The sequence below is a fragment of the Thunnus albacares genome, chromosome 16 (genome assembly GCF_914725855.1).
Source record: "Thunnus albacares chromosome 16, fThuAlb1.1, whole genome shotgun sequence".
NCBI classification, from domain to species: Eukaryota; Metazoa; Chordata; class Actinopteri; order Scombriformes; family Scombridae; genus Thunnus; species Thunnus albacares.
In genome coordinates this window covers 19,051,921-19,122,922 of record NC_058121.1, presented here as the reverse complement: position 1 = coordinate 19,122,922, position 71,002 = coordinate 19,051,921, and the positions used below count along the sequence as shown (strand labels likewise).

Genomic DNA, 71,002 nt, shown 5'->3' with positions numbered 1-71,002 from the left:
TAATCTATAATGCAGAAAGACCTGAGAAATTAAATTAAATTAAATTAAATTAAATTAAATTAAATTAAATTAAATTAAATTAAATTAAATTAAATTAAATTAAACAGCAACCACAAACAATAAGTACATGAGAACATAAACATATAAATGGGTAAATAGTTTTCAGGGGTCAATAAATCAAGTTTCCACTTAAAGTTAAATAAATAACTGAAATGAATCGTTGTAGCACAAATCATTTAATTTTGAGACCCTCTCTATCATTGAGTGCTAAGCAAGCAGCATGTGGGTTTATCGGATGTTTTTTGGTGAACACAGAGCGGTGAGACTGAATCATACAGGGACTATAAAGTTGGGCAATAATTCAGTACTGTGAGCAAACTCTCCCATTACACCTAGTCATTTACTGTAATTCACTATTACTATGATAACATTGTTTTAGTGAAACTTTTACAATTTCACGATTCAGGAGTTAGATAGTAAAAGTACAGTGACTGTACCACTAACCAACTGATAAAGAGTCTCAATTTGAGTCTGACCAAATGTACTATGAAAGCATGATTCATCATAACAATACTGCCATACAGGATGGTGAATGGTGGATTGAACTCGGAGCATCAGTCTAACCTGACACCGAATGTGACCTGCAGAACTGTGCACAGACCGGCGACGAAGAATATGGTGTTAATGAGGTAACTCTGAGTCAGGCTGTCGTGCTGCAGACACAGCCCCTCCGCTAAAATGAGAGGGATGGCGATAATCCCACCGAATGCTGTCAAGTAATGCTGCAGAGGAGAGAGGAGAGATGATGACAGTGAAGAATTGATGGTGTGGATAACAACACAACATTTCAGGAATGCTGGACTATACTGTATATACAGTATGTCATCTCCCCTCTTTGGGTTGATATAAGGCAAAGAAGGATTACATTTAGAATTGTTCAAAAAACAATATATACTATTGCCATGTTACAACCATTATATACATTTAACATTTCATCAGTCACAACAACCAGGAAACTGACATTCAAAGAGATCTTGCCTCAAATATAAAAACCAGTCATTAAAATCTAAATAATACTCAGGTCTAAACACACCCACCTGAATGGCCAGGAAAATACAAAGGTACCAGGGAGGAACATCAGTTACACAATAGGTTGGTTTATTTCTGTCTTCCTCCACTTCACAGCTGCCTCCATGAGTTTTAACCACATTTTCCCCAGGTTGATCAGTAACTTGTTCATTCGGCTGCTGGCAAATGCAGATAAAAAAAAACATATAAATTCACAGATAGAGACAAAGACACACTAATGTAATAACTTGTTCTCAGATTATTTTTATGACTATTTCACATCTACAGTGAATGTAAGTTTAATAGTATGTTATTCTACACATTTTTAGACACAATGCATTATTAAGAGTATTGGTTTTAAATATGGAAAGCCACTATGTAAAGCAAATAAATGGAAAAACATAAAGCTTTGCCACTCTGATTAAAACATGTAACATATTTTGAGCTGCTGTGTGAGTTAAAAAAAAAAAAACTCAGGTTGAAATTTTCAACCTCAAGTACTCCCACTTGTCCAAACCTTTAGATTGATCAGAACTCAATGTAGTGCAGTCCTTACTATTTAACACAATATGAAATTAAAAGCAAAGTGATGCTGACTGTGTTAAAAAAGAATATCTTTATATGCCCATATATGTTATAGCTGACATGAATAAGTCATTGTACTCACCTCAAAAGCAAGATTATCAAGGCCATTCATTTCCTTTACTGGATCCATTACAACTCCAGTATGAATAAAAAATTGGAGACACTTGAAAATAATGAGCAAAACGGACAACTGGGCAGGCAGAAAGAAAAGGAGCTTCAGCTCAGCGGTAAATCATCAAAACATGAATTGTAAAAGTGACTCTGACAATGCAGTGCGCCTACATCTTTACATGGTCAGTCTTTGTTATCATTTTTACAGCTGCTTTAATCTCAGAACAAAGCTCAGTCACCTAATTAATGAGTTACACATACCTTATATGTTGTTCACTCTTTTGGACACACACAATTTGGACTTTCCTATTTGGGAGGGACTCACAATTTATTTGAGCAATTGTTATTACATATACAGTACCGGTCAAACATTTGGACACACTTTCCCATAATGAGACAGTGTGTCCAAATGTTTGACTGATACTGTATGTGTTTCATGGCCACTTATCGGTTCTCATAGAAGAGAGAAGATTAAGTTCTTTGACGCACTTTAAACACAGAGTATTTATATTTGATAAAAACATATAGTCATCCTAAGCAATACTCACAAGTCTGTAAGAATAGATAGATAAATAGGTGGGTGGTTGGATACATAGTTTTCTTAATGGGTGCAAGTTTGGAAAAGTCTTCTCCTTCTCAAGAGCAAGCTGCGTACTTTAAAAATGTACTCCACTTATGTTGAGAAAAGAAATTCTCTAAACCAAACGCCTTGGAGAGAACGTTGACAGTTTCAGCTTAATTAGGTTTTTGATCATGGTGTGTGCATTTAGTGCTTACCTCAAAGTCTCACAATCAGTTGACACGACAAAATTGGGATGATAATTAGATTTAGATTAGAAGAGATTTAGGCCTTCAAAGAGAGGACGCTTCCCTCACTCAGAGGGGGGGAGAGAGAGTGCGGAGAGTTGATATGATCTCTTTTTGTGATGCTGACAAATGTGTTAAGGCAAGCGGAGCACAGAATCTTGGGAGACTGTCATGTGCAAACACATTATGATGAGGCTCTCCAGTGTTTTTGCAGAAAGGATCTTAATTATGGGACAGCCACAGGGTCAATTGTAATGCTTCCCCTCCTCATCACTTGACTTCAGAGTGGTGTTTGATGTCAGGTCATAGTAACCCAGACTTAGTTGGTCCCCTAAGGCTCATGTCAGTAGAATCCATCAAGAGGATGTGCGCGCTCTCTCCCCATTTCTCACTGAATTGAATTAATGACACCAGTAGAAACAGTGACACAAAATAAAACTGGGTCAAACTGACACAATTATTGTCAAAAACAAACTAAGGAGAAATTCAGTGAAAGGGGACATGGAGGGACAATCAACAGCAACACAAGCAAGCACTTTGCACTTATTTTTATAATGATAACGCTGATATGTACTGGTTTATTTGCGAAGTGCGGCTGGGCTCAGCACTTAGGGAGCAATTTATATTCTAAAGACTGCTCTTTGCAGAACACCAAACTTTAATGTCATTGACTGCGATGTAGCACATCATTAACTCCCTGTGACATTTTTCATTGATAATGCAGCTTTATCATTTACTTATAAACAGACAGGTAAATTATTCATGGCATGAGTTCAGTCAAGCAATCCACCCAATTTGTGGGGAAAGAGTGTAAAAAGTGGTATGAGTTCTTACTCAGCTCTCTGCTCATTAAAACAAAGAAGTGTTCTCCTTAATGAGTTATTTTGTATGTATTTAGGTGAGAATCATCTCTTAGGTAATTGCTCCTGCTCTTGCAATTTGTGCATGAATAAAAAACTGCTACAAGTGACACAGTGATTATAAAACCAATGATTCTCCCTCAGGGAATATCACACATGAACAGCGGCGCTGCACCAAACAAACCCCCATTATCCTGCCCTGAATGATTTTTCATTATTTAATGTATGACAGGCTGCGGTGATGCTGCCACTTTACATATGCATTTTGGTCAACAGTAGTATGACTAAGATTCATGTTGCAAATCTGCACATAAATTTGCAAAGCAGTACATGCTGATTTTGACACATTCTGACAGGAAAAGGTAGGATACAGAATATGTAAACACAGGGTTTGAAAGCAGCAAAGAACATTCAGTCAGCAGATGTCACAGCACATAAAGTATTTGTTCATCCAGCAACAAGCCATTGTTGCTCAGCAGAGCCTGAGGGAACAAGTAGTAAAAGACTCCACATCTCTTTGGAAGCTCTTTGTGGCAACACATGGCACTACGGCTACAGTATACTGTGTGTATCTTTTCATCCTGAGGACACAAGCAGATCCAAACTTTTATATGAAGAAAATATTACTGTGAGGAATTGGAAACACTAATACAATTTTTTTTGGTCAAAATATGTAGTGCAATATGTCCTGAAACCATATTAAAACAACATATAAACTATTTATTTCCATTAAACAGCTCAAACGTTAAGATGTATGAGAGCAAACCTTTTAAGCCTGGTCTTGCACAGTTGAAATAGCCCAATACGGAGGTTACTGTGTTGTTATTGTTACAAACCTGGCTCAGGGCTTGCAGCAAATGAGAGTCCACACACTTATGAACAGTGCAAAAAGATATTCATTTAACTAAGCATCACAATTCATACTAAAATATGGGAACGTTAGGCATCAGTGCTGTAAAGTGTGTGCGTGGATGCATGAAATGTTGGCTGTAAAAGTAAAGGAACATAAGTTCAAAGCAAACTAATCTAAAGTGAAAGCCATGAGGACGGTGTGCTGCTGTTCAGCAGAAAAGAAGGGGAGAAACTCAGCAGCCCTTTTATATCCTTGGGGCCACTCCCTCCTCAACTCTGACAGACCTCTTAACACTACCACTCCTGGAAGAAAAACAACAAGAGTGTAACTGGAGAGAACTAGAGGAGGGTAAATAGAGAGAAAGAGAGGGGGCTGTCACATTATCTTATCATACATTTCATGGTATTTTGATACCATGGCATACCAAAGAGACTGACTCAGCCTGAGGAGGAACAGCAAGTTTTATATCAAACATGGATGTGCTCCTTGCCCAAACTCCTCCAGCTGAGCAAAATCATATTAATGGCTCAATGTGTAATACTTGTCTCCAGTAGAGAGCCCAGACCTGTTCAAAGCAAACAAGCGCCAGCACCAATCCACTGAAACGTGAAGTCAGGGTGAAAAAAAAAAAAACAAAAAAAAACACAACTTTGCTCCCGAGCTGCCATTGATCTTGACGCCATGTGTGAGTGTCCTTGCAGAGATGCAGGTTCAGTGTTATTGATTTAAACAAGAAACTTCCTCCATAGTTTTTCATTACAACAAACAATATACTCACTGTAATGAAAATTACGCCCTAATATGACATACATCCTGATTTTAAATATTCATAAAAATCTTATTGCTTGTCTTTTTATATGTTTTTGAATCCCTCCCTTTGTATCCAAGTGAGAAACGCTTTGTATAAAGTGCTATATAAGTTAAGTTTTACACTCTATAAAAACTGTCCACTTGTGAAAACTAGTAGGTCCAAAACACACACGATACCTGGATCTATCTGTGTTCAGCAACAGCTAAACAGGATCACAAATTGAGGCAGTATCACTTGTGTGCCTTGAATATTTAGTGACCAATTTGCACAACAAATGCTACATGCATGTTTGCTCCCTTGTTTAATAAGCTGAACAAGCCTGACAGATGTCCGCTTGGAGTTGATTGAGTTTAACTTGTCAGACTCAGCAAAAACAATCCTCAGAAAACAAGCTTTGAAAATATTTACATATGAAGATAGTAAAACTGTAATTGAAATATAAATATGAAGTGCTCAGATATTACTCTAATTGACCTAATATGATTTACTATTAAAATCTTGAACAAAGGTTACCTTTCGAAACCAAAAGGCCTCTTTGAATGTCAACAAGAAGTTGCCCTTGAGGCCTGGTCTGAGGTCAGTTTCACTTACTAAAAAGTGCAGCTTTTCTGTTATTGGCAACCTTTGAACCTGAGGGAGAAGATAATAAAATAATCAAATCTTCTCTCTCTCAGCTGTCTCAATCCTGACTCCATACCACCTGATGTTATCACCTCTGTGAAGAATGCTTAACATCAGTGTCAATTTAACCAAAGAGCTGAAGGTCACAGCAGGAGAGATCATTCAAGGATGTCTCAATTACCTCTAATATCATGTCAATATGAAAGACTTAGACTATTAAGATATTACATCTCTTTCTATTGTACACTAGGGAGCAGTGATGAAGCTATAAATCATTCTTCCTTAGGTATGAATTCAGATTCATTTTTTTGCATGTTTTATCCAAAAACTTCTATACTCTCTTGCATAGAAAGAAATTACATCACTTATATAGAAATATTTTATCAAACTTAGTCAGCCTAAGGAGATAAAGTTGTTCCTGGAGATGTTTTGTAAGTGGTTTTCAAGTACTTAATCTATAATTGGAGTCATAATTATGCAACACAAGCTATTCCCCGGTGTTGAAACAGAGGGCCAAACAAACCAAGACCACTGAAATGATTACCTGTATGTTGCAGTTCTCCAGCACATGGTGTCTTGGGTGCCTTTCCTCTGCGGCAATTAGTGGGAAAAAATCAATGACATGGAAAGCCTGTGGCAATTTGTGATTTAAGGGAGCTCTTTAAAAAGGGTGTCTCAAACTCAAATAGACACTGGCCTGTCTGTGCAGTGAGAAATGAGCCATAAAAAATGTGCATTTTGATTTTTCAGCAAGCTAGTAGGTTTCCAATTAACTTTTCTTTTTTTCATGTAGACATATTTCTGCCTTTGTTTACTGTGCCTGTGAACTGACAAAAAAATTGAAGTAGACTTTTGTCCGGTGAGCTCTTTCATGTGTCCTATTGGAGTCATATTGTCATAGGGCTTCTGATACAGGTGCAGTAAGTCAGCAATAAAAAGTCCACTAACACACAGTGAAGGAGGAAAGGAAGCAAATACGTCTAAATGCAATCTGGCATTAATATGCAAATCAACAAGATCACACAGATCATGCATTACAGTTCAATAGGAAATGATTACAGTTTTACAATTCCCATTAAATGTTAATAAAGTGTTTATAGCCACTGTGGAAATTTTTTCGCAATTGTGCATCTGCCCAGCTGACAGAGTTGTGTAATGGGGCTAGTTTGCATTAACACATCAATACTCATGATGAAAACCCAGGAGAGGAAAGCATATGCAGCAATACTGCCCCATTAAATTTTAATTCTCCGCAGAGGTTCAGTACAAAAGGTTTGTAAACATCCCCACATGTGTGGAGAACAATCTTTTGTTATGTCTAGAATGAGTGAAATATGAATGAGGAGCAGCCACAGCAATAATTTGGGTAAAAGTAGCTTTGTGACTTAAGTACTATACTAGTTTTGCTTAGTTTAATAGTAATTAAAACTACTTGACTTTCTTCCAGATGGCCAGACAAACATTAAGGTTAGTTAAGATGGCTTGTTCAAAAAAGGATACCATTTATAAATGGCATTACTTACTGCAGCGTGTAGTGCAGCATCTTAGACAGCAGGAAAAGGGGATTTGTGCTGTTACACAGTGTCTACACCGGCTGTGTGGTGAAAGCAGCATGATAACAGCAGCAGCAGCTTCAGTTTATTGCGCAGATAACAAGCCTTTACAAGAAGAAAATGCTCAGCAGGCATGTCACGAACGTGTAATGTACAGTCACAGAAAAGAGGAATCTTTTGCTTTGGGTTTTGGCAGAATTATTAAAAACTTTTTTAGAGTTTTGCTAATAAAACTTGTATATGTGTATTGTCATCTTACTGTAGAGGAGCTTCTCAATAGCTCAGTGCTTCATACAGCATATTTTATACAATAAGTTGCATACAAAACAAGACTTTTAACCACACTGAAAACTTAAATGATGTAAGGAAAGGATGTTCAAATAAATTTACGTTTATTAATTTCTTCATTATTCAAATATACATTTAAAAAATTTAATTGAAATAGTAAGTAGTAAGAGAATTTCCCAGTTAAAAAGGGTATATACATAGAACTAATAAGATTCACATAACTGTGATTGATACAAAAAAACACTTTTCCTAATTGTATTTGGAATATATAAATTTGTGTTTGGTAGATTATTTCCTTGTTATAACAATGCTTCTCGGCAATAAATCTTATACTGTTGGAAAGCCTGTTTATTTCCCTTTAAAATGGTGCCATATTTGTAAGGAACCTGCATTTGTGGGATGAGCAGCAGAGCTGAGTATGTGGGTTGCACCCCTGAAAAATTTGCCAAATCTTCTCTGCCAATGCCAAACAGCTTATTCTGCCATTGACTCTTGTTTGGTGTTTGGTGGATTGGATGATTGAAGTTTGAAGAAACAAGACATATTGGCAATTTAACAATTAATTCATTTAACAAACAGGAGCCTCCATAGCGTGTGGAAGAACCATACACAGCCACAACAGCCTGGCACCTCCTCCTCATGCTGGTCACCAGCCTGGTCACACACTGATGTGGGATGGCATCCCATTCTTCAATCAGCATTTGCCACAAGTCAGCCAACATGGTTGTGTTGGTCACTCTGGCACGAACAGCACGCCCAAGCTGATCCCACAAGTGTTCAATGGGGTTGAGGTCAGGACTGACTGTCAGAACTGAAATTTATATGGATTAATAAGGCAAACTTTAATATAACTTGAAATTAAAATTGTAAAAGAATAAACAAAACAGCACATGGTGCACAGGGATTATAAATCACACCCCTCTGGAGGCCATTGTTTTCATGTCTCCTTCCATATGAACTATTATTGATTGGAACATAAACTTTTTTCAAGTGAATTTAGCCTCCAGAACTACATAAAACATGTAATTTAGCGAAAGTTCAGCCTAACTAATCCATTAATTCAACCTGTTATACCTTAGACAGCTTGAGTTATTTTCCCACTATGCTCACTGTACTGAGCAGTGTTGACATTGCATCATCTATAACCCTGTGACTTTCATGAGCACATTTCAGTAGCAAGCTAACCACATTAAAAATGAGCTGGTCCTGCAGTTCTCTAAGTGCTTCTGGTTCTTTCAGCAGACGAGCCTCAAGCTTCCTGGCTGGATGTATGAGTTTTGACATCTTCCATGACTCGGGTCTGGGCTATCAAAATGTCAAGTGTGATGATATTATCTAGAACTGATTTTATTCTGGATATGGAGCCATCAGAGAAGCAAGGGAAATGGAGTATACAACCACATGTAAATATAATCATGTAATCATAGAAATAATATCACTATACTACATAAAGACACCTCAGCAGCTAGTGTAACTGGTGTAAAGGTCCATTATTCTTCTGAAAAAAAATGTTCTTTGAGTTGTCATAATTTTCACAAAAATCGGCCCGCTCTGCCCCATTCATAATTTATTCAGATTTATCCTTCCTCAGTTGTACTCATCATCCTTTTCTCTCCAAAGACCTCATTAGGAACTTCACCTTTACTCATATTACTGAAATGAAACAATTTTACTAAAATGCAGTCTACGTTAATTAAAAAAATACTCAGAGGGACTGCTCCTGGAGTATGCAGTTCACACAGACACACACCACAGTACTCATTTTTCAACATTGTAAAAAGTGTCTTCATATTCAAGTGTTTTATCTCCTGTGGTTCACTTCAGGCTCTGTTCAGGATATTTAATCATGCTATTCTAATTGACAACAAAAAATAAATGATTGGAGCTAACTGATATGAGAAGGGAGTCTGATCATTAAATATTACATAGTGCAATTAGACTTCACCTGCTTGTCTGGTAATTAGAATGATTCAAATTCTGTATTACACAATAAATCAGAGCTGGATCCTCTTTATGGGCCATTTCAATCTTGCACAGGCCTGTTGAGTCATATTGAGTGTTGTATTGGGAAAGCACCCTGCAGCCACAAAAGTGATGCTAATGGTGTTACAGTTTGAGATACAGAGCACAAGTGCTTTATCAAACTTTTTGATGAGTGCATAAATATGGCTGTTTATGGCAAACAGCTTCATAATGTCACCTGCAAAGATCATTTGGAGCCACATTTTCCATTGTCTCTTGTCTATTCTCTCTATTGTTCAACTCTATCTTACCTTATAACCTGCTGGGCTTCTTTTCCTGCAATGTTCATCAAGTATCCAACAACTACAGATGGTCTAAAAGAATAACAATAACTGGCTCTAATATAAAACTGCCCTCTTCTCATCAGAATGTCAGATAATAATGATACATTAACTAGATCAATGCTAACAAAAGTAAGTGCATGACCACAGATGAATGTGCACAGACTCCCCTTTTGTTCTTGGAATATCATCAAAGTCTCTCAGTAGTTTTGAGCCAAACATAAAGCTTGTCCCCCCCAAAGATCAAAGCCCAGCCAAGGCTTTCATGCAGCGCATTGAATTGTGCACATAGTGAGCCACTCGCCTTTTGTTCATGCATGTAAATGGTTGTGATGAAAGGGTGATGTTGTTGCAGACAGGGACCGATCTGAGTCGTGCCGTCTGAACCTGCCTGAACGCGTGGAGCTTTCCCTCTCAAATTCCCCTTCTCTGACTATAAGCTCCTATATCTTCATGGCTCACTAAAATATTAATAAGGCCCGGAGCAATAGCAGTAAGGCCACAAAAACACATACACAGGCGTCACATGTGAGTGCACCCACATTGTTCAGAGCATGGGACTTGTATAATTTAGTGGTTCAGTGCTTTTGATATGTGGAGCACTGAGCCTCAGTCACAGACTTCCTCCCCAGGGATAGTAAAGGAAACTGCAGAGCACTATAACCCTGCTGCTGCTGCTCATTGTACACAAAACACGTGAAATTGAAAATATGATTGCTGTCATTCAAACAAAAGACTGAGTTCACTGACTGCCCGGAATCACTGGGTATTGCTTGGATGTACAATACATCGTCTGATGTTACAGTTTTATGCACTGGCCAGTAATTATTTCAGTTACCACAAAGGAGCCTGTCTGCAGTAACAAAGACAGATGTCAGCAACCAGTCATGTAGGCACAAACAGCACCAGGCAAGAGAGCTGATTTTTAGAGCATGATACCCAATTTGCTCGCAGCTGTTGCTGTTTCTGGGCTCATGATTTCCAAGACATGATTGAATTTGAATGTGCCATACATAAAGGTCATTCCTTGGTGTGTAAACAGCATATATAAAATGTTTATCATCATGTATTTTTTAGCATCTACAGAGACCCATACATTTTTGTTTGTTTTGAGGAGTGAGACATTTAAAATCCACGCCCATTTTCAAAAGTCTCCAAGAGTTGTGTTTTTCCTGTGCCTGAATTTTTAAAAAATGCACTGGAGAAGAACAAATTGATGTTCACAAGGAAGAAAGAAGGAAAAAAATCATGCAAAGTGCCAAAAAGAAGATGCCAGCAGTTGTCAGTTTCAATGTTCTGAGCTGTGCTGAGCTGAGTCTACTAAGTTTGAGCTCTGTCGCTGCACATGTCAGCTCATCCCAATCCAGGGTTTGTTATGAAGGAAGCAGCAGCAGTCGCAGATTAGAACACTGTTTGTGCACAGCCTAGTTTCATTGAAAGCAGCGAATGGGAGGGGAAGAAGGCGTCTCTATTTGACAGTTTGAAATCAAGATCAGATTACTGTTCTTACACTCCCCTGTTATCACAAATGCACTAAAATTCATTTTTCATGTTTCTCTGCAGCTGTTTTTTTTAGACTATTCCCATTTACATAATACTCCCTGTCAGAGTAGCTAGTTATATCACTGGAACAGTGAATGAAGTTGAACAAAAACAGAAAAAAAAGCTGCACATACAATACCGTCCATGTCACTTGGGTGTTAACCACAACAACTATTGATCCAGGTCTCCATTAACTAGTTTTCCTCTACTGCTGCTGAAGTGCAGCAGCCCCATGGGAGACTACTGTACATGGGAAGGCTGGATGAATTACTAAGGAACAAACTGGGTTCAAATCTGACTCAGGGATACTGTACATGTCTACTTATACTTTAATATATGAAACATTAGCCTACATTAAATCCTTTAAGCAAACATAAAATGTAGGGCACCGTTGCAGAGTATACAGAGACATTACATAACTTTAGAATGAAAGGGGAAGAAAAGAAGCTTATTTTGACCACAGGGTGCAATTTTTTGAACACATCTGCAATCTAGTGCAATCCAATACAGTAAACCTGCAATGAACAGGACTCCAGAAGCTTATAAGGAGGAGATTCATAATTAAGGTTTGATTCATGAGTTGATTCAACATAATTACTTTAAATTATCACGTTTTTCAAAAGCAGAACAACAGCAGCACGAATACAGCACTGAGATTAATCAACTTCTCGCTGACACAGAATAAAAAATAAAGAAATAATAAAAGAAACCTGCATCATAAATCTTCACAAAGTAGTTTTGCAGGGTATCGGATTGCGTGAGAGTGCACGAATCTTCGTGATGTTGTGTCCACCCCCCACAGCTACGTGTGTACACTCAGGCATCTCATAGCATTAAACACAAACACGCCACACAGACTGTTAATTCGTCGTGAATCTGTTTCAACTATCACCTGAATGAGCTGTGACACCAACTGGATTACTGACTCGCTTTCCGCAAAATGTCGACATTGGGCATGCGTCAAATTTCCAAGATCACCTTCTTTTCAGGTCTAATGAGTCATGACATTAACAGAGCCTAAAGCCTTCCTCCCACGCTTCTCCAGCCCACTCCTCTCCCCTTATTTGAGGCGCTCCTCTCCTCCAGCCTTCAGAGCAGCAGGAGCAGCTCCCAGTCAGCGCAGCTCTCTCCTGCCGCTGCGGAGCGACGGGAGTTTTAAACCTTTTTTGCAGGATATACCTTCATCTCGCCAAGATGAGGCTTCTTTTTGTTATTGTTGCGGCTCTGTTGACAGGTAGGTGCCAGAGAGATGGTTTTCTTCTAGCGTGCAGAATGCTGTAACTTAGTGAGATCAGTTCAGCACCACGGACAGAGACAACAGCAACTCTTCCACTTTCATGCATGCAACCCGTTTTCTTTTTGCAATTTGAATTCTAACATGAATACTTTTTATTTAATGCAGAAAATCTAGCGCTTCCAGTGGGAAAGGAAGGGCAGAGAGAAGATGTGGTATGTTTGTTTTTTTTTTTTAAATGCAATTCTAATGATAGTTTACTATAAAGAAATAACAATGCACAAATTGATATCCGATTAAGAGTAGAAAGCTGCATATTTAGTTTATTTGATTGTTGCAGGTAACAAGATGTTTGGTTGAAGTCTTGTCCAAAGCTCTCTCTAAACCGGACTCACAGCTGGATCAGGAATGCAAAGACATTCTCCAAGCAGGTTTGTAACATAAGCCAAACTAGTTTTGTTTTTTTCTGATTTGGATATTATTTAATGCTCAGTCAGCCTAAATCATTCAAAGAGAAAAGTATATGGAGCTGGGAAACTGGCATGTTGATGCAGCACTCTTAAACTGTCAAGTTGCTGAGACACTGAGATGGTAGATTCAAAAGGATTCAAAAAAAAAAAAATACTGTATCACAGAATATCTTGGCAACCGACTTGTGACATAAATAGAGATATTAAGATTAGCATGTTCACAGTTCACATTCATGACACTTCTCTACAGATGAGATGAAATATATTCATGAGTGTTCTTGTCTTCTAACACATAGTGCAGGTTTTTAATTGAACATAAATATTAAACAAAACAGTCACTAAATCATCTGGGATTTGATCTAAGGGCTGAAATCAAATGATACATCACTCACAACTGGCCCCTAAGAGCTATACTAAGTGGATATTTGCACTTCTTTTGATCTACCTTTTGTTCTGTCATAGGGGTTAAACATGCCCCACTGGACAAGAAGAGCGGAGAGGGGAAAGAAGAAGTGGTCAAAGGTCACGCAGAGGAGCCTGAGGCAAAGGGCGCAGATGTGAAAGACATCGAGGCGCTTCTGAAATCTGTGGAGGCAAAGAGAGATGAAATCCCCGAAGACGAGCGCAGTCAGGAATCCTGGAGTCTGGGTGATGAGAAGGAGAAGAGACATGGGAACGAGGAGGAGGATGAGCGGGAGAAGAGGAACAGCTGGAGGCCTGGAAGATACCACCAAAAGAAACACAAACGTGGAGAGGAAGAAGAGGACGGCGAGCGCAGTCAGGAGAGTTGGGGGTTAGAAAAGAGATCAGATGAAGAGGGTGATGAGAGATCAAAGAGTAACTGGAGACCTGGGAAACACCACCACCAAACAAGACACAGACGAGATGAGGAACCTTTAGGAGAAGAGAGGGAGGAGCCAGAAGAAGAGCGCAGCCAAGAGTACTGGGATGTAGACAAAAGGCATGGAAATGAAGATGAAGAGGAGAGATACAAGCGCATATGGAAACCCACCCATCGCTACCACCACAAGAAAAAGCTCCACAAACGTGGCGATGAAGCATCTGAGGAAGAGGAAGACGACGATCGAAGCCAGGAATCTTGGGGTCTTGATGATCAGAGAGACAAGAGGGAATGGAGGACTAGAAGGCCCCACCAGAGGAGACACAAACGTGACGAAGAGCTCTCAGAGGAAGCCAGGGAAGAACCCGATGAAGAGCGCAGCCAGGAATCTTGGGGTCTTGATGGGGAGAGAGGAAAGAGAGACTGGAGGCCTGGCAGGTTCCACCAGAGGAGACACAAACGTGATGAAGAGCTCTCAGAGGAAGCTAGGGAAGAGCCCGATGAAGAGCGCAGCCAGGAATACTGGGATTTTGACACCGGAAGAGACAAGCGGGACTGGAGGCCTGGCAGGTTCCACCAGAGGAGACACAAACGTGATGAAGAGCTCTCAGAGGAAGCCAGGGAAGAGCCCGATGAAGAGCGCAGCCAGGAGTACTGGGATTTTGACACCGGAAGAGACAAGCGGGACTGGAGGCCTGGCAGGTTCCACCAGAGGAGACACAAACGTGACGAAGAGCTCTCAGAGGACGAGAGAGAAGAGCCGGACGGGGATCGCAGCCAGGAGTACTGGGGTTTCGACAAAAGACACGGAACAGACGAGGAAGAAATAGAAAAACGTATATGGAAACCAACACACCGATACCACCATAAGAAGAAATTTCACAAGCGTGGCGGAGGATCATCAGAAGAAGAGGAAGAACAGAGGAATGATTCAGATGATTTGGAGGAAGACAGGGACGAAGCTCTGAGGTACTTCTATCTTTCTTTAAATCTAACTTCTACTATTTAATTCAGCAAGTATTCTGTATCCTGGAGCACAAAACATTGCAGAGTCCAGTAATAGCAGTCACCAATCAATAGGGAAGAAATGAGCCCCTTGAGCATGTGTACATGTGACATGAAAACTACTGGGAGTACAGCGTCTAATTGAGGTTGTTTTTCAGGTATCTTGCAGAGAAGCGCAATCCATGGATTTACAGAGGCTTCTACCATCCTGCCTGGTTTAAAAGGGATTCAGAAGACCACACTGCAACCTCAAACAAGGTAGGCATGACGTGATGAAACCTAATTTTACGCTAATTTAAAATAATGTATCGTATTTTGATTTTACTGTTAATAACCAGTACGGATTTGATTGTCAGATTATTATTTTGGCCTACATTATACAGTTCAGACATTCTGCTTTTAATGTGTGCAGATGACCGAACTGGCCAAGTTGCTGAACTATAAAATAAACCAGCTGGCCAACCAGTCTCATCAAGAGGAGCCAAAGAGAAGCACACATCAGAGAGCACTTACCCCGCAGGAGGTAAAAACTGCATTCACTAACGGCGAAGAAAAAAAGCTTTATGACTGATTTGAGGATATATTTGCTGTCACGTCCACTTTCTCAAACCTTAAACTAGACCACTGAACTCAAATTCAAAGAAATACACTATGTTACCCAACAGTACATGCTGTAATTCATGATAAAACATAGAACCTTCGACAGCACTATTTAACAGCCAGGGTTCAAGCAAAAAACAGGCAATTTAAAAATATTATATATCATACACTGTATATATCGCCTATATTTCTTTCTGTAGGCGTGTCAATAAACAAATTTCCAACTTATATTCAGCTGACCTATTAAAGCCATGAAGCACATCAAGTACTTCCTACACGCTGTTTCACTGGGAGAGAAAGAAGTCGTGCTCATTATGGAAATCTCCAGTCTGCATGGAGATGTTAGGGTTTAGCCTTCAGAACCACAGAGCATCAGTAAATATGCATCTGTGCAAATGCACATCAGAAACTGTCCCTCATGAGCATGTCTCGTATTCATGAAGGCTCAATGTAACCAGTATATTCATGGACAGTGATTTCCTCTTCAACTCTGGCATACTTACAGGAACAAAACAGTGCAACAGCGTTCTTCTTTGCAGCGTCTCTTTTCAGCACTTGTTCTCTCAGCTTGTTTGTCTGCTTTTTCCATGTCCCCTCTCCACACCAGTGTTTTATGACTGCTGCAGCAATCACGTTAAGACCCTCATAATTATAACCTCCCAGAGCAATCTGGGGAAGTCATAATATCGCCATTAAAGAGAGCGATGGCCTGTGGAGATCCCCCTACGTTGTCACATACTTAAAAGCAGATAAAATCAGGAGGAAGAGGAGGCATAGTGATTTATTAGTTCTAGCACAACAACTCTAGGGATAATAAGAAAATATTTAACCTAAATGACCAATTATGCATATTGTGCAAATTTTGGAACAGGCAAGGGAAAACAAGGATAGTTTATGATCATTTAATCCAGATTTATACTCCAAAAAAACACTGACTGTTCAGATGTCATCACAACAATTGATGGTATTTAGTTGCTGATGTGTAAATACTCATTGTTTTTCAGGAAAAAGAGCTGGAAAACCTGGTGGCAATGGACATGGAGCTGCAGAAAATTGCTGCCAAGTTGCATGACAACAATGAATAAAACAGGATGGACAACATTTTAAGACACCATCAACTATCAGTGGATAAAAACTGCTGTCTTACTGTATGTCTACCAATTTAGTGTGCTTACAGTGTTAGAAAAGGGCAAAAAAGTCCATAAAAAAAACCTGGAGCCTTGCCAAAAACATTTTATGAACATGTTTATCATTGTATTAGTGATATTTTGATGTTATCAAATTAACCAGCATGGGAATGGTTTTGATGTTTATATATAGTAAAGAGAAAATATTGAAATAATATATCTAAGACAAATGATTCAAATAATTGTGTTCTGAAGAGTTTGTTCAGTTTGCACTCAATAAAAGGAGTTATTCTGGGACCAAACAAATATCTCTCAAATTATTTCTTGATCATTTAAAAAAAAAATCTTCACACATCATGCTCTTTAGTACTATTTTTTTAATTCTGTGCAGATACAGATGCAGCCCACAGTGATGCTGCATTAGCAACTGGTGTGTAACAAATGGCACTTTCTGCAGAGGGATAACAAAATAAAATAGTAGCCAATCTAGAAGCTGGAGAGCATTAACAACAAAATAATATTGTTTATACACCTGGTTTCAAGGCATGAGACACAAACCTGTCAGTTATTCTCAACACACAAAGGATTATTTCAGCAGTTCCTTACGTAACACATACACTGAACTCAGACAGCCTAAACTGGCTTTTAGATTACTCCTCAGCATTACGCCTTCATCTGCACCGATCTGAATATACGGGAGAGACGGGAGAAAGTGTTCTGATGAATGCAAACCAGACAATCCGTCTCCCATACTCCACATGTGTCAAATCAGTTCAGCAGAAAGGGAAGTCAATGCTGGAGGGAATCCCTATAGGCCATTGGTAATGTGCCCTTAAAGATTTGATGCTTCTGCATTTGTTTATTCTACAGTGTCTGTCAGTTTCAGTCTCTTTGGTGCTGGTTCCTCGGTTCTCCGGGGGCCTGCAGGTTTGGAGTGGTCCGTGGCAACCGTTGTCCCTGAGAGGAGGTAACCCCCACCCCCACTCATCAGTAGCACAGGATGCGTCCTGTTAGGCAACACCTAGGGACACAACACAGACATACAGTCAGGAGACATTAATTCTACAGGAAGGGCACGGGGAAACGCTTTGGTCCTGAGGGGGAAGGGCTCTTTGCCGATTCATTCAAGTATGCAAACACGTTTGCAGTTGCTGCTTGGTACATATAATTCTGAGAGAAGGAGAAAAGTAGGGTAGACACTGAGAGAAAACACTGGAAGAGTCTCAACCAGCACTACTTGAGAGCCATAACAAATATCTGATCGCAAAGAACTGATGCTGCCAAAAGCAGAATATTGCTATCACAGATTGAGCTGAGGCCTGAGGTGCAACACAAGCTGTAAACAACACTGACATATTATCGTCTTGGCGAACATGTTAGAAAACAGTGGTTTATTTACACATCCAGCAAATACAGAGAAAGATTAACACTTATTTGGAGCCGTGTTTGTGTCTACCTACTGAATGTAATTCCAATATTCACTCTAGTTTTAGCTGTTTTTCTCTTCACCAGCTCCTGATGGAAATATCTGTCTCCTTAGCTGCCAAATGCTCCACTATGTTCACCAGTTGGCTGCTGGTCTGCTATTTGATACAGGGCAGGTAGCGTACAATGAGTCTACTGCTGCCTGAGATGTCCAAAAAATAAATCAAAAACAGTGAGGCTGTGGGCCGTGAAACCAAACACCAAAAAGAGCTGAAATGATCCATTTCATATTACACATGGTCATTTGATCCATATTAATTAGAGCAGCTTCAACAATACAACTCAGAAAAGATGACTGTTTAAAGTTTACCTGGTAATGTCTGAGCCAAGTGTCTGTGAGTCTGAGGTTGATGGTACCGCCGTGTTCCCTGAGTTTCGTGTAGCACTCAATAAGAGGCTGCAAAAATGGAGAGGGAAGAGATGGAAAGGAGGCATTAAGAGAGGGGACTGCAGAGTCAACGAGTCGAGTAATCTCTTTCAGCAACATAAGCACAACAGAGGTAACAAGTGAAGGTACGTGATAGGCATTGTAACTCCGGTGACTGGGATGTCCGCTGCAGTAAAGTAATAAGGATATTTCCCGCTGGAACTCTAAGCACTAAAAACCTGTGTGCAGCGACAGCTAATGAGAAATCCATCTAAGATAGCTAATTATCCTCAGTCAGTAGGGGACATCAACAGTGTTGTTGTGGTTCATGTAAATATCACTACTCATGATGCTCTTACCTCTTTGTATTGGGAGTACACTACAAAAGGCCTGGAGGGGGAGAGGAATTTCAGCAGGCCCATCAGGACTGGACAGGGGTGAAACCGACTGGCTATGACCAACCTGCAAGTGGGAAACAAAACAGATGATCTAGCAAACTTGTCTGGTATGAAAAACACTGTCAACAGTACACTTTGTTAATGGAAGTGTGTAGGTAGGCAATATCGTAATTTAGCTTATCGGTGCCGTTATGTGACTTGTGACCAGAAGGCTTAGAAATTTAGCACCCTTTGAAGACATTCATCTCGTATTTTATGTAGCTGGATGAGAGTCAGTAAAAGAGGTTGATTTAGGACAGACAGGGAAATTGTGCTCTGTGGTGGTGTTTATGATACAGCTGCTATGATATAGTGGAGACCAAGATGAAAAATCAATAAGCTAACCAGATCAATACTTGTACTTTTGACTCGGATGTCAGCCTCACAACACTTCATCCATCAATCATTAAGAGGCTATAAAGCAACTTCTTCATTTCATATGACAGGAAACTGCAAAGCAATCACTTTGTTCACCTTGTAAGGGCACAATGTGCCAATCATTGGGTTTGAGCTCAGAAGGCGGCAAATGATTTATTAAGACTTTTATGGAAAGCTGAACAATGTTCAGACACAGATGATTTAATCATTCATCAGCTTTTTAATCACTGTAGATATATTTTAATTGCGGTTGTTCATTACATGGTATGATTCAGAACTGATAAAGCAGGGGTGGGAGAGAAAGAGGCTGATGCTGAACAGACTAGAACAGTGCACAGGATAAGAGATGTGTAAGCAGGAGCTAAATCAGACACCAACCCGTCTGCATTTCTGCCCTCCAGCAGGGCAGCAGCCGCTGCCAGCTTCTTCCGCTTCTCTTCCAGCTTCACCTTTTTTTCCTGAGCCTAAAAAAACCCCAAAAAACAATGAAGTCAGGACATCGATTCTCTCCTAGATTTCGGTTTGATATTTCTATTTGTACTATCTTCAAATAAAATTATAACTTTGTATTTTGATAATATTCTGACTTTCAAAAGTGTAATTTCTGTTATACAGTTTCATATTAACATATTATCTTGTTCCTGTTAATTACATATAAAAAGACTTCCGAAGGATGTCTTAAGTGAGGTTAGTAAATATCAGACATACTTTGGCTTCTTTGCGTCTCTCCTTCTCCTCTTTTTCCTGGTCCTGGCCATCGTCGGTGCCAGTGTTTGTCTCCATGCTCTGTTCCTCTGGACTGCCCTGCTGCTCTGACTCAGGCTGGGTTTCTCCCTCCTCAGTGGCCAAGTTGGACTGCTTTGAATCTGTAATGTTGGAGGAGATAATCTATGTCAGAGGCATTTCTAAATTAAGTGACTTAATTATTTAGTCTATAAATAGAGGAGGGTCCAAAAGTCTGAGACCACTAGTCAAGATACTTCTATTTTGCATTTGTTTCAAATGTAATACTATTTTTTTTCTCATTACAAATGATAATATCAGCTTAACAATTTGAGTGAAAGGTTGAATCTTTGAAAAATGTACATGAATTTCAGAATATCTTCATATTGTCTACCTTTTGCTTTAATGACAGCATGTGCTTGAGCTGGCATGGACTGATGACCCATGTTATCCCAGCATGATTTGACAATCAAGAGCTTCTTGTAATGTCACAGAATGCTTGGTGTGCCTCCATAAATATTCAATGAGATCGAGTTCAGGTGACTGTGGAGGAAAGTCAGGACTCCTTGGTCTTAAAGTAGTTCTTGCAAAACTTTGAGTTGTTTGTGGTCATTATCCTGCTGCAGTATGAATCCTTCTCCACAGAGATGCGAACCAGAGGCTATAGCATGTCTGAAGAATTGGAGTGTTAGTTCTCCTTGGTCAGGGTGTAGTCAATTCGGTGCAGGTGTGCAACTCCAGAGTAGGCAAAACACCCTCAGGCTTGAATATTTTCACCACCATGTTTCACTGTGGGTTTGATACACTGCAGTATCATTCTCCTTCCTGTTTATCTCCTTACATGCACCCTTCTGTTACTGACATAAATCTCAAACTAGGATTCATCAGTAAATGGCACTTTTTCCCCAGTCATCCACTGTGATATGCTGGTATTTCTTATCCCACCCCAAGCGTTTGGCCTTGTTTCCCCTTCCGAGAAGTGGTTTAGAAACTGTTACTCGTCCTCTGAGACCACAACAAAACAGCCTTCCTTTGACAGAACTTTTGCTGATTGGAGTCTTGCGTTCCTTACTTATCTATTTAAATTCTGTATCTTTGATGAAGTTGCTTTTCTATCCCTCAGGGAACTAAGCTTGATGTATTGATCTTCTGATGGTGTGGTCACTTTTGGACTGCCTGATTGTGCTTTGGATACCACTGATGCAGTGTCTGCAAAGAATTTCAGAGTTCCATGCACTGCCCTCTTAGAAACCTTTTAGTCTAGACACAATTTGATGCTGAGAAAGCCCCTCTTTGCTTAGAATAACAATTTGACTTGACACTTGCCATGTTTTCCACTATCACAATGCTACTTATTTAGCAATGATTTGCTGGAAACTTGAGGCACAACCATATTTATAACAGATGAACACTGGCTGCAAGGTAGCTATTTGATCTACTAGGTAGTAGATCAAATCCAGTGTGTGTCATCTGAACACATGCTTCAATGGAAGGGGTATAACTCGAGGAAATCTGACCTTTTGTACTAAGGAGTTAAGTTGGTCAATGCCACAAATTTGCTAAAATTTGATTGCTGACCTAGAAATAGTGTATAATCTTAAACATTACTTCTTCGTTCTACATGTTATGACTTCCTGTGTTTTTTAAATGTTTCTGAATCCTCAAACTTTCTGATTATTTCCAGGTTTACGTGAAAATATGAGAGATTTTCCTACCAGCACTACTGGTGTCTTTGGCAGTGGTGTCCAGTGTGCCTGCCAGCAGAGCGTTGACATGGCAGATGGGAAAGTCGTGCAGCATATTGTGAAAATGCGCAGGGAAGCCAAAGCTCTCAACACCCGCCCGAACTGGCCCACCTCCTGGGTACATTTGGATTACTGAGCCGTAGCCTGGATGAGGAGGTAGGAGAGACTAATTATACAAACAGACGGAGAGGCTTTTTTTCAGAAAGGACAAAAAGACACTGTATGAAAAAAAAGGGATAAAGAACTTTGTTTAAATACATGAACACTGCAGATCAGTTCACAGATTGACCTTACCTCCCATTCTCTCCATGACAGATCCCAGCACGAGGCCAGCGCAAGTCTCAAACACCAAAACTTTGCTGCCAGCGTGGATGTTAGCCAGAGTCAGCATCTGGGAGAGCGTGTCATACCGCAGGTGGCTGCATCACACAAAAACACATACGTCATATAATCATCTCTTTCTGCTGCACGAAGACAGTCTTTCACACATACTGTTAATCCATGTGCTGACTCACCAGATCTTCCCTGGTTCTCGGCCATGGTACATCATAGCCAGGATGCGACAGGACGGTTTTAGAATAGTCACGATATTTTCATACCTGCAACAGCACAAGACGGGAATAACAAATCACATTGAATAAAGCATGCTATATTATTTCAGGCACAAAACTAATTGTGGGTGTATCACTGGAAGTGACTCACTTCTTCTTTTTCTTCTTGATGTACTTATCTTGGGCATACTCAGTCTTATCTTTGAATGTCGAGCTGTTATCTATTAGCTGCTGAATGATTTCCTGTGAAGTACAAACACATATTATTCATTTAACACTTACACATTAAATACTACATCGCCAACTAGTCTCTCTTCTGTCACATCTCAGCATTTAATGAGATTATCTAAAGGATGAGGCTCCAATGAAAAGACAAAAAACAAACAATGCATCTCAAAATACGTTTTTAATAACTTCCCTACCCTGTCTGTGGCACTCAGCCCCAAATCCATTTATTCCAACTTTAAAAGTGAACCTTAAAAAATGGTCACAATTATGTTGCTTTATTTTTGCAACATAATTGTTGCAAAAAAACAACCTAATTTCAAAAACAGCTACGCACTGTAAATTTTATCAAACGTTTTTCACACAGGGGTAAACAGTGCATTTGCACCAATGAAAGGGGCCTGGTAATACCGCCACAACAGGGCCCTAAGTCACTCGCCAGACCATTCTTCTCTGTAGTTCCCCAGTGGTGGAACAAGTTACCAAACCCTCTCCATCTTTAAGAAAAAGCTAAAGAACTTAACACCTCCACACCTAATGGACTTATAATTTTTTTTTTTTTTTAAATTGTTATCCACTTCTATGCACTACCTGTTGGCACCTCTGTCCTATGAGACCTGAACTTAGCTTTATGGCACTTACTTGCAATATTCTCTCCTGACTAGATGTGTCTGTCATTTCGGATAAAAGTGAAATGAAATTGTAACATTGTTGGGATCTATTTTCAGCTGCGGATTATTACCCATTTGGTGCTTTTGACAGTATTTATGGCACCATGGCATGACAGTGTCTGTGGTATTGACTCAAAATAAACTACAGTGGCTGTGTTCACTGTAATGAAGAAAAACGTCTCTCAGTGTAAGAGTGTGGCTAATTGGTGTTTTTTTTTCCAAATATAATTTTTGGACAACAATGGAGCACTGTGGCACAGTACAGTAAGATGTATGTGTTAGGATGATCAATTCATTGTTGATTTTGGTCTTATCATGGGATTTGATTACAATAAGTAAAATGCAGAATATTATCAGTAAGTTTACAGCATTAACCCAACACAAGGCACTACTGCTCTACTTCCCCACTCATATATGTAATTGCAAGGGTTGCTGATGTACCTGACCCTTCAGACCTTGCTCTTTGAGCGTCTCGATGTCATCCCTGGTTAGTTTCTGTGATTTCCCATCATCTACAATGTTTCTGTTGTCTGTGCCTGCCTCCTTGGCATCTGTAAAGAACAAAAGGAAAAGAGTTATCAGAATGAAAAAGTAAATATTCCTTTAAATTTTCATAAATGCAGCTTAACAAGAACATATACAGATGTGAGTGATGTATGGTTTTGAGCAGCGGGCTACACACCTGAGGAGCTCTCTGTGTTCTTGGGCGTTTGAGGCTGCAGATTCCCTCCAGACACAATCTCAAACGTAGTACTGTACAGCTGTCCCACTGCATTGTCCAGGAAGAACCACTGCTTCTCAAAAATCACCTTCCTGTGAGTTCACATCAAACAAAAATCAATGGACAGGCCTCATCATAGCCATCAATGAGGTATACCACACATAAATGTTGGAATACATAATTAGCCTTTCTAAGAGCTTTATTAATGTTTCTCAAGCAGTGAGAGAAGGTGAAATCAATTAGTAATTTCAAAATGTATCACTAGTGACATGCTTAGGTTTAGCTACCCCAGTTTGTTGCTCTCATATAACAATAATAATAATGATAACTGAGGCTAAGGTTTACTTATTTAAAAGGCGTATTTTTTATAGTATTTGACTTACTTTCTCGTTTGAATTTGCACAGCTTTAAAGATATCTCCACGTTTCAACACAACGTAGTCGCCCTCTTTAATTCTGTACTGGGACTCTTCGTCTCCGTTATCCGCCATAATAGGGCAGATAAACCAGCTCGCTAGTCGACTGCGAGATAACTGTCACCTTTAGCAAAGTACACAAGAGTCGCCGTTAACAAGGCACGGTTCAAGAAAAGGCACTTAACCTCCCTGAAGTAAAAGCAAAACACGGTAAGTCACTATTTCCACGTGTTAGCTTGCATTTCCGTAGCTTCCCGGTACGACTAAACGAAAGCAGATCGGAGACGGCGGCGTGCGTCAACGTATTCGTCTGTGATTGGCTGGAAGGGGCGGCGCTGAGCTTTCTAGCCAGTAGCAGCGAAGTGCGATTATTCGGGTATAAGTGTAGATTTCAGAGTAGTCGATACACATAGACTTCAATTGAATCCAATTCTCGAAATGTACCATCTTTACAGAAGGGAGGGGGCGCTAAGAACGGAGAGTTGAGCTTTCCAAACGGGAGAAAAGGGTTTTACTGAGATGTAACTAGTTGTCTATTGTTATAACCATGGATGTGAGGAGTGGTGGATATCCCAGGTTTGCCATTTACATGACTTAATCATGGTAAACATGTCAACATGTCAACTTAGTAAAGAGAAGATAGGACCATACAGCACTCCTTTTAAATCTAAAGTCATACTAAACAGTACAAGTAGTAAGTTTCATTATTTGTGTCTTTGAAACTGATATATTGTATATATTATATATGGTATCTGAGAGGACAAATTTTCCAAATATGTTTTTCTTACTGTACTGTTACTCTTACTGTACAATTAATATACCAAATAAATGAAATATATTGCAAAGTATACCAATTATTTCATATTTTAAAAAATATAACAAAGTCCAGTTTACATGCAAGTCAGGTTAGATGAAGCATCAATATTTGTCAAGACTTGCTTTTAGATTCTTGCATGATACATTTCTGAGAAATATGTCGAATGTAAACTGGATTTTGTGTCAATGAATACACTTAACTTCCTATCTATCAACATGGGAGCCGATACTGCCGAATTGCGTTTCAGTTAATGGTTTGTAGGGTGGCAGGTGTGCACCCAGCCTGGGTGGGTGCATATAATGTGCCTTTCTGAGGCTGCAATCTGGTGTTTTCTAACTGCTTTTAAACAGTGTGCCAACTCCACCTGCCCATTACTAGTGTATCACAGTGTGGCAGTTGAAACAGCAAAAGAGAGCATCTTGCACTGCACAAGAAATTATGTAATAAGTTGGTCAAATTGAAATAAATGATGCAACCTGAGAGACATAGTTACTAACTAGCAAGTCTCAACTAAGACAAAGTCGTTGTGTCCAAACTTAGTAGGTCAGTTATAGTTTTAAGTTGGTGTGAAGTTTTGTCAGCATTTTCATTGTGGGGTCAATGTGTCAAATGTTGTGACCAGTCTATGGTCGTGACTGCTATTCAGTACAGGGCAATGAGTACCCTAAAGTAATTCAGTTTAAACAGTATTTACAGATATTATGCCATGAGATTATAAATACGAAGGCTCAGTCACCATAAAGAGTTGAAAAAGCAGTAATTAAAGCACCAGAATTGCAGCTGATCTGGAGGTTTCTAAGAACTAAGAATATCTTGAGGTATTTTCTGAAAGCAGGTTGTAAGTTGCATAATTTATGAAGTCCTTCATTAATCCAAGACATCCTCAAAGGTGCTGTATAAGGTATATAAGGCAGAATAGGAATTCTATACAGTAGCAGTAAAGTATAACATTTCCATGTCACATTAACATGAACATAAATGTAAAATAAACAAACTGTAATATTTACCATGAATCGTGTTTGTCAAGCATAGAATATTTTTGAAATTACATTTCATCCTTGCGAGAAACAAAGCTCATTTCTTTAAAGTTACATTTTTTTACCTTCAGTATTAAAACCCAGTGCTCTTTGTGTTTCAGCAGATGAACAAATGTTAGACAAGTTGTGAAATATAAAAAAACCCTTTAATTTTTTAACTCAGAATTCACTATTCACTCTTACAACATTGTAAGATGCATGTAAATAAAAGACAGAAATATTATAAGACGCACTGGCTTATGTTTTAGCTCATTCTTGGCCTCCAGTAAGTTTATGGAACAGTTCGTCATCTAGCGTCTCGTTCTGGTCTTTAGATCGTGTGGAGAGGAAGATGTAACCGCCAATGAACTCATGGACCACCTTGCAGTCACAGCTCAAACAGCAGAAGGCTATTGTCACATTCTGGTCAAACTCTATGGTCACCTGAAATAAGACACAATAGATAATAAACAAAAACTGTTTTGACTACTCATTCCTTTTCCAATCCACCCCGATACCCAAACAAAGAAGAAGGAGAAGACAGCTGACATCATAACATATAGCACAATAATCCCACACCTGTCTTATCTCCCAGTTGACGTTCCACTGCTTCATATTGGCGAACCTCCACGTAGTGACAGGCAGGCCAGAGGACATGTCAAGACGAATCAGACGATTGTATGAGATCCCAAGAATCTCATCTTTCTTACTGCCCTTAAATCTGGAGCACATAAAAAGAGAACCCCTCAAATTATCATTCATGAATAATATGCAGATGTTGAAGTAAGTCACCAGTTGTATGTTTATTATACCTAAATATATGCACCGTACCTAACAATGTAGTAGTTGATACCAAACTCTGGGAGTGACTGCCAGGCCTGGATGAAGCGCATCTTGGCCTCCATTAGGGACAACCGTGCTATGTTCTGATGGGCCTCCAGGATTCGTGCTGTCAGCTTGAAAAAAATCACCAGAGGCAGATTTAGTAAATATATTAAGTGATGTAACGCTGATGCTGTTGGCAATGTCAAGTATGTTGCACGTAGCTTTTCAACAGACCTGTTTGGTCTTGTGCTTCTTGGCGTAGCGTGGGGAAACAAAACACTCAGCATTCATGTCCATAGCGTCAAGGTCGGGAGCTGCATGGCCAGGAGGGGGCGCCAGGCTCTTCATTTGCAAGAACGACTGGATGTTCTTCACTTCTGACTTGTAGGAGCTGTAGGCCATTGTCTTGCCTTTGGAGGCTAGGATACATGCTGCTTTCCACTTGGCATATTGTGTTTCCTGCAGCAGAATGAAATCACAGTGCAATAACAAATTAGCCTTATGCTTATATATGCACAACCTGCAGGAAAATGAAAAAGAGGTTAACACAGGAAAAGAAAATCATAAGCATGCAGATGAGTGTGGCCTTACATTGTCACATCGGATGTACACCTCGTTCATCCCATCAGCAACTGGCAGGAGGAGCTTGATGCCAAACTTCTTGTCTGTGACGTTGACATCGGGGACTACCTCACAGCCTGTCAAATGAACAGGAGGAAAATATCCTGACTTTAGCATTAGAGGCACTGCAGCAAGATACAGTAGATCTGCTGGTATTACCACAGAAAAAAGCTATTATTGTGGTTGTAGCTTAAACGAGAATACGACTGAATTTAGATGCTAGTTTGGACAATGGTAGTCAACACTGAATGCTTTTTCCTAATGATCAATAACACGAGGGAGCAGTTTGTCTCACCCATTATCTACAGTATTATGTTTAATATTTGCATATGCACCTCCATATCTAAATTGTACATTTATATAACATTTCATTTATTACAAAGTATTTCTAGACTTTGTAGAGAATGGCTCATGCTCACTGGGCTGCCCAAAGTCATAATTACACATCATGGGAATGCTTAAATTGAATGTTATTCATCAATAATACAGCACACAATAAACACTGTTTTTCACATCATTCCCTTCCCCTGACCTCGAAGGTGAAACTGCTCTATGGGTTCTCCGTTGGAGGTCTCCTTGTTCTTGTAGTAGGAGATGGTGGTATCCTTGAATACAAACCAGTACTCTTTGTAAGGCCGGAGTGTCAGTCTTTTTGGTCTGAGTTAAGACAGAAAAAAAGAAGAGAAAAAAAATCATTGTTTTTGCTCGCAATACAGTCTGTGATCTTATCTGAGTATAAGCCAGGCGACTAGGGGGGTTATGAGGCAAATTCAAAAAATAGCACAGGCTACATATTCAGAGTGTGAGCTGCTCAACACAAGAATATTTTGCCTTCTCAGGTTGTCTCTTTTGATTAAATATCAGCTGGCCTAGAGGCCATCGTAAGATAAAAGCAAAATCAGACAAAAAGTATAAATGCTTCTCCCCTGTCCACTAAATCATCTTCAAACTTATCTTGCAAACCACTACATTAGGCAAAGATTTCAAGGACCAAAAAAAAGACAGGTATTTTTGAGATTTTTACATCAGTAATTGACAATGGCATCTTCTGACTTAATATAATAGATACAGTATAATGAATAAAGGTGGGTTTACCTAAACAGCCGGAGGGAATCTGCCAGCTCTGGAATGTCTGTAATGTCTTCCTAGAGGGGGGACAAACAACTGTCAATTATCTTATGTCCTCTTGTGACATCACCATGTTGAGACATGCAATCAGCGGAGGCCTACCTATCAACTCCGGCTTAAAAAACAGGTGTTCTACTGTAACAGACCTGAAAACATTAAAATTACAGTCAATATTCAGTCCAAAAAAATGTTTACCAGAATTCTGTCTGTGTGTCCACCTTCAAGTGTCACCTCAAGGTTGGATAGGGCGGCCTCTACTTCATCTATTTCTGGTTCGTTGGAGTGGTCCAGTGGCTCATTTGACATTGTCAGTTTACAAATGTGATACTGGAAAAAAAAAAAAAAAGTTTTTACTCCTGATATGAAAACTCTGAACTTAATTTCCTAATAACAATGATCTAACATTTAGTTTTGCAAGTATAAGTTATTATGATGTTCTCCGACATGACTTAAGAGGTTATGCAAGCATGGCATGAGTCAGAGTAAGGTTTGAGCAGATCCCTGTGTGCCAGCCATTGCACCAATGTGTAGGTGAGTGCAATACTAATCTCCTTTTGAATCACTGTGATTTCTGAATCACTGTCCCAATGGTTGCAAAATAACAGATGAACGGATCAGAAATGGGCTGAAACTTTCCAGCCATTATCATTAATTCCTTATAGCAAATATAGCAGAATGGGGAGCTTGAATTCTTACATTACTACTTTTCCCGCTACTCAGTTTCGCTCCCTATACTTCTCTTTCTATGCCTCCGCCTGTACCTCCCATCCTCCCTCTCCATGGGGATTTTCCTCATGTCTTGACACGTCCTCATACGGATTTAAACACCAAGCCTGCTCGCCTGGATGGATAATATTCTGAGTTTCCAGACACACATAGTGTATACTTAAAGCTAATTTGGTCCACATTACTGTTCCCCCAGAGAATTGTGGTTCATGATTACAAGCCAGTTTGAATCAGGATTTTTATAATTAGCACCATAAGCAAGTTTACTTCTGAAATATAAAAATGCTTGCAAGTGTTTAGCTTTCATCACCATGTGTATTATCTGTGAATATATATCTGTCATCAGTTTTACAGTGCTAAAGGTCGAGGTTTTAGCAGTTCTCCAGTTATACCAGTACATTTATAATGGACTTTGTAGAGTTATTATTAGGTGATACAGTGGGATAGTGGTTAGCCCTGACAGAGCAAAGCAGGAAGGTCTTAGTGAAGGGAACTAGCTTCTGCCAGTGCCATGTTTCCATCTGAAATACAAACAGCACCTTATAACCCTTTTATAACTGCGATGGGTTCATGTTCACCTGCAGTGAAGCAAACATCAGCATTTCTTCCTCAGTGCAATCTATCTCCTCCAGCAGGACGGACCAGCGAGCCTGTTCATACAGCTGGGTTATCCTGACAGCATCATACTAAAAAACAAAAACATGAGTCCACATACACTCAAATTTAGTTCAACAGCTTCAAACCAGGACTGCAGTTATTTATTTTTTTTGTCAAGGACAAATTTTGGGTGTCTTACTTTAGGGTTGAGGTCAAAGAAGACATTGTACTTAAAGCGTAGCAATAGCTTGTCCTCATCTTGAATGTCTTGTTCCATAAGAGAACGAGATGAGTCCAACCACCTGTAAATCACAACCAATCAGATGAGCTGTGGATAGAAATATCATCCAAAATGTATAACACTGCCAGTTATGAATCAAACTATCATTGAAAGGTTCCAGTGAAAAGTTCATTTAAACATTTCATCTACCCTGCATTGTTGATTGCTTTGTCCACCAGCGAGAGTGGCTGGTATATCTTGGCCAGCTCAGCAGGTGGCAAGTTGGGCAGGCATTCAGCTAAAGGGTTTTCTCCAAACCAAAGGCTCGTGGCAGACACTGGCATCCCGTTCTCTGGGTCGTAGGTTGCCGTCATGGTCTTACTGTACATTGCGCCTTGTTTGAGGATAATTAAATGAATTAAAATAGAGTTTCCCAAAAAATGCTAAGATTCAGCATATCTTCATATTAACAGGGAATTTTAAGGAATTTGATGCGGAAAGGCATTTCGATTCCAGATCAGCTCCCTGTCAAATAGCATAGGAGGTGTCAGAGTTTGAAAAGACAACTCTTACAACTCTCACATGAGAAGTTTGACAGAAAAGTTAAGGCTCATGAAAACAAAATACAGCTCCAAGTTATAACTTGACATTAAAGAAGGCAGATATCAAAGGTCTTAATTAGAGTTAATGCTGGTGTGGTATCTGTACTGGATGTTCACAGGGCAAAGAAGTGCGGCTGTGGTTGTATGCGTGTGTGAGCGTGCACAAAAGAGTGTGTTAGGGAAATCCTTAAGAACATGGCAGGATACTGAACAATTCTTTCTGATCTCACTGATGAAAACTGTGGCCTGTCAAATCTCAGCAGTACGATTCATAGATGTTCCTCATTTCTGCTCCTCCTGCTCCAGCAAAAGTAACTCCTATCCAGTCTTAATGGGTATCATATCATAATGGGTAAGTTCAAACACTCAGTCAGCCCACAATTCAGTCCAGTAGACCAGAATCTTTAAAAACAAAACAAATCAGAAATAAGCCAACATGAAGAGGGAAATATTATGCAGTCATGTATTTAAAAAAATAAATAAATAAAAAAAAATATATGTATATAATTCAAATGTGCTGTGAGATAAATTTTAGATCATATTGTCAAGCCCAAAGCATTTCTGTCATGCCTCCCTTAAAAAAAGCAATAAATACATGCATAAATAAATCTCGCTAAACTTAACATTGATAGCCTTGCTAGCATCAAAGTACTTTGTTGTTCCCAAATGAATTAGATTCATAGAACTTTTTCACAGCAGACATTTTGACTTGTCATAGCAGGAAAAGCACAGGTGGAACTAATAACCATAATGATGGCTCAGTTCCAGCAATTAATGCAATGTAAACTGTGATTTGAGAGCTCAGGTGTATCAGTTTATCTAACAAGATAAACTGATACACTTGTGCTCTTAGTACTGATATGAATTTTTAATCATGTTGCGCTTCATATGTTGCATCTTTTTCTTATGACCGTTTGAGTATTAGCCTGAATCTTTTCAGAAATGCTGCAGATTGCTTTTGACACAGTATTAGGTGCTGCTGTGCTGTGATTTTTTTTAAAGCCATATTAAGAAACAGCCATGTATTTCACAGTACCTGATCCTCCGGGTAAATCGATGTCCCAGATGTCATTGTGTGCCGAGTTCTTGTCTTTCTTCTTCTTCTTCTTGGAGGGATCATCTGGAGGCTTTAGCAGGGACAGTTCCTCTGGCCTCCTGATGTCTGGGATGGAACGAAGAGGAGAAAGTGTGAGGGATCAGGAAAGATATATCAAGGTTATTTCTGTATAAGACATAAAATCATAACAAAAGCAACAAGGGCAGAGGGGCACTTTAATCAAATAGAACAGAAGACACTTACTGAGTATTTGACAGATCTCTGTCACCGTCTTGAAGACAACGCAGGAGAAGCTGACAGTCATTTTGATGGTTTTCATATTGGGGAGCTGCAACAAAAGGGGTTTGTGCTGGGGTGTGTAGCGCAGGTCAGCGTCCGCCTGTGTAACAAAACAATTTTAAATCATATGAACTACACTTGCAGCATCCATGTATTTATACTCTCTCCTTCCCTATTGTGCTGGTGATCTTGTAACCTTGTCTGGGTGTAGAGCAACTTCCCCTGTCACTTTATGCTAGTTTTTTTCACATTTGGTATCATGCTGGAATGATTTGTGAAATGTATGCACAGAGGGAAAATGTAGTATGAAGAGACGCATGTGTTGCCTACATTACACATGCAATGTAGGTAATGGTCACCTACAATAGAAGTAAGCTTATTTTCAAGGGGAATTCGGACACATTAAAATACTTGTGTCTATTTAAACCCAACCCACAACTATGTGTTTTCTTCATATGAGGAAATTGGCTACAGTACATCAACACTGGCTGAACCACTACTTTAAATAGTAACTGCATTGCTCTAATTTTGTCTCCCTAATTGGTCCGCACAAAGAAGTTGGTTTCTTTGTTAACAGTGAGATCTTAACCAGAATTTTAAAGAAAAAATGTTCGGGCTAGAACAATGCCTGGCTGTACGACTTGCATTTGAATGATAGACTGAACAGATGTTTCTGGCTGGGCTGAAGAGGTTAATAAAAAACAGGGTATGATTTTATGTAGCACCTTGCAAGGGTGGCATACACAATTAGCCAGAATTTAACACTGAATTTAATTATTACGGCTTTGACTGGAGAATTCTACTGTGCCATGGGTATTCAAATAGTTTTCCATCTTTCTATGAATACATTTCATGGGGAATTTTGTATGTTTTGGGAGTTGAAATGTTCAATTTGGCATCCATAATACCTGAACTCCATATTTGTCCAAGGTCCAGTGGGTCTTCAGCAGCCAGCATTTTCTCTGTTCCCACCACAGGGCATGGTCTGACCAGTCCTGAGGGGCTTCTGCAGACAGACAGATTAAGTAAAACATATTACTACTATATTACTGTCACATAGCAAGTTTGAAGAGTAGTACACACCCCAAAGTTATTGCACACATTTACACGTCAAGTTTTCTTGAGGTGGAGCTCTGTCTTTTATTCTTCATACAACTACTGTTGCTAACAACGCAAACTTCCTGTACCCACTGTGTGGGTGGATGTGCATGATTAAAGTGTGGTCTTATGAGTCTAACTGCCATCATAGTCTGAGATCTGTCTGTTGATGACAAAATACTTAGTCATCTATTATATCCCTTGTTCCTTAAACCACCTTGCCGCCTTGATATTAATTCTCTCTTGCTTCCAGGGCATTGTATCAGATTAGACTCTGAACTTTGGCCCCTAGAGCAAACTAAGGCATTGTGGTAAAACATTGGCGCTGCAGTGTAGAAAAATGTAGGGCAAACAAGGGTGTGGCTTGACTGAATTACAGACCTGGCAGTGCAGCAGAGGGAGATCTAAGCATAAAACAAAGGATTAAAGATTTTTTTTTTTTTTTACCAGGTAATCAAACCAAAATGGACTCCTTTAAATGTAAGCTTTAGAGTTTTGGTGCCTTTCTCGAGGGTACTTCAACGAGTGGATACAGGCTGTAGATTGGCTGCACAAGGATAGATTTTTACTTACTGATCTTCTCCACCAGTTTAAGCATGAGGCCTCCAATGTGCAAATCACCCTTCACTCTCAGTTTAAATCTCATGGACTCATCCCCGTCTTTTTGATCCACATGCACGGACAGCTCCCATGATGTGTCTCCATATTCTGCAGCTGTGATCATGGCCCTGTCATCAAAAGACAGAGGTGAGGCAGTGGATAGATCACAAAACTAGGTTTAGATATCCCCATCAACAAAGGAACACCACAAGGAATATTGGAAAGAAAAACCTACTGCTGTCTCTAATTAGATCCATGGTGGGGGAATCCCACTAAAATATGTAGATTCCTTTCTTGCTTTCCTTTGTTTTGAAGATTAGGAAACATCTGGGATTAAAGCATGAGTCAGTAGATTAAGTGTTTCTCTACATCCCGTGGGAACATCCAAATTAACATGGCCAGCAGTTAATAAACACAGATCTCTAAATGTTTCTTGTCTTAACTGGCCACCAATGGAAATGATTTTCACGCTGCTTCTTCTGCAGTATCTCTGCAATGATACTGCAGCCCCCTAAGTACTCCTCTCAGCCAATTCATTTATAAATAAGATATCAGCGAACACACAGGCTGGCAGATTCACTGGCTGGTGCCACCAGGAAAAAGAGATGAGGCTGCAGAGCAAACGGTAAACACAGCAGAAACGACACAGCTGTAGAGCTAACAGAGAGCGAGGCACAAGTATGGTGGTGGATTGTTGCATTTTCATTTTGACAAAGACTTAAAGACATCAGGCAGGTGGGAAAGGATAGAGGAGGGGAAGAGGAGAAGGAGGAGGAGGAGGAGGAGAGGGGTGGTAGCTGTGGAATGTGTGACGAGCAGGGACACGAATCTGGTGCAGGAGAGACCACGCAAAACAACAATCTCCACATACTGCACCAATCTCCCTTCATTCAGATCTGAAAAATTGGCAAACAAAACGATGCAAACTCATTCACGCACATTAGTCTAGACCCGAGTTATTACAGAAATACTGGTTGCATCTGTCTCATTTGTCATGGGTAACACAGTGGAAGAGTATATGCTGTGTGAAGCAGTGTTGCCAGGAGGCTAGGTTTAATGAACACACTCTGCTCTCTTTGTGCTGCTCCCTCCCTATGCAGCTGTAGGGTGCAGTTAAAAGTTTCAGCTTGCGTGTCTGCTGAGGGAAGAAGGCTTGTTGAGATGTGTCAGAGTGTGATGATTTGACTCACAAATTATTACAAAATAATACCATAAAAATGTTAGAAGGAGCAGTGATGTAATTTGGGGCTCATCATAATCCAAACAGCCATCAGCATACAGAAAAGTCCAATATAGGCCTCTTAAAAATGCTTTACAGAGGTCTGATATTCTAAATCCTTAAAAGTTATGTGAACCACGTTAAGGAGGCTTTAATCTAAATCTAAACCTGTTAAAGTTCAAAATCCATTCAAACCTGAATTAAAGGAGTGGACTTTCAAGAAGGCAAGCAGGACTGGGAAAAGACCGAAATACAACAACCCCAATACAATACCCTTCTTTACAAACCAACTGCACAAACAAGAGACATAATGGCCAAAAGCACAATACATAAATAAATTAATAATTCATACCAAGGCGAATGGTCAGAAACATCAAACTGACAGTGACACTGCTGGTCGCAATCACCATAAAAGCCTTATCTCTTGACCCCACGATGTGATTCCAGCTTTTTATGATTTTATGATTATGCTCTTATCACAGAAAGGCTATAAAATCTAACACGACTGAATCATCGCTGAATCATTATATGATGTGTTTTTTCCCCGCCAAGGACACGAAAATCCTGCTTTTAAAAACAAAACAAAAAAAAAAAAAAAAAAAAAAAAAACCCAGCTGATAAAACTAACGTTAATGTTTTTCCCGCCGCAATTTCGTAGAAGTCAAGAAACCACTTTTACCTTGATTGAAAGTTTCCTGTCGGTGAGTATTCCTAGAAACTTGTGAAGTAAAAACGGATAAGGAATAAGGCTCCTTTAGGAGTTGAACACGCCCCGTTCAGACAGGTAAGTCAGAGAGGAGGAGATCATCAGAGGGAACAACTGTTGAGCAAAGGTGGGGCTGTGTTCACACAGTTGTAAATTTTTCGGGGTATAATAAATTTCACTCTGTGGTAATGAGCAACGTTACCTCAAAATCAGCTAACATCAACATACACAATGTTTGCTTTGTGTTAATGATTTTACTCCCTTGTTATACTGTGTTATTGGCAACATAACAATGAAATAAGCTAATACACTTTGGAAAACATTGAGCATAGCTGAAACAAAAATATTTGTGTATTAGTCTTCTTTACATTATAAATTAACCAAAATTTAAAAAGGGGACAAAAAGAAAATAGCAGTTAGCAACAGTTTAGTTGGCCTAAATTAAAATTTTCCTTTAAAGGACCATTGTGTAGGTTTTACTGGTATCTAGTGGTGAGGTTGCAGACAAGCCCCCAGGAATAGTGCCAGGCTGTGAACATAGACTGTATAAAAATACTGGACGTAGCTACTGTGATGTCGCCCATTGGTTTGAGGCCTTGAGTTCTGCATTTTGACCGTCACTATCTTGGATTTTTGAAGCCAGACGTGACTATACTTGGACGAGAGGGTTGAGCTGACCCTAACTAGCTGCCAACTTGGTTGGAACAGTGCATTAAAAATTTATGGTTAAGTGTGATAATGCTAATGCTAGTGCTAATTTTCGCTAGCGAAAAACGGGCTTAAGACCATTAAAATAAAATGGACTTACCGGGAAAAACTGAACACCTGACTCCTTAGTGCGTCTTTTAGTACAAACAAACACTGAACAAGACCAAAATGTTACAATTAACTTTCATGAACTGAAAACACACTAACAATAACAACGGCTAAGGCTACGCCTATACTACAAAGAGGTCAGAAGATGAAAAGAAGTAAAATCATCGAGAGATAAGATAAAAACGGTGGTAAAAACAGCAAGACCATAAAAATAAGTTTTGAGTTGCTTCAACAGAATAAAATATCAACAGAGGATACTTGTCTAATATGTGGTGGGAGTTTGTTTTAGATCTTTGTTGCATAGCTGCAAAAAGCTGACTCACCATACTTTTTGCATTGTATTTGTGGTACATTTAACAACAGCGTTAACAAGTAAAAGAATTTTAAAATCTATCCTCAATGTTACAGGTAGCCAATGCAATGATGCTAATACTGGTGTAATATGTTCCCTTTTCTTAGTTTTGGTTAAAATTCTTGCTGCTGAATTTTGAACGCGTTGCAGCCAATCAATGGTTTTATTTGACAAACTAGCATAAAGTGCATTACAATAATCTAAGCATGAAAAAACAAAAGCATGAGTGAGTTTCTTGGCATCTTCCAAAGTATGGTAGGGTCTGACTCTTGCAATATTTCTTAAATGATAGAAAGCTATTTTTGTAACGTTGTGGATATGACTTCTAAAATTCAATTCAGAGTCGAGGATAACACCAAAGTTTTTCACTTCTGGTTTAATTACAGCATCATGTGATGCTATTTCGCCCAAAAAGACTTTTTCCCTTGGACTTACGTTGTGAAAGAGACGTCTGTAAATCAGAGGATTTTTTTTTTGAGCATCACAACCCCCGCGAAATGACTCACCTCAGAATTTGATCCGTTTGGTCTGATCACATTTCAAAAGTCTAGAAGAGCCACGCAATTTCATTGTTTTATCCCCATTCAAGTTAACTGGGGGGCTAAACTGGAAGTAGCTGGCTTGGCTGGCAAACGGCACTAGTGCGCTTGTTCTATGTGCCCTACAGATGTGGAAACAATGCAGAAGAAGTTGAACTTTTTTGGCTTCATGAATGGGGCCCCATCTCCAACGCTGTATCCAGTTCTCTGTATACATCCATGGTTGCAGATGCAACCAACTGATATCCCCTCCCCTCCCCCTTCCCCCTTCCAAGTGTGTTGGAGAACCTACAGTGGCCACGAAATTCACAAAAAACACAAAAGGCCCTTTCTAGAGCCAGCATTTGGTTTGTCTGTTCTGGCTCCATGGAAGGGGACCCGCTCCCTCTGTAGATATAAAGGGCTGATTCTAAGGTAAAACAACGATTCATATTTCAGGTGATTATACACTAATTAAAACATACTTGAATATTATATTCCACTTCTGCCAATAGATCCCCATAAATCCTACACACTGGCTCTTTAACACCTATGTTTATATTTTATTGATTACGGCTTGTGATGTGAAAATACCAATTCAACTGAACTGAACCAAATAGGTGAGATACATTTGATTTAAACCTTTGATTGGTTGATTATGACTGGCTAATCACAGATTAATGGACTGATACCAGACTAGATGTGTGAATACATGTTTATGCAAGTGTGCAGTGTTTGGTCAATTAGGTTAGTTTATTAGTTTATTTAACTGGGGCCATGCACAACACAGCCATGCACAATGTTTAGACACAAGGGCCAGTCCACCAATATTATGAATAATTGTAAGCTTATTAGTCATAGGGAGTACCACTCAGCCTGTGGAAACAGTTGTGTGAGCCACTTGTTTCTGTGGCAATGACATGAGTTTTATATAAAAGTTTTAAATAAAAATAATCATGGTGAAGTGTAGGATTCAGCAGGTTTTGAGCTTGACCTATAGGGACTAAAAGCCAGGATATCTCAGCCTGTGCTACTTTGATTTTTATCATTCTTTTTTCAAATATGTCCTTACAAGTCCCCCAATAAATTGGGGACTTGCACTAATAAATTGCTGGCATACCCCTATAAGAAATTAACACACAATCCCTAATTATACATGCAGCAAATAAGTGACAATCATATAGAGCAGTTGCTCTGTATGTCAAAATACAAAGTTAAAATCTTTACCTTTAATCTTGACCAATCATCACAAACTCGAAGGGCTTAAAAGTATAGGTGATGTGAAAATATCATATCAGGGCTGTTTCTCCAGTTGAAGTGGATTTAAAGAAACAATCCCACAACGTGATGAATAATAACTTACTGGTATACTGGAAGGTGAGCAGATGAATCAGCCCACCTTCCTTAATGCCCACATCTCTCCCAATGAGTAAATCAAGATGAATCATCAGAGTTTGTCTTCTCCACATGGTAATATTGCCAACTTAAGAAACTACAATAACACATCAATTAAACTGATAGCTAGCATTTTTTTTTTACCTTTTGTTTTTACCATTTTTGAACAGATGGTGTTATGCTGACAACCAGCTGAGTTATAGCCAGTTTTGTAACTTTTAATATGTAGGTGTTTTTTCATGATGTGGGCTTCTTCTGTTACAGTCATTTACTTGGTCATAAAGTGAGCCCATGTGTGAAGCCTGCCACCCCCTGGTTTCTTTTCATAAGAACACACACTATGTGTTTATCTTGGTTGGTACTTGAGCAAAACACATAGTATGAACACTAGATAAGGTCCTCATGTATTTAAATGGAAAAGATAAATGAGATTAAGTCCCAAACGGGGTAATAAGGCAGCTTGAGCACAGATTGACAACACATAAAACAAAAAAAATAATGGGTTACATTTAAAAATAAATGTCTCAATTATGAAAAAATGACAATGACAAATGACATCATCAACATTAAGTTTACTGAAAATGCAACTTTTCTGTCATAATTTGACATTTAGCTGGGTATCTGATGCCTAAATTACATGCAAATTACTTTCTCCTGCATGATTTCATTTTCCTGTGCACCCCTCCACCAGGTGTGCATTAGACAACACTCAATTTCACCTCCAAATTATAGAAAAACAAAGAATAGACAGAGGAAAAAAGATGAAAAATTAGTTTATCGTGCTTTAAATGTCCATAATAGGGCACACAAAAATTCTGTCATTTGAGTCTTAGTGGACGTAGACATTTTTAGTTGTTTAGTCATTTGTATGGTTTGTCAAGAGGCATGTAACTGGAAAATGATAGTCATATCTCTAGCATCGCAGTTATATTCACAAATATGCTTTGTTCTGTAAGAGTTCATTCTGCATGACTGAATTCATCTGCAGAGAGACATTAATAAACAACTTGACATCATTCAGTTAAACTGGATGATTGATTAGTAGAGGCGGTCCTATGACTATTAATGGACAGATATTTTCTTTCATCCAGGACAACCTCACACAATATATTAATAAAGTTCTGTTGCTGCCACATAGTGGCGCCATTACACCATACCAGAGTTGGAGGAGAGAAAGACCCTAAATTTGTGAGCCAGATTTGAGAGAAAGGTGCTTCATGTCTTTGGGTTAGAAATGGACTACTGTTTACTTTAACTCAGTGTTTTGTTTTTGTTTTGTTTTTTTTTAACATGTGTGTATTTTATGGCATGGGCTGAACCATACAGCTGCCATCTTGGGCAAATTCTAGTCTATTAACTGGAAAAAGATCATTATTCCCTTTATTGCATGATATTTTTCTTAAAGGAAGATAACAGGAGCTGACAATTGCCACTCTAGTTATTACAGCATGAAAATTACCAAAGTAATACCAATGAAATAGTTTTGAGTAACTCTCAGTTTATGTCATATCACTTGCTGCTCTGGCTTTCTAGGTCGTGATTAGCAAACCATACCAGAAAAAAATACCACAAACCATCTCAGGTATCTTAAGCAGTGTCTCATTTTTGATTTGATGATTTCATATTTTATTGTTCAAGTGGGGAAATTGTCTTTTTATTTGTCCCATCCAGGGAAGACAGATGTCAGATTCAGCTGCACAAGAACGGCTCCAGACTTGGTAAGTATTCAAGGACACTTCAGCATGGTGGGAGTTTGCCAGCACAAGGTTTTAAACCTTGGTGCTGCAGCTGAAGGACAGTTTCTCTTGACCACTTGACCATTTTGACCACACCCTACAGATTAAATGAAGCAAACATGCCTGTGAGTCTATCTAAGCTCTCTGTTCCAGCTGAGTGTTTAGCAGTGGCCCATGAGGACATCTTGAGCCCTTGTGTAAGAGAGGAAATGTAAATTCCATGACAAAAACAAACAAATAAACCCTGAGCCTCATAAACTGTGTCATTGGTGGACAGGCACATGGAAAATAACATCATTTGGACCTGTCAGGCCTGGATAGAGTACAGACAAAGTAACACCATGTCCATGTCATCATGACACCTGTGGCTCTAAAGGCAACATGGTAAACACAGTGCAAGCTAAAGGAAAGGACAAATATCAACTTAGCTTCACTACAGTGCCTGGGAGAATGATAAAATGCAGTCTTCAGAGTGATGAGGAGAGAGAGAAGGAAAATTTTTGGACTGTGGTTTTAGACACAATAAATTACATCTACTGCCTGAAGCTGGTCTGAACCTACTTGGAAGCGGGTGGGAAACAACATCTGTAGAAGCCTTCGCCGGCTTTCTGTATTTATGGAAAGAGAAACCTCCCGGTGACCTGGGAACACGCTTACCCAATTAGCAGCCTCGCCGACGGATCAAATGGAAGTGAAAACATTCACTGCCGTGACGGAGACGCATCACAATGACCCATTCATGCTGCTGAGCCCCATGATTTGGGGGGTGGGGTGGGGTGGGGGGGTTGTTCTTCTAGGGATGTATTGGGGAGGTGGGATAAGCATGAGGGGGTAACGAATGCAACAAGAAACTAACTTACCTCACCACCTTCTTTGACGTGTCGATGGAGGCCTCATTCATGACTTAATATGGGTTCGGAGGTAAACACTGTTCAAAGGTGTTGTTTTCATAAGGTTACCAACCACTGCTCACCTCGGCGTTCCGCATCCCCTTCACCTCAGCCCCTGCATCCCCTTGGACGCTCCCACCCCTGCAACCCAACACAACCACTGGTCTTATCCTGTGGGACTAGAGCTGAGGGGGTCAGGAGGCCTGAGAAACAGCACTGGAAGAGAGGCTCTTGACAGCACAGGACTCTGGGGAACAAAAGCTACACTGCCTCATGGCTTGCAAAGTGTTACAGCTCTGATTTGTTTTTCTCTCTTTGAGGCAGCCAAATTCATGTCTTTGTTCTTTTTCTTTCTTTATTGATGTGAATTGATTTTTTTTAAAAGCCACTGACCTCAGCTATCATGAAATTCCACACTTTTTCCTGTTTGAATATGAAAAAATAAAACTGAAGATAAGATAACAGGCAGCTAGCAGCTAATGTATTTTACAAATGGTGTGAAATTCTGTCCTGTTGTGGGTCAGGCAAGTGTGTGATGGTCAACAGAGGATTTATGTCTTAGAGCAGGTTGACTAAATATGGTCTATGTGTTGATAAAAGTGGCTGTATTTGCCTAAATATTTCATACCTCTCCTCAGATAGACTTTGTAATCCTTGCACTGCAGTGAAGGCTCTGTATAAAAGGCTCTTTTATTTCTAAAATGAATTGTTTATTTATATGGGTGGAGCCATAGGTGCTTCAGTAAATGGCGTCTTACGTCCTCGCTTGTGGATATTTCCATTGAAGCTTATAAAAATGTTACTAAGCCAAGGCCAATGCTATAAAAATTCAAAATACTGAAAAACGTTTTTAAGAAAGTGAAAAAGAAGTGAGAACACTCAGCAAAAGTTCATGCATTTTCAATTACATTTGAACTTTCCATATGACACAGCCAAGAGTGATATCCTTTTTTTTTGTTCACCTTTTCTTGCATGGAAACATCTGATAGAAATAAAACTTTTCATGATGTCAGGTCAGATAGCCATAAATACAGGTTGTCAGCACAGTGTGACCCTCACATCTAGAGTAGAGGCTGCTCTGAACCGTGGTTTGGAACAGGATATCACATGTTTAAATATTGCACTTCTTTCTGAAAAGTGGCTACTGTAAAACAACTTCCATTACAGAGTATTGCTTTACCTGTCACTGGCAGTATTTCATCCTTTTCCTGCCCAGAAGCATAAAAGATATAGATGAACACAGCCATATGGATAGATGGTGATCATTCACCTCAGGCAGAGACTGTGCTAGTCCAGAATTGAAAGAAAGACAGATAGATGGCTTTTCTTCACAAATTGGGTTCACTGTCCTTTTTGTTGGCAGAATTCATGTTGGAATGCTGTTGTTTATATCTGACTGTCTAACCTTCTTTGTCAGTTTCAGCAGGTGTGCAAGAAAGTTTGAAGCAGCTGACATTTTTGTTCCTGAGTGAATATCAAATGTGTTGAATAAAGCCATATGCAACACTCTGACTTTTATTAGGTTTGTCAGAGCACATAGAGACACAGTGGGAACATTGCCCATATTCTGTTGAAGATAAAAGAACACCTTTTCTTGCAGGTCCTGAATGCAGAGGATGTTGGGTAATATAGCCATATGTGCACGGAAGCGTTTAGATGTTGTCCCGCCACGTCCTGTGCCGCAGAGTGACATGGAAGAAACAACCCTTGACACTGGCCTTAAAGTTACAGGTAAGAGGAAGCAGGGCGTGTTCCTTTCCTCCCCACATCAATTTGCCAACTGGTTGTGAATGGGTGCCATTTTGAAACATGCAAATGTAGGTAGCCTCTGCCTGTATCAGCTGATGCAGGTTAGTGTTGTTTTTGGCCAGGCCTTAAAGGCCCGAGGGGAGAAAGACGTACTGAGAGTTAGAAAAGGTCGCATAAACTCTAGCGGGATTACTTTACCAACACTTTCCATGGCTGAGATCCTGTGAATGGATCCATTGTGGGGTGGGTCTCTGCTCGCGGAAAGCAAACCCTGTCAGGATCCAGTTCATTAGCACCTAGTTTACTGTTTGAAGTTAGTTATTTATCCGGTGACTAAAGGGGAACCCCGTTCAGACATATGTAAGCGTGTGTGTGTGTGTGTGTGTGCGCGCGCGCACACGAGTATCCATGCGCAGGCATGTAATGTGTACTTGTACAAATGTACAGTACTCATAGGATCTACAGGGGGTTTCCAGAGCAAATTGCTCAAGAGCAAATAAAACTTTCCATGGTGCAATAAAATGTATGGGGAACGAACAGGAGGGACATTGGTGCAGCTCTGAAGGTGGGAAACAACCTTGAGAAATTGTTGAAAAAATATATACATAAGGGTTTGATATGTATATGTTCTGACAGCCACTGACCTTGACTCTGTAAATAAAAACTAGTATCACAAGAATAGGAAGTTAGAAATGTTAAACAAAATACTATATATATATGTTACATTGTTATATTTTCTGGAGGCACTTTTTCCTGAAAAATGAACAATGAGTGTGCATTACATGATGTAGGCTGTTGAATATGGATAGGAATTAATGTTAGTAAACAGTGCTTGAAATACTGTTTACTTGTGGAATAACACTGAAGCAGCAGTAGTCCGTCCTCCTCTGAGTTATTCCACTGTCTTTAAATCATGTGTGTGCCTGTGTGTGTTTTCTCTTCTATTCTCTTTTCTTTTGTGATCTGTTTGTTCTTTGGAAGGCGTCCCTATCCCTCTGGTCAGACAAAAGTGCCGCGTTGAGCAAAACCTCCACTCCACTTTTATGGTCTGTGTGGGCCGTCCTATTTGTACATGCTTAGAGCAAATTAGACCAGCAGCTGCGCATGGCTGTCCCATTCCATGTTGGCTTTTCATGATAAAAATATGCTTCGGTAAACCTCGCAGCTTGGATCCAGAAATATGTGGCCCGTTTCTTCTGGCACTGACACCTCTTCATATTTACAATCAGCACTTCCCCTTTCCGGCATAAAAAGAGAAAGACAGAATAGAGGGGTGGGAGTAAATCAAGGGGGTGGAGAGAGAGAGGGAGAGAGAGAGACAGAGAGAGAGAGAGAGAGAAGGGCAGAAAGAAACAGAGGGACCACCTATGCAGATGTTTTCCACATGTAGAAGCAAAACAAGCTGCAGCAAGATGAGTATGAGGAGAGGGAAGAGAGAAGGCTGCACCTGTTATGGGGTGATGATCTGCCCATGGGTGACATCAGTCCTCGTAATGTGTCATGCTCCTTGAGTCATTAACCAACTAGAGGCCAGTTATGGTTCTTTGTGCGCATATCATAATAATGTGTTCCCACTTTGCATTGAGGTAGTTTGGGAATTTAAAGAAAAAAGATAGTATTGCATATCTGTAAAGCAGAGTGATTAAATTAAATAGATTAAATTCATTAAATTAGTGATTAAAGTGTCCAAAATGAACAATTATTCTATAAAACAAGATTGTAAGCTACAAAATAACTTGTTTGCCAGTTTGATTATATAAAGTGCCAGTAGGTTTTTTAAAAAAAAAATATGATTAGACTTTGCAAACATTCCCACATGTTTATTTACTTTTTCATCTCCCAAAGGAAAATAGTAAAACCTTAAAACTAAAGCAAAAGGCTTCTTTGTGATAGTATTTACTTAAATATTCAGTTTAAAAAAATATATCTATTTATTTCAAAAATATTCAACTAAATTGAAACCTTAGCCGTGTCAAACTCAACACGACACATTCTGAAATGAGGTTTACTTTACTTTTTAATATTTAAATCAATATCACACACCTGCCTGATTTCCATCGATCAGTCAAGTCTCCCTTTATGTCTTGGGACAGTTGGGCAAAGTGCTAGGTAAATATGATTTCTGACAGTATGACAGGAATACGGAATAGTCCCGACTCAGAATTGAGTTCTTAGGCTAATCATCCATGATTACAGCCTTGGAAGCCAAAACACACTCCATGTGAAAGAGGTTGTTTTCATCTGCATGCTGCAGCAGCACGGCTGGCTGACAGAGTTACCTATTCTCCCGAGGGCTCTCACTCTCCTTCTGCCTCTATTGGACTGGGCCGCAGCAGGTCTCGTAGCCCCCGGGGACTGTCCTGGGAGACCTGGACAACATTGGCAGCAGGCGGCTTAGCGGTGTCATTTCGCCGTGGTAAGCTATGGACAAAAGCATCTCTTGTTGTCGCAAGCTGTTTGTGGTGCTGCTTTCCCAGCCCTGTGGAAAGGAAAGGACAGCCAGTGACCAATGCCAAACAAACCTGCTCCAGCTCACCTGTGCAGTGAATGTGGAACCGAGTGACCCAGATCTGGATGGAAACCATTGCAAATATTTCCCAGCAAGGTCTGTGGAAGAAGCATTTAGCTGGGCCTCTCAGCTGGGAATTTAACTAACTGTAAATGATTCTGACTCCCTCCAGTTTGTGTCATCTGTTCCTAAGAAGTAGTAAACAGTCGGTTTACCATCAAACCATCCAGCACGTAGCTCTGTACGATGCAAGGTGTGGACTGAAGTGTAATAAAACTTCAATGTCTAGGAAAACTGTATGTTTATCTTGTCACTTGGTGAATAATTTATTGCATAACAGAACAAGTAGTGAGAACAACAGTGTGATTAGAAGCAGAGTTGTTGTCGATGAGCAGTGAATCTGTTTATTGCCTTGTCTGTGCAGTGCTGCTGGCAAGGCAAACCTCTTTTGACCAAACTACAGCTCAGTTTAGAAGTGTAAGCCATGCTGCAAATATTTGGCTTGGCCATGGAAATTGAATTATATTGGCACAGAAAGCCTACAAATAAAAAACAGCAACCTTGGGAACAATTATGCAAAGTGAAACGTGGTTAAACCAAGTGCTACTGGTTTTCCTTTCCATCCAATAGGAAAAATCTGCATTAGCACAGTTAATCTCCCTTAATAAATATGTTGAAGCATTTATCCTTGCCATGGAAGTTACAGCTATAGCTCATTATTGTAGCGTTGTATCGCTTCTTGGTGTTGCATACAGCCTTAATAGAGAACACATCTTGTGGGGCATTCATGGTCCATTTCAACCACAGACAAAACCACAAATACAAATAGCATTTAATAATTGTTTCTTTTTCCTCAGAACATGTAATGCACCACAGTAAATATCCTTTGACATAAATAGCAATAATGTCTGCTTCTGCTATGAAACAAATAGAGAATAATTTACATGTGTTAAAGTATTAGGCTCTTTTCTCTACTCAAATTTATTTGTTTTACACTGTCAGTGTCTTGATCACAGTTTGTTCTCTCAAGTTTGATTAAAGTATCACCACCTGTGACAGCCAACTGGCAAGCAAATCTCTTTCCCTTTATTTGAAGAAACTTTGAACAGGATGCACAAGCTGGCAAATAATACTGCAATAAAAGCCAGGAGGATAGACTGTTATACAAATCAAACAATCACTATAATATTATACTGATGCCTATGAGAAAAATACAATAAACTCATGGTATAGTCACAATATAATATACAGTATGTTGCTAGGTAATAAATTAAAAACAGACAAATTTGGATAAAATTACTGAGCATAAACACAATATTGAGTGACGAATATTTTTATAGTGGTGTAGGAAATTAAATAAAAATACTAAAATATTGTCACTGTAAAATCACTTAACCCTAAAACCCCAAAATTTCCTTTTAGGACTATTATAGAACTACTCCATAGTGCTTGAAATTATAAATTTAGAGAATGAAATGGGTTTTTTCTTTTGTCTTTTTTTGGAAATGTCACAATAATTGTTTCAATCTTGTACAATATAAATAATATCAGTAATAGTAATATCAGTATAGCTTAAATGGTAGCTCATTATTTTTAAGTCGCCCCACTTTTTTAATCAGTTACTGCTGTATTTACTAAGAACACTGTTGACTGTAAACAACCATTTGAGCCTGCCAACATTAGTTATAATGCTGTTAAACTAGAGACTGGAATTTTATTTCACTTTCATAACTGAGTTACAGGAAATTAAAACGGCCAATTTCTAGAGTTGAGATATTTTTGCAAGGCTTAAAGCCTGCTTACCTGCTGGCACTGAACATTTGGCCTAATAATAATCCCAAGGACCACTAAGGCATTTAGTATTTAATTGGGATCACACATGGTGACAGATTTTGAGCTCCTCTCCACACTAACCACAAAAACATAGGGTTATTGTTTTTCATGAGGGCCTCATCAGTGGGGCATTGACTGGGTCTTCTCTCATTAGCCATTGAAGCCCCACCTGCAGAACACAGGAAACACAAACACCATTGCTCTCATTGACACAAACACTAACGCGGCTAGCCAGCTACCTAGCTAACCATCATGCAAACCTTTAAGCCAGCTTTGTTTGCTCACAGCTGAGGCTCAAAAGAAAGGCAGGACCAGTGCAGAAAAGGGCCAGCTTTGACAATTTTCACACAAAGGGAGCACTGTTGGCTAACAGTGAGCGGCCTGTTTCTGGGAGGTTTGCACTGTTCCTGGGGCCCATTTCATGGAACAGTTAGCAAGGCCAAAGGCAACCCGTGGACTGTAGTGATAGTTAAGGCCTTCGGGGCCAAACCTGGGTCTGGCTCTCTAGTTCTCCCCTCTGTCCCCCACCCAGTTCAGAGGCTTTCACAAAGCCGAGCGGGGACTCTGAGTGCTGCAGGTGTCCTCTCATAAAGACCCACATCACATGGGCTAGTGGACTGACTGACTGTCTTGGCATGTTTGGGTTTTTTCCCTCATCACAGGTGTTGGAAAAATCAAGACAATAATGACGTGCCATATACTTAGTATAAAACCAGTGAAATTATTAGTTGTAATAATGGTTTTGTATTTTCACTATGTAAATAAGTCTATAAGCTTGTCAGTCACTATAATGCTGTTAATGGTTTATGTTACCATTAGCTGTCAGTGATTTGGGTGCGGATTTAATAAGGATGTGGTTGGCCTCAGTGGTCTAGAGTGTCAAGGAAGGTGTGGTTAACTTATTCAGGTTAAAGCAAAAACAGTCCAGGCAATTATTAATGGAGAGGTTAGCATTAAAAAATAACCCAGACCTCAGCTTGCACTGCTAGCACTATCCATCACTCAGAACTGGGCTTTGGCCAGATCATTAATTTCTTTCTACCTCCCATCCACAGTGTCGGTATTTGAGAGGATGCTTCCTCCAGCTGCAACTGCAATTGCAAAAGCTATCAAAAAGAACAGTCTCTGCCTTCGTTTGATTTAGCCTTAATGGGACGGAGAGCCCAGAAATACGGCTTGCGTGGTGAGAAGGGGAAAGAGGAAGAAAGCATGCGAGTAAAGACGAGAGAGAGAGAGAGAGAGATTAATATCCAGGCTTCTCTCCTCCTGACCACAGAGTGGGCATAAAGAGCCCGGCGCCTCATTGATGTCAACCCTAGCTGTGCCTGTCCTGTAGTTTTCAGTTTGGTTTGGACAGAACAGGCGGCCTGGCCTACAGGGGTTGGGAGGACAGGGCCCAGGGTTTCCCACATCACTCAAGGGCCTCTGATAGGCGGTCACACAGGCCGGTAATGACAGGGGGAGAGATTTAGTATTAAAGTCTCCTCTGCTGCCTCCTCTGCTCCTGTCTGACGTCAGGCTGTTAAATACGGGGATGAGAGCATGGCACGGCCTATGGGGAAGGGAGTTAGACCTGTCTTAAGTATACAGCTTTGTGTGAGAGAAGCCTAGCTGGCTCTTGGAGTGTTGCTAAGGACACAAGCTACACACAGCAAGGGGGAAATGCTGTGTACATTGTTAAAGGGATTTGCATCTGCCATAAATATGAATTCAGTCAAGGTAAATGGTGATAAGATTGATGGAAGGAGGGACTTCCATGTACTAACATAGTGACTCATTCTAAGTGGTTTGTAATTCACTGGGTGGACTCTGGGTTAGCAATACAATAATACTGGCCAAAACTACCAGTAAAAATATTTTTTGTTGTCTTTAGTTGTTCGGAAGTCCTGGCTTGCCATCGTTATAGTTTTATAACCACTGTCCCACATACAATGCTGAGGGTTTTTCCCTGGTTATTTGTAGAGCATTATAAAATTTGAGTTCATGACTAATGAACTTGGAAAGCCAACAAGATGGCTAGAGACTGGTTTAAAAATGTCATATACTCACAAGTAAAAGGCCTCATTGTCTTTGCCAGTTTGCAACTCAACCGTACAACCAATACCCAAAGCAGCTCAGCAACATTAAAGCAGCCGATTGCCGCACCTGCATCCACAGATCATCACACCATTGTGGCATTTAAAGAAAAGGCCTCATTCAAACACGCCCCCTGACCTTCTCCAGCTAACATAAACTAATTAGGCTGGCTCTGAAAGGAATGGCCCGCCATTGGATTAATCAGCCTCCACAGATCTGGACCATGCAATTCTGCTCCAGCCAGCTCTCCCCACTAGAACCTCATTATCTCACGTTTTCAAAGGAGCGCCATGGCAAATAGAAGAAGGGGCTGAAGGGATGGCAAAACGGAGGAGGTGGTGGTGCAGGAAGGGGCTTCCCCAGTTCCTCTCTTCTCACATCGCACTCAGAAAGGAAATGTCAAGCGTGAAGCTCCGAGAGTGGTCAGTACCGCTCAGTCCAGCAGGCAGCACAGAGGGGGCCTTTGTCCACCATCACTTAGCGCCAATTACAGCCCGTCAAAATAGTTTTTCTGCTGCGGGGCGACGTGTTAATGGGCCCGGCGTTGGGTGTGAGGAGCGACCTTGTCCACACACACCAACCAGGGGTCAGGGGTTAATAGGGCCCCTCTGATGTGGCGGATGAGATTTCTGCAACCTTTAGCTGGCGAGGGAATGCCAGGACAAAGCCTGTAGAATGTGATACAATTAGGCGGACAGCTAGCCATCCTGAATGGAGTTGCTTCGTAGAAGGGGGATAGCTGCATTAGCTAGGAGCAGATGGGCAGCCGGACGCTAGCCAAACAGGTGCCAGAGAAGGTCAAAACCCCTCCCAAATGCGAAAGAGGACCCAGGTGAGGACACAAACACCAGCCAAACTCAGGGCTTTATTTGGAGTGAACAGCAATTAAAAATCCTGTTGAACAAATGACTGCTCTTCTGGACACAAAGAAGGTCCCTTTGTACTTGTGAAAAGGTCAGAGACCATCCAGCCTTCTGTAGCATTTCCCATCCCAATCCTGAACCCATGGAGCTGAAGCTTGGCTCAAACAGGGGACTGGGCCAGAAAGCCTGTAGACCGCCCTCAGCCAAACTTGGAAGCTGTCTTTTCTCCCATATAAGAAAGTGAATTTGGCATGATTGGCGTCTGACCTATACTGTTTTTCCTGAGTTTAAGTAATCAGTGATTATCTGATGCAAGATGAAAAAAAGTCCTGGCAAAAATAAATGTTCGTAAAATTGCATTGTGCTACGTGTACTTGGTCTGGGCATGTGAACACAAAGCCAGGCCTCCGTTTACACCATAAGTGTGGGAACAGAACCAATGCCAAACAACCCATGGGTTCTTAGAAGGCCCACAACACTCTGCCAGGGAGCGCTGGAGATTTTTGAAAAAATACTCTACACCACACTGAGCAAATCCAACCACATGCAAGCCTGTGGGAACTAGCGGATGACATCTATCCGCATATAAATACTCTCAAAATACTTTCTGGACTTATTGGTGTACAGATTGTTCCCCCCACCCAATCCTCTTGGAAATGGTAGTAGTGATCTGGCCCCCAGCTTCATCTACTTAATGTTGAAATAAAGGAGGTGATTGAACTCAGCCTCCAAATTGGATTTGTTTAATCTGCATCAAGTTTGAACATCCTGTGTAAACACAAGCGTGTGCAGATGCCGGAAACGCCACGGCTGGAAACGTAAATGCCCGTGGTTGACTTTGGCAGAGAATCAGAAGAGCAGAAGGGGGAATAAGGCCTGTACAGAGGCTGGATAACTTCCATTGTTACTGGAGGGTCAAAGGCTACTCCCTCAATCTACAAATTAGTACTCTGAAATGCTATAGATTGATGATGTCTGGCAAGAAAAAAAGAGAAACATTTCTGTAATTTTGATCATTTGCAGATAAACGTCACCCACAACATACAGATCCTCTTTAATTAGATTATTATTGTCATGACATAAAATACTAGACTGCTAGGATGTGCAAGTCTTATTCGACTCACAACCTCTGGGAACAAAATCTTCAACCTCTCCGCATAACCTTTACACCAAATTCTACTTTGGCAAATGATGTGGAAGCAAAATTGAATAAACACAAACATCATTAAGAGTTCATGTGTTCCAGTTAAACAACCCTTTGGTTAGACTCTCATTTCCTTAATGGCTTTGCAGCCGTATTTCACCCTCATGTTAAGCCACAAATCTTTGGCAACCAACATGGTTTCTTTTGCCTTGTTTTCCTCAGAGATAAGTGAGAATATGACTTTGCCTTGATAGGATTTATTATCCTTACAGCAAAGGCTGTACCCCTTCAAGCCCAACTCATTAGGGAGTGTGTTTTGGGGAAGGGGGGAGGAGAAGTGAAGGTCACCAGAGGTTAATTCCAATCGCAGTGCCTCCTTGAAGCAGCATGACAGCATGTCTCCTCTGCTCACAGATTGGATGAGTTCTTGGAGATCAGGCTGGCCTGATGACAACGTGTGGAAGATTGAGTCTCTCTCTCCCTCTCTCTCTCTCACACACACACACACACACACACACACACACACACACACTCCTACTCCTGAATATGTATTTATTGGGTGTATTATTGAGTGGGTTTGCACTCTGTGTGCATTTTTCTATTGTATTAGAGTTAAGTTTATTCAGAATAGTAATAGTTATAACTGGTATTATGTCTGCCGCAACAAAGGCAATTCCAATAAACCAAATTCTAAACCTAATTTGGATGTTTTGACAGTTTCACTGTTTTATGTGATTTATTATGTACACTGTCTGGCAGGGTTGATATGTTATTGCACTGCCCTTGTTCTTGCTGTTGTCTTTTATTGTTTTCATCAGCACAAGCTGCCGTTTTATAACTTATCAAAGTACTACACCTTGATCTTGAAGGAAGCAAAGAGAGCAAAGGGGAAAGAAAGAAAGAAAATCAAAGGTGGGGGAAACAAAAGAGTGGTGAAGACATAACAGCAAAGAAAGAAAGAAAGTATGTGAAAAAGAGAGAAAGAATGTGAGAGGGAATGAAAAATACGAATGAAAGGAAGAAAAAAGAAAACAAAGACAGGCAAGAAAGAGTGAGATGTGGGCCATTCATAAGCAGACTTCTCTAAGGGATCTCGGGCCAGCACACCTGCTACTATTCACTTCAGAGGAAATAGACACTCTGTGGAAGAGAGGCTCTTGGCCTCGGGACAAAACCGCTGTAGCGCCAAATTAGAAACAGGAAGGACTGTGGGTAAGGCTCAGATTAAAAACGCACTCCCCACATGGACTCAATATACTGCAGCCCTGATCCCGCTCTGGAAACCCAAAACCCAACAGCACTATTTTATGTCCCAGTCAACAGAACACCCGCTGTTTGCACAGTGACAGTACAGAGATTCAGTCCAATGTCAACTCCTGAATGTTGGTAAACTGTGGCCCTCTAAATGCTGCCCATTCTAATGAGGAAAAGAAGTTTCTAAGTATACTTTATCAATTTCCCCAGTCACAACTGTGGGTACTTAATAATAGTGCATCACAACTGCTTTTTCACCAAGACTACTTTGCCCTTAATACCAGAAGGTATACTTTATATGAACCCAGTTATGAGGAAATCATGTGGATGTCAATGAATACCAGTGGTCCTGAGTCTTCCTTTTCTCTCGCAGTGGCCTCTTTCTGGTCTGTACCATCTATCAGCATCAGAGCCAGATGGATGTCATGCACACACCAAAAGGGAGGACACAGCACTGAGTTTCCCACAGACGACCATTAGAGCAGCTAATGTTGTCAACAGGCAGCTAGCAAGAACTAATGATCCATAACACAGTCTATAAAGGAGTGAAACTAGCAAGAGGTCTGTGAATGTACCAGAAACGGAAATGAATATTGATATATGCCTTCTCCTTCCTCTTGTAACCCTTGACCTCTAACGGGTTTCTCCTCTGCTGACGGGAGCTGTAAGGCATTTCCTGCTCGTTCACGTACATACTCGCCCAATCCGAGGGAGCAAAGAGCCAAAAAAAAGGTTGGTTTTGTAAAAAAAACAAAAACCATCACTTCTTACAGCCCAGGATAAAGGAAAAAAGTATGCACTCATTCTCATACAATATTTCCATTTACTCATGGGCCTGTCCAAGTAGTGTGTTCCCCTCAATCTATCATTTTCACTGCGGTCACCGATGGTAGAAAGGCCTACTGTAATTATTCCCACAGATATTGAGGACATCTAGAGGTTGTTTCTCCTCACTGGAAAACAGAACTACTTCTTTCACAAAAAGGTCAAATTTTCATTACGTGAAGCTCAGTAAGAATTCACTGAAGGATTCTTACAAGTAATTGAATGCACAGACACAAGGAGGCAACAAAAGGACATATTTGTATCTTTGAGAAGGAAGAAGCAAATGAGAAAAAAATCACAATAATCCAGCTTGGAGACGGAATTTATGTTCCACCAACCACTGTCCTACTCCTCTCCTGTCTGTTTGATGTGCCTTTCTACTCTGCAAAGCCTTTGCCTCACGGAAGAGGTCATCACTAAAGCTATGAAGGGCTGCATTCACCGCAGGTCCGCTGACTGATGTCTGAGCCAGGCACACTGATGGATGTACACACATAAACACACACACATGTATACGCACATTATGCCAGACGGGGAGTGTGCTCAGTAGTGCGACTCCAAGAGGAAAACCTGCCATGACATCACCCAGGGGAGTGCAGGTGCAGGGCCGGGACAGGAAGTGAGTCACAGGAAGCTTGGTGAGGCAGGCTTTGCCATGCCACTGACAGGCTGTGGGACAGCAGGGTGAAGGAGTGCGAGTTACACCTCGTAGCTGAGCTGGCTTGGGCCCTCAGGTTGTGGAGCTACTCTTTACATAAACAGGCCTGTCTCATCTCCCTCTGCAATCAGGTTGATGAGGCCTCCTTTGAAAATAAGTGACGGGTATGGAAATGTATTTTTCTCACGCACCACTGTACTAGTCCTGTTACAAACAGAATATATAATATCTTCCTCCCTTTGATGAATTGTATAAAATTAAGCTGTACAAAACAGTATATGCATTTCATAATTCTATTTGGTGTACATTTGGCTCGGCATCTGATCAGCAGGTTCTAATTGAGTACAGAGGATACTATTGTATACTACTGTAATTTCTGTATGAGTTCTTACACAGCACATTATATGAAACAGCAATGCGAACATGACACAGTGCATGGTCATGGGGTAAAGATCGTATGTATATAGGTTGGACATAGTTCAAAAAAGTGTCTGCAAGCATTTCATCTGTACATTTTCCAACCTGAAGTGCCCCAGCACAGAGATGTATGACAGATGGATGGATGGAAGAGATGGTGTATGTGTCCTTGACAATGGCAGTCCAGTGGTTTAAACAAAGCTTATTACACTAATGAGAAAAGTGTGGGGAATGGATTTGTCCCATACCACCCAGGGAAAGAGAGCCTGTTTCCCCTGGTGCACTGCATCTGGAAGCAGCCTCCTGGTAATCTGCTCTAAGTACAAAAGGTTCAGCACCAGCTTGTTCTCATAGACCACCAAGTGAGGCCCCGAACTCCATAACAGGTCTCCTTTCATAGCTGAGGATCAACTGATGCTCGGTGGACTTGGTTCCAGGCCTGGAGCTCTTCAAGGTTCCGCATCCACAGTTTGTAACCCATGACAATATTACTAGTGTTAGTATTCTGTAATCCTAAACTGTGAAAATTTGTTCTGTGATCAAAAAAGATGTCAAACCTTCCTTATCTTCCTTATCTCCATTGCTGCCAAGACATAGAGGGGAAGATAGGACCCTTTGTTGTACCAGTTACAGTGCTGGTTGTTGCCATCTACTGGCTAAGGACAAATAAAAGGTCATATTATGTCATTAATTTCTAACTTTATCTAACCTACATACTTGTTATACACATATAAAGACTGATTACACTTTTTTATACTTATATAAGGTTACTAAAAGCATTTTAATGCTCTAAAGTAAACTAAAAAGTAAAATCTTTGAAAGTAAATCATGTAGACAGTGCTCATCAATTTTAAGCCAAATATGCAGAATATTGTCTACCACAGATAAATAAGTAGAGTGCTTGAGATCTTGACCATATAGATAAAGATATGTGTTTGATGTGAGTTTGAGTGTGTGTGTGTGTGTGTGTGTGATATTGTAACTATTTGGCAGAATTCACTGTGTGTTACGAGTTTACGTCTACTATCTGTCATCTGACAAAACAGATGAGTTTTGAACTTTCTTTTCATTGCTAGCTCTGAATGAGAACATCCGCGATTTGAAGTTGTATGCATGGTAATGCATGAGATTTACTGTGTCAGAGATTGACATTTATTTAACAGGCATGCTGGGGGATGTCATGTAGCTCCCTTTGATTGATCTCTTCACTTCCTGCTACAAAGATGGAGGCCGCTCCCGTAACCACACTACCCCTTTCAAGCTCAGGGTGTAGGAGACGCCCTTCGGCAAGGTTCCAGGATCAGTCGGGTTTACCCTTCCCCCCAAACTTAACTGTAACCATCAGAGGAGTAAACACGACACTGACCTTAGATCAGTGTCTAGAGGCAAATCCATCCTCAAGCCTGTTTTAGAAGCCCATATGTGGTCCATATGGAACTCTTTCCTGTATCCTCTGTGGAAATGTGTTAGTCCACAAAGTGCAAGGTACACATCCTGAAGTCCATTCTTATTTGATCACAGAATAACAGTTAAACATAAAAGTAAGGAAAAACTAATTATCTTATCAAAACAGTGAGAGAGAGTAGGGTGAGATAGATTTTTTCACACCGTGTTCAGACATTACGAGATATGTGTGAGTTATTCAAACTACTTGGGTGAGAGATGAACAGCTCTGATATTGCAAGGTCATTTCTCCTGCTGCTGCCCCCCATTGTCCATCGATAAAAAGTGTCTGGGGTAAGATCTTGTCCATCCTCTAAGGTTTCATTGCCTTGTTCTCTGGAGTATCATAATGGTAGACAAGCTTTTAACTCTGTACTGTGCAAGACTGTTCTGCTGTGTGTATAAGGCTATATAATGGTCTCTTCCATTGAGTCCCAGCCAGAGGTAATGACTTCAGCATGTCACTCCAGGCCAACTCCACTGTGATTGCATGGATGATTAGCTCTTACAGTAATGGTAGTAGCAGAACATATTTCAGGAGCAAGTTAGCGATAGCTTTTTAGTAATGTTGCTGTCATTTCCTACATGTGTTTTGTAATGTGAATGTACTAATACATTTGATAAGTCAAAACGAGTGCATGTGTTGCACATATGCTCACAGATACACTTTAATTCATATGTGCTTGTATGTGCAGACATATGCACATGGAAGAATGAAAGGCTTAGATTGTATATATGTAAAGTACTATCATCCGTGCAGTGATTCTGGAAAAGTAATTTCCATATTTGCTCTGCTCCTGAATCTGTGGACGCCTGTCTGTTTGATGTGTTCAGAGCTGCAGCGCAGATGCCACAGTCTTAGCTATGCTGGACGTCATCTTACTGGCTGTTCTCGGAATACAGAAAAAACACCATGTGCACCACCTCTAAAATTAGTGTGTGCAGCACATGAAGGAGAAAAGTAAGAAAAGACTCTTAAGTGGCCGCTGTCTCTCTTCACTTCTCTACATTTTCGTGTCCCACCTTGGCATGGAGCCAGTTGAGATCTCCCATAGCGACTGAGCCCTCTGTTTCATCAAAGATACACGGCACGCCACATACTTTCCAATTCTGGGCCAGCCAGAAATCTGGAAATCTGATTTTATAACCCTTATGATTTGGGTTGTTTGGAGCTGCAGATAGTTTTGGTGTGGTTTGCTGTGCACTAAACAAAACGAATGAGCCCTGCCACGCTAGTAGGTCCCAGCTTCCAGTGTTATGCTCATCAGTTGTGCGGCTGCTCTGTTGTGTGTTTGTGCGTAAACAAAGACGGCGAAGGACACCTTTAACTGATTTACCAGATGTTCATGGACAAGGAAGGGGAAAATCTGTTTTCGGAGAGTGACTTTGCAGAGGTCTGTGCAGCAGGTGAAGAGAATCTTGCCAAGAACACAGTTGCGCTTTTATAACTAAATCATAGAAGTCACACAGACTAAATTTTTAGCTCATTCTCATTCTTTCATGCCATAAAATAAATAGTTTTAGAATCCATGTTGTGCACACGCAGTACAAAAAGGATAGGTTCTGAACTGAAACCATGTTCTTAGTCTCAATCAGTGGCTGACCACACTTGAAGCCACTCCATCCGTGATGACGTGATGAGCCTGGAAGTCAGTCAGTAATGGTGGAGATAATAGGTCCTTATTACTTTGACCTTTGACCCCTGTTCTTAGTGAGAAGTTTAGGAGAGGTCCCTAAGGAGCTGTCTGATACTAACTTGGCTCGAAAATAAGAAGCCCCAGAAGGTGGAGGAACAGTGACCAACTCACAGTCTAACTGGAACCCAACTCAGCTGGGACGGGGTGCAGGAGGGGAGTTTCAAGAGTGAGTGCTACCCATGTGTCACCCACCCTGGGAGCAGTATTTCCACCCAACCCAATGAAAGGTTTATGGACTTAAACTATAAAGGCAAACCACTAAATCTAACACTTTTTTAACGCAAAGATTTTTCCCCTCTCCTGATGTTACCTTTGAAACTCTTGGCAGAAACGTTTTTGGGGTTAAGGTTTTTAGTGTTGATTTTTATCAAATGTTCATTAAGTGTGCCAGTGAAGTGACTTCCTCCTGAAGTCCATTAAAATTGTGCTGCTACTGGCAGAGGTATGCGCAGCCCATGTGCGGGGTTGTGGTATGGTGGGGTCCACAGAGGAGAAATGGACACCAGATGGGACCAAGGGGGGTGGAGATGCAAGGTAGAATAAAATAACACATGCAGAAGATTGAAACTGAAATGTGGTAGGAGGAGGGGGTGCATATGTGTGTGTATGTGTGTGTTCATGTGTGCATATCGGCAGGGTATAAAATAATTAGATAGTTGCATCATCTAAAGTAGATGGGTGATATACACCCTTGGAGGATAAGAATGGGTAAACAGGCATGATCTGAGGCACATGAAAAAAATGTGACATTTCAATGTTTTTACTGCCCGTGAATAAAGTCTCACGGCTCCTTCTGAATGTTTTGATTTACATTTCCTATATAAGTAACAAGCGTATCTTTGTTCAATGCACATTTGTTTTTGAAGAGAAAAAGCCCACCAGGAAACCCTTGAATAGATGATTGAAAAAACAACCGCATTGGTTTTCCATGCAAGCGTATGCATGTGTCTGAGATTGAAAACCAACATTCCACGGTCCCAAAGTGCGCTCACATAAAAAACATTCTATTTAGAGCATTTTGAGCTGCCTTGTGATCCCTCCAAACCCTTTCTAATGCAAACACAGCAGAAAACGCAGTCAGTCAAACTCCGCAAAACTCTCCCTCTCTGTTTCTCTTCCCTCTCTCATTATCTGATCTGCTATTGTGGCTGCACTATAAATTTTCATCTATGTCTTTCTGGAGAAGTTCTAGTCATTTCAGTTTGGTCTAGAAATTATATTGTTTCCATCAAAAACATTGCAGTATGAAGATATTGACACAGGTGTTCCTGCTTCAAACTGTCTTACTGCAACATATGATATGTTTTGTTTCTGCCAGTCAGCCATCCCCAATGTCTTTGTGAATAAAACATGACTCTTAAGCTTTTTTTTGGTGTTAGTATATGGTTTTGTTTGTGTTGCATGTCTTTATCTGCTGCTGCTGAGTCGTTTTGTGAAACATTCCTGATTTCCAACTTGGGATTTTTTTTTTTTTTTTTTTTTTTTTATTGTGCCGAAACACATCAGAGCCTTATGACTCAGAGACGACAAAGGAAGGCCGCCAAACTCTGTAAGTGGGGAAGAATCTGTCTGAGCATGTGCAGTATGTGGACAGGTGCAGGGATGTGTTTGTTTGTCTTCATTAATTAAAGTGCCAGTAGATTCTTTTCTTGCTGTGGGCCTGTTGGTGTGTCTGTTTGCCACAGTTTGCAATCTTTCAGTCTCAAATCTTACTCTAAATAAACTTTCCTCAGAAGCCCTGCAGTACTATACCAACTTACAGACAAGTTTTGTTTTTTTTTTTCATCCGTTAATATTGGTTAGGAGCAGAAAACAAATAGGAACTAGCTTTTAGAAAAGCCTTCCCATGGATCTTTGTAGTGATATGTAATGCATGAAAACATGCTCTGGTGTTTTTCTAGTCCTCCCTTGGGAGTCTATCACATTTGTGGGCTTGTAAGTTGTCACTCCCGTCCTGTGACCCTACACCCTACTGCAGTTCATTACACCAGTGGCACCCTGACCCGGCCCTGTCACTTTCCACTCTACTCCTCTATTGTTGTTAGTTTCCAATTACATTTACCAACAGAGCTCAATGCTTGGTTTGCAATCAGTGTAAGAGTGTGAACTTCTTGTCAAGTGTTATATTTTTCAGCTAATTTCTGTCAGATTTTGAAACTCTGTTATTCATGTATACTCAGCCATGCATGTTGTCCCCTGACACAGATACATCAACAGGGGCCTGGTGTTCACTGTGGCTGATCTTGGAAAATTGGAGTGACCACGTTTTCTCACGATAAATACACATTATTTATTTACAAATAAAGTGGTTATAATAGAAATAAATACAAAATAAAAATCTGAGCATTATACTTCATGTGGTATTGCACCCATTTCGAAATGTACATCAGAAATACATTTTCAAAACCAGTAAAGGAATATTCCTCTGATTAAAATATTTATTTTTCCCAACTTTACGTAGACATAAATATATTCATATATATATTTTTTTCTTCTTCCACAATAGCTCTGTTTTGTGTTTCTTTCATATAAATAAACGTCTTCATTGGGAAACCGGGTGTCCATAATAACCTCTGATGTCTCTTTCAGTCTTTCTTTGCCCACTCTCGCTTTCTATCCATACCACTGTCCATTTCTCACCGGCAGCCACATCCCTCCACCACCATGTCCTGGTAGTTTTTAAGGATGACCTTCTCATATTCATCCAGGTAGAGCAGAGAGATGGGGCTGAGGTCAGTGGGCACACAACAGGCTCTGGGGATGTTTGAGTTGACTGAGTTGACCAGCGTCTGCACAATGGCATGATTGGTAGAATTGAGGTGGTCTGCTAGGGGGAACGGACATTCCCCGTGGCAGTAAAAGGCGTGGTAGCCAGGGGGCGCCACTATCCACTCGTTCCACCCCACATCACTGAAGTCCACATACAGGGCATGCCTCTTGCAGCTGGCCTTGTGCTGGTGCTTCCTGCGTTGTTTGCGGAGTGCCGCCTGACGTTTTTCCCGTGTGTGGAGCACTGAGTCCCCACGGCCGTCATGGCCATACGTTACCAGTAGGGGCCGAGCCTGAGGCCACGAGTCCTGGTCCTGGTGCAGGGACCGGCTCACCCTGACATGCCTACTTCTTCTCTGGGCATGCCCCCCATCTATTTCCCCCTCCTCTGGGTGAAGCACCTCCACCATGAAGCCGTGGTTGTGGCCTTTCCCAGAGGTCCACTGAGATACAGCTGGGCTGACGTCAAAGCTCTCCCATCGGCTCAAAGAGTCCTGCACTAGCCGAGTGTCCAGCAGACGTGCCAGAGGTTCCCCACCATGAGCTGCAGGAACCCCAAACATCTCATAAATGTTGATACGGTGGAAGCCACCAGCAATAGCACTATTACTAGTGCTGCTGTTTCTGGAGCTGTTGCTGGGGGATGTAGCTCCCATAACCTGATCCCTGTAGATACGTAGCTCTGCGGAGGTGATGAGCTCCTCCTCCGGGATAGAAGTGAGGTTGAAGTAGAACTGCTGGGTCGTTTTGCCTTTAAGGCTGGCCAGGGCCTCCATAGACTCTATGAGAGATAGCACAGAAACAAACATCGTATAAGATGATGGGGATGTGAAACGCATGGCAAATGTAAAACAAAGAGTTAAAGCATGGTACAAGAATGAGAAACAACATCTATGATTAAAGCCTAGTGGGTTCATGGAACCACTGTGAGCAGGGAAGCACTGGCCAAGGATGGTTTCTCACATTGTTTCTTTTGCTCTCTCCCTGTGCACAACTTGCAGCCTTCTTTCTTTGCAGCCAGCCAAGCTGCCACGTGGTTAGAGTGAGTGGGTGTGGGCCATTGTCACACAGGCTTAACATACATCAAGACTTTGCATGTGTGACTCAGTTTAATCGCAGGGAAATTCTCACGGTGATGTAATACCATCATTAGTGTCATGTTCATAAATTTACCTGATTAAATGTCAGAAGATGAAAGCAGTGCGCTTCCATCAGTTGATAAGATCAAATAGCACATTTGCCTGATGAGATGGCTGCTGCGCACAATTCCCACTAATAGTGCACATGAAAAAAGTTGTACCATATCTTGATGTATTGTCAAATCTAAGTTTTTACAGAGCAACATTGAAATCAATATGGAGTCAATTAGATGAACACCAACGTAAATGCCAACACTATTAACCTTTGCAGATGTGGCTAGCTCTGAAATATCATCCATTGTTGAATGTTTAAATGTGAATACTGTGTAAAATCCATTACCAAGAGAAGATGTAGGATACTGTTCATCTAAATTCAGGAGAGAATCTATAGACCTCAAACAGGAAGTTGGGTATAAAATGTTTGATATTTTAGTATTAAGATGGGCTAACAGTTCTGAGCCTGGAAATGCTATCATCTGAAAGTGCATTTAAGACACCTATTATAACCATCCTGAGTCATATAAAAGTCATATATACAGTATGTACTTAGGCTCATTGGTATTTCCCTCTTTAGTGTACAGTAAATGACAGAAATCTTAGTAAAAGCTGCAATTTTCTTTGATGCAGTCCCACTTTGAACTCTTACTTTATGAAGATCATAGATGATATACACTTTTTAATCTGTTTGGTGTGGTAAAATAAACACAAACTTTGAACTCTGTGCTTTTTCAAAGGAGGCATTTAGGAAATTCCACCATCTCATCCTAAACCTCCCTCCAGAGGCACAAAGACCTCAATTAGGCCTATCACTCCTTATTTGATGTGGGAAAGCCCCCTGATTCTCTTTCCCTCTCCTCTGTCCCCAATCCCTCTCTTTCTCTCGTTCCTCAGCTCCCAAATCCCCTTCTCCCTCTGTTCTCTTAGTCCCAAATCCTCTTTTCTTTCAGTCTCCCTCTCTGTCACTTTTTCTTTGTTTCTTTCTGCTGCAACGTTTTCACTCTCTCCCTGTCTGTCTCTTCTCAGAGGAACGGCTGTGTGAACAAGTTGAGGCTTGTCAAAAAAGTGTGAACCACAGATATGAGTGTATCAACATTCCTAATTTCTTTTTGCACTGCATGCCAAAACAAAAGATAAAGGCTAATGTTAGGTCATTTATCACAGACCTGTCTCTGGCAGCCACTTCCTGTGTAATGGTGGAAATGTTCTATTTGGCATGGAAAATGGTTATTTTTGAAAACTGATAGCAGTGAAACTAATTATCCTAGTGAAATTAATATCAGCATCAGATGTGATGAACGATTAGAGCTGTTTGCTTTGATGTACTGCACTTACATCTGTAGATACATGGTTATTATACGGAGTAGCCATTATTTCCACGTCTCTTGACATGGGAAGACTAACAACCCTGCAGCTCTGTTAGCATAGGATGAAAGAGCCAGGGGAGCATATGTAAACAAAGTGAACACATTCGTAATGGCCGGTGGTGTCAAGGTGTGTGCTGGCCTGGTGCAGAGGTTTCCAGTAGTGGGCTGGGAGCAGTCACTCAGCCTGGCTGCTTGGGCCGGGGTTGTTTGTAGTGTGTCAGAGTAGCCACTGGGTGTCATTGCACTAGGCCTCTGGAGAGCACCCAAGCAACCACTCAACCACCCCTCTGACTCACCCCTGATGGAAACTTCCCCACTGAAACACTTAGGACTCTGTATAAGGACTCTGTGTGGAGCCCCTATGGACTCAGTGACTGGTATGTTGTAAAAACTGCATCATGGACCACAGGAAATTGAATGGTAGATACACAGTTGCTACGTTTGACAGTAAAAGTTGCAATTCTTTTTATCATACATAAATCATTTTAATATTACGACCAGGTGCACCATTCTGCTGCTCAGCAGATAAACTTAATATATAAATAAAGCATCAGTTATGTTTTAATTCCACCTGTTGAGTTATTTTAAACAGTTTCAAGTAGCCACTTCATCAGTAACATTGTATAAACACATTCTGTATTACTGGTGAACTAATGCACTTTCTCCAGGGTCTATGAACCTTCAGTGTGTGAGCCTTATTCATCTGAGCAGCATATGTTGCCGGGGAAGTAACATGGAATTGAACTGAAACACTGAATTCAACAATCAGCGCGTATCCAGCATATAAACTAAGTGAGCAATTATGGTGTTATTGGAACGTGCGTAATGGCGCAAAGCGCGGATAGAGGGGGTGATTTGGAGAGAATAAGGCGCGCGCGCGCACCCCCCCCCCCCTTCCCGCCCCTCCACCCCCCCTTCTTTACAAGGGACAATTTCAGTCCTGTTAGAAATGACTCAGAATTCAGTCTGACACGATGACTTTGTCATAATGCGTGTTAGTATAATGTCATGTCGTGTGTTATTGAAGTGATGACTATCACCTGCGCAGAGGCACACCGCCCTTTATCCTGCTCCTGCGGTGCGTGTCTGGAAAAACTGTTTTCAGAGCCCACGCAAACACCATCAATTATTAAGAAACAAATTACCCCAGGGATACCACCGCCCCTTGATGTTTTTGAAGCCCGTGACAGCTGCGCCAGGGGAATGTTTGGTTAAAGGTTGCATCACTACATATATGGGAGTTAATTTAAGTGTGCATGAGATGCCTGTTTTTAAATCGTGTCAGTGAGTTTACAGCCTATCCCAAAACTTACTTAAGTGTTGTAAATAAATTGGACGCGTGTCACCTTTAAATGACTAACGCTCCCTAAAACACTGAAGACTCTGAAGTTCAGTCTTGACGCACTGAGTCATGTTTAAATATAGGTTTGGGTTGTCTGAGTGAGCCGAGGAGCTCTCCGGCTGACAGGTAAAGGTATGTCACTAATACATACCTTCATGGTGAAAGCTTCTAATCGTGTTGGCCTTGCTGGCGGCTCTCTCTGCGTGTTTCCCCATGCTCTTGGGCCGTTTAGTGCTGTGGTCTCCGTTTGCTGAGTGCATGCGGTAAAGGTCCACCATGTACTGCGGCACCACGGCTTGCTTGCTCGGGGTCGGCCTGCGCCTCAGTCCAAACATATTGAGAAGCCGAAGCTCAAACTCGTTGAGGAAGCTCTCCGACTGCTCTGGGGTCTGTTTCCCGGATTCGCTGTATTTCCTCCGGCCGACCTCGGGGATAAGTCCCGTAGCACCTTCCAGCAACACCTGAGCGAGCAGCAGTACCATGAGACAGCGGACCACGGCGACCATGATCAGTCAGTCCCTGTGGAGAAAGTTGGTTTCTGTCAATACACTGGCGCTGAGGTATTGACATGAGGTAGACACAGCAGGGGCTTCACTGCAGCATTCCCCAAACTGTGTGTGATCCCCCCATATACAGTATAGAAATAATTGAAGGAGGGCAGGTTAAAAAGGGAAGACACCTCTTCACTTTGAAGCAGAACAAAAAAAAGGGGGGGCTGTGGAAAAAACAACCCTGCCGGCTATATAGCGCGTCTATCTGAAACAGAAGATTGATCTTAACATGAGCTGAAACATGAAGATATCAAGGTGAGGAAGTTATGAAAGAGACGAACAAAAAAGGGAGAATGACACGGGAAAGACAAATCAAAGAAAGTTGCGGGTGAGACTGAAGACATAAAGTCTCCAATTAGAAGAGACAAGAAATCATGTTTAGTGAAGTGATATATGAAAAGAGAAGAAATGCAAGAGAGCGTAGCCCGAAAGATCAGAAGAAGCATGAAAGAATGTTGTCGGAAGAAAAGTTAGAATACACAGCCCAGGAGAGGCATTCAGACGGTGCTACAAGCGTCTATTTGCAGAGGCTTTGACGGTCATGTATAATCATAAGGGATAGAGTTACTTCAAGAGGCTTGCAGGTGTTAGATCTGACGTGCGTACCAGGGCCAGATGTAGCCCGGGACAAGACATCAAAAACATCAAAAACTTAATATCATCTGAGTAGCACTTCCTCCAAAGAAACAACGTTTACTGAATTTCTCTTTTCACTGCGTTTTCCCCGAGGTTCAAAATGGGAACGCTTTAACTTTTACGCACACACCCAAATAAGCCTATATAATGGAAGATCTGACGATTCACAGTTGTAAAGTACACGTTTCTTCATGAAGCAACTCATCATATCCCTGTTGATATCATTAAGATTTCATTTCTAGGGACAACTTCAAGAGTTTAACAAAATACATCACTCTTATTTTACCTGACGAGGAAGCGCTGTGTCCGGTCGTCGTTCCACCTTTGGGCTCCGATAAATTCCACATTAATTCGTGTTTAATCCACGCTGCTTCTCCTTGGGGGACCAAAGACAGCCCATGCCCTTCGCCGATCGACTCTCGCACATATTCTCACCAGCTGCAATTCGGGTTAGGTCTTACGGAAAGGAAAAAAAATATGTTAAGTCTATGAGGAAGCGGGTTCGCGTAGGCAGGACCGATCTAAGTATAAAGCATCTTGGTGGAACATCTTCAGAGACAAAAGTTGAGCAGAGGTAAGCGCACTCAAGTGTCGCTCCTTGGACTCACAGCGTAGTGGTTCAATTGATCTTCCCCCAGCGACTCCTATAGCCGTAGAGTGATGTCACCAAGGGGCTGTCAATCATTTTTCCTCTATAAAGCACCTCCTGCGGACTTCTAACCCCGAGGCTCCAAACTTTTTCATGTCTAACGATGTCAAATAAACACACATTAGAGCCATGGACCCTTTTGATAAGATTTTGTCACAGAGACCCCCAGGAAGATTTGGTTTTGTAATGGCTTAGGGGTCAGTAGAGTGGATCCTATTGGAATAATCTCTTTTATACAGTCTCCAATTTGAATAAATTCCACTTTCTTTAAATTATATTGAAATTAAACCATTCCTCAAAATGCCATGACAGCCCCCCAACACTCCTTCATTGCCCCCAGTGTGCCTTCAAAACAATTTGAGTACCATCAGCATGTATAAAAAATGTATCCTTCTTACAACCAACTCTTTTTCTATTGCGTCTTTACATTTTCTGGAAATTCACATTATAAAAATAGTCATAAAGTCAACATTAAAACCATACTGTTGCTTCTTTGTGTGTTTTGGGGTGATTTTCCATACATAGGAATAGCAGCTGCCTATTTGCGTAATGTTTTAAAATAACATCAAAATGGCTCACAGTCCTTAGGTGGTGTTATATTCTCATGAATTTGACGCAGAGCAAAAACATGTCAGCTCTCTGCTGTCTCATGAACAGATAATTGATCAAGGTGTTAATAGCTGGATCAAACATGTTTAGTTTTTGGATTAAGGCTAATGGATAATGGCATCACAGTGTGTTGCTTTTGTGGTTTAAAGGATTAGACCCTGCAGTGGGACTATCACATCCTCCTGCTGTACTTCACTGTGTTTGTGTGTGTGTGTCTGTGTGTGTCTGTGTGTGTGTGTGTGTGTGTGTGCGTGCGCGTGTACAGTACATATGTGTCTGACACCAGAGGTGATTTATACATGCTTCCTCCTGGATGAATCTTTTCATTTGAGTCCAATTCACAGCAGTTTATCAATATATCAGTGGCAGAATTTGGCTGCACACGTCGCTGTCTCATATTGACAATTCTCTGCTGGTTGTGTGAGAGCCAAGTAAGACAGAGTCATCCCATCAGTTTCCCAAGAGAGTAATAATCTTTCAGTTAGTTTAGGTAAAACTCCACATTACGAAACTTTGTTCACACAAAATCCTGCTCTAAAGAGACTGCTTTGGCGTGATATAAATTATGTGTATCCTCTTTTTCTCAATGTACAACAAATGTTATTCATTGCCATTTATGTTCCAAAGTTCATCTAGGTTTGGGAGAAAACCTAGTGAGTTTGTACAGTACATGCTGTCAGTGGTAAAGAGGGGTGAGACAATCTTTGCTGCATTGTTTTTAGCCTGTGGGGTGTAGTCAACATCATTAATGTATGGGGCATCTCCATATGAAAAGCCCCCATTGATTCTTTCTAGTGACTTCCATTAGGTGATGATGGTGGGGCAGGCGGCTATGTTTTGGCCAAAGCAACAGACTTGTTTTCTTTCAAGAGATGGCAATAGATTAAATCCCACAGAGATCACAAGATATCTTTGTCTTCTTTCAGGACAATAACATTTTATGAGGGATAATCCCAGATCATCCACTTAACAATTAAAATACAGAGAGGCCTGTGGGTGTGTGCCGTTACCTGAGTGGCGGTGGGCACTGGTTCTTGGCCTTTCCCTAGCTGTATCCAAGCAGTTTTGATTATATATATATATATTTTTTGGTGCTGAATCTCATGATATGCATAATATACTGTCCAGAGTAGCTTTTCATTTAATCGCTAAAATCAATTAAAGGTGATGTTTGGTGACATTAACTCTCCTTACAGTTCATTTATTTTATTCCAGCTGATTCATTCATGAAATCAACACATGGGATAACATGTTAATTCTCTCATACTGCATAGATTTGTTCTATTGTTTTGTTAATCTGTTGGCAGTGGTTGGGTCTCTGCTGTTGCCAAAACACCACTTGGTGGACCTAGTGCTCTAAATCCAAACCCAGGTAAATGCTGCTCGGCATTTAGATGCTTTAGATTGGGGGATAAGGTCTCACACAGTAAGCTGTGAGTATCTTTAATTACCCGAGTGAGAGGATTAGAAAGAGAGGGCTTTATCTGATGCTTTCTCTCTCTCTTTTTCTGTCTGTATATATAAGTATGTGTGATTTGAATGAGTGGGCATGTAAAGGTGTGTGGGTTGTGTGTGTGTGTGTTTTAATGCCCATATATGTTTGTGTGTGTGTGTGTGTCTTGGCACAGCTTGTGTCAGGCCAGCACTGAGGAATGTGTCTAGCCAAGGCTGTTGAGGGACTTGATCAGTGATGCCCAGAGTGGTTTGAGAAGATCATGCGGCTCTGTGGGTTTCTAAGTCTGATATTGTGTATATCATTGTTTTGAGCCAGATACATCATGCTTATCTAATCTCTGCCACTGATCCAATTACATGCTGATTGAAAGGACAACATTACCGAGCCAAACCCTGGCAGCCAGAGAGGGCAGGTAGAGATATCCTATCTGAGTCACAAATGAACGACCTGCTGAAGAGGGCTCTGAGAGGTTAAACTGTGACTCAGCCAGACAGCGTTAAACCTGTACGACCACCAACATCACTAGCGCCATTATTTCCTTCCAGCATGCATTTGTTTGTACATGATAGCGGTAAATAATCCCTGAAAGTTACAACTTAAAACGTAAGGTCAGGATCTCTGCTTTGCTATAATACTGAAGAACTACTCTGTCCATAAGCTGAGTGGTTTATAAACTTTTTTTTTTTCTGACAATATTTCTAGATGCTCTGTTGACCCATAGCTTAAAGGAAGGGGAAACATAATTCAAGTGAAATGCAGTTTTGTCAAAACAAGCACATGTATAGCCTTTCCCACACGTTCTTATGTAAAGTTAAATTCCAAAACATTTACATACATCATGCTCATTTTTATGGTGGTGTAGCCGTTTTACAGATCCTGTTGCAATGAAAACGTCTTCACTATACACACAAACTCGATAAACAAACAAGCAATCTTTCTTTAAAAGTAACATTTAAAAAAGATTACAGGGAAGCAATTCGACTGAGAATTTTCAGCTGGCTCAGAGTTTCATGTTTTGTGATTCCTCGGTGATCCATTTAGAATCTCCCATGACCCACAGGTGGGTCGTGACCCTGACTTTGAAAAACAATGCGTTAGAGCACCTGTACATCATCATAACAATCATTTAGCTATAGACGGTTGTTATCAGCTTAAACTGGAGTTCTTGGAAATCCTTTTGTCCGAGCGGTAAGGACTAATACGACAGGTCTCTGATCCGACCCCCTGAGGCCTCCAGTCTATGCTTAGGAAGAACACAACACTCTGTCATGAATCCTTCCACTTTGTCCCATCTTTGTCCTTTCTTTATGTCTCTCTATAAGTTTCTGTCCCAATTCTGTTTCATCAAACACACAGACCCTAACCCTAACGTATCATATATTTTTCTAATCATTTGAAAGTCAGATTTCTTTATTGGTAGTTTCCATTTATCCCTCACATTTGGGGAAATCATCTTCAGTAATGAGAGGAAAACCAAAATAATAATATGCAGCAAACCACCATCATCGCCATGTACTTTTGTTTTGGCTGATAGATGTAGCTTTTATTTGTAAGGAAACTCCCTTAAGGGAGAACAATGCGTAATACATAACATTTATAACAAAAGTATAATGAATCTATTCAAGGGGGAATATTTGAGGTTATTTGAGGGAGATTAGGAGACAACATGTTTTGTTGTTTTAATACGTAAATCCTGAGGAAGAGAAGAAGACATGGTTTATTGTCCTCTGCTCACCAGGGTCCCGTACATGCTCATTTCTTCGCATGCCACAGTATGTGCTTCTCGTGTGTGTCCGTGTGCGCATGTTGTGCTGGATGTGGATAGAGCGGCCTTCTCTTGTCATCACGTACATTCCAGGAGTCAGGGGGCAGACGAAGCCCTGAGATGACACTGCAGATCCAACTATTAGCCTTTCACCTGCTGTTAACAGCAACTTGGCTAGACACAGGGCATGCATTCCTCTGCCTTGAGCCAGATGTAGTCTTAACACACTTTAACATGCCTACGAGGAGATCATCTTTAGAGATGGTGCTTGAAACCATGGAACAATTTGTTGCTGTGACTTACCTCTAATTCAACGATTGAGCAAAGCTGTCTTTTTAATTTGGAAACCAATAAAAACTTCATCAATCCACATGTGTTTGACAGGAGAAGCACGACTGCTGGGCTATGCCGAACACGTGCACATGGTGCATGAAAGAGATTGTGGGGAAATGGGACACATTTCATATAGGTTGGTCCCAAAATGGAAACCCACCAAGGTCAGAGACAGCCAGCTAGAAAGCCAGAGTCAATATTTATGGATACTGAACATGTGGCACACTTCTCTACCCACTAATTTGAGCAACAAGTCCACCTCCAGATTATATGGCCTCTCAGAGATCACAAGAAAGGGTCCAAACC

At 40.7% G+C, this 71,002-nt stretch overlaps 5 protein-coding genes and 1 long non-coding RNA gene across 8 annotated transcripts in view; 2 read left to right on the top strand and 4 right to left on the bottom strand.

Annotated features, from left to right (window-relative positions):
- Positions 1-1,274, bottom strand: part of LOC122965641 (solute carrier family 23 member 1-like) — a 7,082-nt gene extending 5,808 nt beyond the window's left edge. Inside the window, exons 1-2 of the mRNA XM_044329797.1 lie at positions 1,098-1,274; positions 625-782 (exon numbers count right to left, since the gene is read on the bottom strand). Coding sequence (XP_044185732.1) covers positions 625-782; positions 1,098-1,274 — 335 coding nt within the window. The remainder of the gene's footprint in view (positions 1-624; positions 783-1,097) is intronic.
- An 11,005-nt stretch (positions 1,275-12,279) lies between these two features.
- On the top strand, positions 12,280-17,012 carry chgb (chromogranin B). Its single transcript, XM_044329539.1, has 7 exons — positions 12,280-12,636; positions 12,805-12,851; positions 12,977-13,067; positions 13,569-14,916; positions 15,111-15,210; positions 15,365-15,475; positions 16,557-17,012. The coding sequence occupies exons 1-7, from the start codon at positions 12,597-12,599 to the stop codon at positions 16,635-16,637; spliced, it is 1,818 nt and encodes a 605-aa protein (XP_044185474.1). The 5' UTR covers positions 12,280-12,596; the 3' UTR covers positions 16,638-17,012.
- Positions 17,013-17,038: 26 nt separating this feature from the next.
- On the bottom strand, positions 17,039-24,684 carry trmt6 (tRNA methyltransferase 6 non-catalytic subunit). Its single transcript, XM_044329540.1, has 12 exons — positions 24,366-24,684; positions 23,944-24,074; positions 23,703-23,812; positions 22,517-22,608; positions 22,330-22,413; positions 22,109-22,233; positions 21,785-21,958; positions 20,055-20,212; positions 19,725-19,810; positions 18,891-18,993; positions 18,475-18,561; positions 17,039-17,700 (listed from the first exon to the last, which is right to left on the bottom strand). Exons 1-12 carry the CDS (start codon positions 24,470-24,472, stop codon positions 17,539-17,541), a joined length of 1,419 nt encoding a protein of 472 aa, XP_044185475.1. The 5' UTR covers positions 24,473-24,684; the 3' UTR covers positions 17,039-17,538.
- Positions 24,685-26,399: 1,715 nt separating this feature from the next.
- On the bottom strand, positions 26,400-36,875 carry fermt1 (FERM domain containing kindlin 1). Of its 3 annotated transcripts, none has more exons than XM_044376172.1 (16): positions 36,717-36,875; positions 33,957-34,111; positions 33,194-33,291; positions 32,250-32,385; positions 31,986-32,111; positions 30,558-30,741; positions 30,327-30,429; positions 30,109-30,216; positions 29,000-29,131; positions 28,772-28,821; positions 28,209-28,333; positions 27,647-27,753; positions 27,290-27,514; positions 27,062-27,186; positions 26,810-26,951; positions 26,400-26,674 (listed from the first exon to the last, which is right to left on the bottom strand). In XM_044376172.1, the coding sequence occupies exons 2-16, from the start codon at positions 34,105-34,107 to the stop codon at positions 26,501-26,503; spliced, it is 1,986 nt and encodes a 661-aa protein (XP_044232107.1). In that variant the 5' UTR covers positions 34,108-34,111; positions 36,717-36,875; the 3' UTR covers positions 26,400-26,500. The 3 variants fall into 3 exon arrangements, with proteins under 3 accessions (XP_044232107.1, XP_044232106.1, XP_044232108.1); XM_044376171.1 differs by lacking the exon at positions 36,717-36,875 and adding an exon at positions 35,882-36,065; XM_044376173.1 differs by lacking the exon at positions 36,717-36,875 and adding an exon at positions 34,219-34,394.
- Positions 35,903-43,340, top strand: LOC122999332. Its single transcript, XR_006407689.1, has 3 exons — positions 35,903-35,986; positions 40,661-40,707; positions 43,216-43,340. It is a non-coding gene; the product is annotated as an uncharacterized LOC122999332 (long non-coding RNA).
- A 17,018-nt stretch (positions 43,341-60,358) lies between these two features.
- bmp2b (bone morphogenetic protein 2b) lies at positions 60,359-66,487 on the bottom strand. Its single transcript, XM_044377302.1, has 3 exons — positions 66,171-66,487; positions 64,849-65,216; positions 60,359-61,633 (listed from the first exon to the last, which is right to left on the bottom strand). The coding sequence occupies exons 2-3, from the start codon at positions 65,201-65,203 to the stop codon at positions 60,720-60,722; spliced, it is 1,269 nt and encodes a 422-aa protein (XP_044233237.1). The 5' UTR covers positions 65,204-65,216; positions 66,171-66,487; the 3' UTR covers positions 60,359-60,719.
- Positions 66,488-71,002: the final 4,515 nt, after the last annotated feature.

Bases quoted from the DNA above. Each gene is read 5' to 3' on its own strand.
- bmp2b (XM_044377302.1), bottom strand. From the start codon at position 65,203: ATGGTCGCCGTGGTCCGCTGTCTCATGGTACTGCTGCTCGCTCAGGTG. The intron at 61,634-64,848 runs GTATGTATTAGT...TATCTCTCATAG, and splicing joins TAGAAGCTTTCACCATGAAG to AGTCTATGGAGGCCCTGGCC.
- trmt6 (XM_044329540.1), bottom strand. From the start codon at position 24,472: ATGGCGGATAACGGAGACGAAGAGTCCCAGTACAGAATTAAAGAGGGC. The intron at 19,811-20,054 runs GTATGTCTGATA...GGGTTTTTTTAG, and splicing joins AGAGACGCAAAGAAGCCAAA to GCTCAGGAAAAAAAGGTGAA. The intron at 17,701-18,474 runs GTAAACTTTAAA...TTGTGTCCCTAG, and splicing joins CTTGGCTCAGACATTACCAG to GTGTTGCCTAACAGGACGCA.
- fermt1 (XM_044376172.1), bottom strand. From the start codon at position 34,107: ATGATCACAGCTGCAGAATATGGAGACACATCATGGGAGCTGTCCGTG. The intron at 33,292-33,956 runs GTAAGTAAAAAT...GTCTGTCTGCAG, and splicing joins TAAACTGGTGGAGAAGATCA to AAGCCCCTCAGGACTGGTCA. The intron at 28,334-28,771 runs GTAAACCCACCT...GTCTTAACTCAG, and splicing joins GATTCCCTCCGGCTGTTTAG to ACCAAAAAGACTGACACTCC.
- chgb (XM_044329539.1), top strand. From the start codon at position 12,597: ATGAGGCTTCTTTTTGTTATTGTTGCGGCTCTGTTGACAG. The intron at 12,852-12,976 runs GTATGTTTGTTT...TGATTGTTGCAG, and splicing joins AAGGGCAGAGAGAAGATGTG to GTAACAAGATGTTTGGTTGA. The intron at 14,917-15,110 runs GTACTTCTATCT...GTTGTTTTTCAG, and splicing joins GACAGGGACGAAGCTCTGAG to GTATCTTGCAGAGAAGCGCA.